Source organism: Cherax quadricarinatus, chromosome 50, assembly GCF_038502225.1.
Source record: "Cherax quadricarinatus isolate ZL_2023a chromosome 50, ASM3850222v1, whole genome shotgun sequence".
NCBI lineage: Eukaryota > Metazoa > Arthropoda > Malacostraca > Decapoda > Parastacidae > Cherax > Cherax quadricarinatus.
The window spans coordinates 25,771,829-25,843,917 of record NC_091341.1 but is presented as its reverse complement, the minus strand read 5'-3'; the positions used below and the strand labels follow the sequence as shown (position 1 = coordinate 25,843,917).

Sequence of the window (72,089 nt, the reverse complement as noted above, 5' to 3'; positions counted from 1 at the left end):
TAAGACGGTGTACATGAGGTGGATGAGTGGTTTTGCAAGAGTATGTGCGTCCTCCTTAAGACGGTGTACATGAGGTGGATGAGTGGTTTTGCAAGAGTATGTGCGTCCTCCTTAAGACGGATGATAAGGGCATACGTGGTGTTCCTGGAATATTGTAGTTTCTTGATGGATTCTTCTTTATTGTTAATACTATCCTTCGTCAGTGGAGACTTCGCTGCAGGGGCGCGGTGGTTGTAACTACAGTTACGGTGGACAAGCATTCACGGCAGGTGTGGTCCTAAGAATTACAGTTAAATGGGTAATTCTTATCCTTAAATGGGCAGTTCTTGGCTACCTGGAATTAGCAGTAACCGTTCCAGTAGTGCGTTAGTTGACGGTACAGCTGATGTTTGATGGTCCTTCTGTTGATGAAGTTGTAGGAGATGAGTATTCCTTCTCGAGCTCCTTGATCTCCATGGAAATTTCTGTGAACCTGACATTGATCATTGTGGAAGTGAAGTAGGTCACTTTGACCCAGCCGCTCAGGTCCTCAGTTAGGTTCTTCAACTCATATATTGATTGCCTAGTGATTTTTAGGGTCTTTACTGTTGATGAACACCGACTTCTTGGCCTTCAGTACTAGTGGTGTGACAACTCCATAATCTTTATCCTATGGCAACTTCACAGTGGAAGTAGCAACAATCTTCTCACCTCATCGCCACTGAAGCAGTCGGCGTTGAAGGCGTCTTTGGTAATGATCAAGTTCGACAGTTTGACTTGGAGTGATCCTCAGGGTGGAAGCTACGTGGTTGATGCTTCATCATTTATGTTGTGCCTGGAACACGGAGATCCCTCAAACCCATCGTCTCCAGCAATGGATCCTTTTGCACTTGCAAAATAGCTTAGTAGCCTAGTGTCACCTCTTCCAGAAAAAAAATGCTCCACATCCAGTATTATTCACTGAACTGGCTTCGGAAGACGAAAATAAGAATCTTCAGCTACTCCATAAGATGCGAAGCGAAGATGTTGATTCCCTATTCATGATCTTTCAGAATACATTACCCCTCCATCAAGTTGGTTTCTTTCAGATAATTTCAAAACAGTTGCAACACGGGTTAATCACATTGACTCCAGGCTGAGGGACTGATTTCCTCAAACTCCTTCTGATCTTCAATCATTCTTCTCTGTATTGGACTGAGAAAGCCTCTGGTTGGCAAAACGTTTCCACAATAAAGATATCCAAGTGTTGCACGAGTGTCTAAGTCATCTCACAAAATTAGGTTTTCAATGATGAATACTCTTTCAATAATGATTTGTTCAGGCAAAATCGGATATTCCATTTCAAGTAGCCCTCTGTTCTTTTCTAGCAAACAAAAAAAAATAATTTCAAAGCAACATTCTTACGTCCATAAGACTCCTGGACATGATATGGAACATGTACGTAGATATTTATATTTACGATCAGGGGTAACTTACACTTTTTCCCTGGTTCAGCAGTCTGATATCTAGCACTAGATTTATAAGTGGATGGAAAAATAAAGAGAAACACCCGCTACTAGATGTTCCTATCATCAGATGCAGTACTGAGTCACTGCTACAACTACACTGTCAAACTATACTGCAATGGAACTAAGAATTGGGACTTGAGGATGGTGGCCCTCGGTCTCACCACAAGACGATAACGCTCACCAGTGAGGTGCATACTTTAATATATTTACCTTTCCTACTTTGTAACTTACTTCAGGCTAGCCGTTGATTCATGCCCATACACCTCACCGTCTGCCTAGGCAGTCACACTCTGACCACTTTAACCACCAGGCTACAGATAGCACACAACTCTGGACAGCCAGCAAAGTTTAGCATGTGTTGTGTTTTCCGAAGTCGGATATACCGGCAGCTCCAAGTATGATCCTAGTTGTTGTTTTCCTTATCCACGCTAATGCTGGCTACCACAAGACCTTACTTTAATTTGCAGACAAGAAAATATCATTTACAAGCATATATCTCAGGCTAACTTAGGATTCGAACCAAGACACATCGTCCTTTGCCTCGACAGAGAGTCTTAGACCACTAGGCTACAGATGCCATATAGCGTCAGGCGACCTGAAGTGCCTCGCACGTGTAACCAAAATATTTACCGAAATACCTAAGACCATACTTCAAATTGCTGATACCTACCGAAGGTATCTGTAGCCTAGATTTTGAAGGCGTTAGAGCGGACTGCTGAAGCGAATTGTGAGGTATGTGGGGTTCGAATCTCTGACTGGCGTGTAATCTGTTTGTTAATAATTTCGCTTGTTTCAAGGGATCGTAATATACATTTTCTTAGAATTTCATATTGCCTCTGACATAGTTGATATGAGTTGAAAAGTCCACCTAGAAGAGTTCAAGATGACAGGAACACTGTAAGGGGTTGGAAGAGCAAATTTTAAGATGGAATAAACGAATCATCCCTCTGTTAGCCACCAGAGAAAAAGGCCAACAGATAACCTCGTTCGTATAAAAAGAGCAGCAGGAAGAAGAAAATTATAAAAATGGAATAATGTAAGGGAACACTGAAGTACATTGATAAACAAACAAAATGTAGGAAAACTGTTGGAGGAATTAAAATAGAGAGACAAGTCGCAGGCTGTAAGGTCTTTTATGTATTATACGGGATACTTGATGTAGAGATGTTCACCCTGAGGCTCTCTGGACACCACCGACCTGTACCAGCGTTGACGTTGTTGTACTTCCAAACATCACAGACCTGTACCAGCGTTGACGTTGTTGTACTTCCAAACATCACCGACCTGTACCAGCGTTGACGTTGTTGTACTTCCAAACACCACCGACCTGTACCAGCGTTGACGTTGTTGTACTTCCAAACACCACCGACCTGTACCAGCGTTGACGTTGTTGTACTTCCAAACACCACCGACCTGTACCAGCGTTGACGTTGTTGTACTTCCAAACACCACCGACCTGTACCAGCGTTGACGTTGTTGTACTTCCAAACATCACCGACCTGTACCAGCGTTGACGTTGCTGTACTTCCAAACACCACCGACCTGTGCCAGCGTTGACGTTGCTGTACTTCCAAACACCACCGACCTGTACCAGCGTTGACGTTGCTGTACTCCCAAACACCACCGTCCTGTACCAGCGTTGACATTGCTGTACTCCCAAACACCACCGTCCTGTACCAGCGTTGATGTTGCTGTACTCCCAAACACCACCGTCCTGTACCAGCGTTGATGTTGCTGTACTCCCAAACACCACCGTCCTGTACCAGCGTTGACATTGCTGTACTCCCAAACACCACCGTCCTGTACCAGCGTTGATGTTGCTGTACTCCCAAACACCACCGTCCTGTACCAGCGTTGATGTTGCTGTACTCCCAAACACCACCGTCCTGTACCAGCGTTGACGTTGCTGTACTCCCAAACACCATCGACCTGTACCAGCGTTGAAATTGCTGTACTCCCAAACAGCACGAGATAGAACTGAGGGGACTTGAGCTAGAGTTCGCCACATCCACACTGGTGGGAGAGTCCTATGTAAAAGCTTGTATTTGTGGTCACAGTGGTGGCCCATGCTAACCTTATAGTGTATAGAAACACACCTAGTTGGATGAATCTTATTAGAGGCACCTGGCCCAGTGGTTAACGCACTGGCCTGTGAGTTATCACTGGCTTGCCGTGGGTTCAAATCCTACCCGTTCCGCTGTTTATCTAGGTGACCCACAATGTATACATTTTAAAAGTGATAAATTGGCTTATTAATTTATGATGGCATATGTAATATACACTGTATTTAAGCATAATATAACTATAATTATAATTTCGCAAAAAAAATACGTTAAAAAACAATATAAGGAAACTTAAAACATGTAAATGCCAGAAGGATAAAAAATACATATTAATTTGTAATGATAAATTATCTGTATAAAAATGCTGAAGGAAGTTGTAAATAGGAGAAAGAATTTAGTATAATTAATATTGATAAATGAGGTTCCCGACGAGAATTAAGAAAGTTTTAAGAGAGCATTGAACTGATATCAGGAAGTTTAAATGACACAAGTTTCTCCGTTATATTAAAACTTTTATCTTGTTTGTAGTTTAGTGTTGCTGTTGAGGGTTAACAGTTTTCGTTGATGTTGTGGTCGCTCTAGACAGGTGCCCGCTTCACGGGGTGACCGCAGCAACCACTTACAAGGGGGTTTTCCATTTACTCCTCAGTTTCTGCCCCTGGGAAACTAAGCCTGGCCCTGGAGCTGTAGCCCATTAGCGTGCAATATATTTCTTTGGTGGGTGGAAAGTTGCATGCAATTCAGATTCAAGCAACAGACTGGTCTTGCTTCACTGTTCTGCTGTCTGGTGACGAATCGTGTGTCAGTTCGCTCGTGTTTTCGTTAACTACTCCCTGACAACGACGTCAGTGCTGGCGAACACCCGGCAAAATCTTGACGGTCTTTTGCACAATGCCTACGTAAACACTACCCAAAACTGTATTGCGAACTGCCAGTCCCTGATCGATTGAACTGTTCTGCAACTTGCCACTCATATTCCCGTTTGTCACGTGTTTCTTAAGGAAGGCGAAGTTTGTTTCCTGGAGGAGAGAATATCTTAAGGTTAAGTTACAAATCATCTTCGCCAAATCAGCCGTCTGCCATCTATTTTATTTGTTAATGCCCCTCAAGGGAGGCTCCTTGATGCTGGTAAGGGGCTCTTGATCTAGGGAACTGGATCTGTGCTCCGGTTCCCTGAATCGAGTCTGAATACCTTCCATCCCCCCCACATACGCTGTATAATCCTACGGGTTTAGTGCTCCCCCGTGATTATAATATTCTGTATGTTAATGACATTTGATTGCCACCTGTGGCATTCATCCGTATCACAGATTTGTGCATAATCAATGGGAAACTATCTTCTGAGAGATCAGAACCTCACAGCCTCTTAATTCAGCTTCAGATGTTCTTTAATCTCTCTTCTATTCATTTTATTTTGTCCTCGCAGCCTACACATTATCCGTTCACCTCTTTATTAGTAGGGTGGCTGTTTACCCAAGGCCGCCGCCCTATACTCCTCATCCTCCTTTTTTTGCCTCTTTCCTCCAATTTTCTTGGTTCGACATCCTTACCTTTTCACCTAATCGGTCACTGTTAGTGTTCGAATCAATTACAGCCTTTTCCCACTTTATTTAGGCGAAAGACGTTCCTCGAGGGTGTGTACTAAGCGCAATTTTCTTTATGATAATTTGCCTTGCATTTGTGGTCACAATGGTGCCTATGCTAGCCTTCCTATGGTGTAGAAATATACCTAATTGGACGAATCTTATTGTGGCTAGCTGGTCCAGTGGCTAACGCGACGGTCTGGAGTTTTGAGACTCTCTGATCGCGGGTTCTATTCCCGCCAGTGGTATGGCTTGTTTGCAATCGTGTCATTACGATTTCGTGAGTCATAGTTTGCCCTAATGGTACCTAGGAGAGTTTCTTCTTTCTTGCATAGTGTGTGCTGACACTGACATTCAATGGGTGACTACCTCGTTTCAAAGTGCAATTAACGGAGCATTCATCTGGGGCAATTTGCACTATTTTCAGTATCCAATAAAAACGTGATCACCGTTAAGCACCGCCATTCAGTTCTCCATTTGTTACTATGCCTCTATGATTGCCGTGTCCCAGCCTGCAGAACTGTTTAATCCCTCTACTTCCTCTTTGATTGACAGATGTCCTGCATAACACACATTATATCCCTCTACTTCCTCTTTGATTGACAGATGTCCTGCATAACACACATTATATCCCTCTACTTCCTCTTTGACTGACAGATGTCCTGCATAACACACATTATATCCCTCTACTTCCTCTTTGATTGACAGATGTCCTGCATAACACACATTATATCCCTCTACTTCCTCTTTGACTGACAGATGTCCTGCATAACACACATTATATCCCTCTACTTCCTCTTTGACTGACAGATGTCCTGCATAACACACATTATATCCCTCTACTTCCTCTTTGACTGACAGATGTCCTGCATAACACACATTATATCCCTCTACTTCCTCTTTGACTGACAGATGTCCTGCATAACACACATTATATCCCTCTACTTCCTCTTTGACTGACAGATGTCCTGCATAACACACATTATATCCCTCTACTTCCTCTTTGACTGACAGATGTCCTGCATAACACACATTATATCCCTCTACTTCCTCTTTGACTGACAGATGTCCTGCATAACACACATTATATCCCTCTACTTCCTCTTTGACTGACAGATGTCCTGCATAACACACATTATATCCCTCTACTTCCTCTTTGACTGACAGATGTCCTGCATAACACACATTATATCCCTCTACTTCCTCTTTGACTGACAGATGTCCTGCATAACACACATTATATCCCTCTACTTCCTCTTTGACTGACAGATGTCCTGCATAACACACATTATATCCCTCTACTTCCTCTTTGACTGACAGATGTCCTGCATAACACACATTATATCCCTCTACTTCCTCTTTGACTGACAGATGTCCTGCATAACACACATTATATCCCTCTACTTCCTCTTTGACTGACAGATGTCCTGCATAACACACATTATATCCCTCTACTTCCTCTTTGACTGACAGATGTCCTGCATAACACACATTATATCCCTCTACTTCCTCTTTGACTGACAGATGTCCTGCATAACACACATTATATCCCTCTACTTCCTCTTTGACTGACAGATGTCCTGCATAACACACATTATATCCCTCTACTTCCTCTTTGACTGACAGATGTCCTGCATAACACACATTATATCCCTGAAAACTGGGTGCCTTAACGGACTCCGTTTACTTCAGATTTTGCCACAATCTGCCTAGGAAAACAATAAGAGAGTTATTCATCGTCTTCCTTGTGCCTTGTTTTCACTTCACTAGAGATATCAAGTTTATTTACCTGCTTCTAAAGCTACTCTTTATATCGATCTCGTCCGTTATTATGGACTGCGTTTGTTTGGGAGTATTTCGTTGGTCTCCAGCCAAAGTTCTTTGGAAAAGACTAATATTCCTTCATTATGAAATCGCGCAGATACCCATTGTCTGTGTTATCTTGCTATGTTTCACCGGTTTCATGGTCCTACAGCCCCTGGAGTTGTTAGAAAAGTTAACATAATCATTTACTTTCATTATTACAACTCTCCAATCTCCATTAACAGAAAGTTGCTGCTTCTCTCATTCTGCCTCCCAATTCTGTTTACTCGGGATATACAGGTATAATGCTGACAAGAATGGGATTAAACATTCAGTATGCAAAACATTTTTTAATGGGAACACGTTTCGCTTATGGTTGAGCTTCACCAAGCATCGATGAAGCTTTGCCCTGAGAGAGATGTGGTTTTATTAAAAGTTGCTCTGCATATTGTGTCTACATATAAATTCTGTTCCCCGACTTTACTACTCTTCCTCTCTCACCTAGGGAGGTCCCAGAGGTACGAATATGTGTCTGACCCTCTTTCAAGTCCCAAACTATGGCATCTCATCTACACACACACACACACACACACACACACACATACACACACACATATATATATATATATCTATGTCTGTATATATATATATATATATATATATATATATATATATATATATATATATATATATATATATATTTGTGTGTGTGTATGTGTTTCCTCTTCCTTGAATACTTTCAGTTAAATTCCGATGCAACTCTTTTATATGTTCATGGCTTAAGGTCCTCCGGAGTCAGCCAGTATGTTTACAGCTCAGTCAAGTGCAATTCTAATTGCTGTCATCCACATAGTTTCTTTGTCAGTCGTTTTGTTGTACTTTTAGATCCCGAGGGGACATGACAAGCTTTCATTCCTTATGTGGTATTGACCTTCTCAATTAGCACTGGTTGTGTCGCCTCTTCGGCAGGCACAACTCGTCATTCTTATGTTTAGGGCAAATAACTTGCGGACTAACCTACACATTCCGCTGTTACGGATCCTCCAATATCTTGCAGGCCTTTGCGCTCTTCTGGTTATTTTTCATCACTGTTTCAGTGCATTCCGGATCCCTGGCTGACTCGTTCGTCAGTGTCTACCTCCTACAATATTTTACTGCTGTGAAGACAATACTCACGCTACTGTTTCCTGGACTAAACTCACATATGGTATTCTCATGGTGAGACAACAGGTGAAATTTTTAATATTTGGATGCTAGTCACACATTTAGACTGATTGTCACATTATACAAAATGAGAACGCAAAATTCAGTCTGGTTACATTCGTCTCAGGAAGTCCAGCTACGTTGCTTATTATGTCAGTACAGAGAAGGACTTGCCCTTCATACTTTCCGCTGTAATGCGGCGTTATGTGACCGTTCTGGATATCACGTAATTTGAAGGAGAAGGATGGAGGTATCAGACCCACTGCTGTTGGTAACACTCTTCGCCGTCTCGTTGCCAAAGCAGCAGTAAGAAACATTCGCGTAGAAGCCGCCAATTTACTCCAGCCAAACCAACTGGGCTTTGGGGTCTCTCAAGGCAGTGAAGCCGCATCTCATTCAGCGAGGGCCTACATCAGGGACCTACCAGAAAACAAGGCCGTAGTCAAATTAGACTTTAGAAATGCCTTTAATATGGTGAAAAAATATGTGGTCTTGCCAGCTGTTCGGGATCGGTTCTCCAGTCTTTTTCCCTTCATTTCAGCTGGCTACAGCAAAGCCTCAATTCTTTTGTTTGGCGAACATGAAATTCCCTCATCAGAGGGTGTTCAGTAGGGTGACCCACTCGCTCCATTTCTCTTCTGCTTGGCGGTAAGAGAACTAACCTCCAGCTTACGCAGCGAGCTCAACATCTGGTACCTGGATGATTCCACTTTGGCAGGTACTGAAGAGTCCCTGTTAGAGGACCTACAACTGGTGAAGACATAGGGAGATTTGGGTATCAACCTCAATCCCTCCAAGTGTGAAATCATCACAATCAACCAGGTAATCACAGCGGTGCGAACAATCCTTCCTGGGTCATCTGGCCATCGACACAGTCCTCAAGGACAAACCGAATGTCCTGAAGAGAATGGAGGAGAGAATAAGTGATCTTGATGCCCATTATGCCCTGTATCTCCTCACAAGGTCTTAATCTGCCAAGACTCACTTCCTGCGGTGCGCACCCTCTTTCGACAACCCAACGCTTAGCGAATATGACTTACTCCTGAGATCTATCTTTAGAAAGGCACTAAATCTGTCACTGGAAGATCAGCATTGGGATCAGACAACTCTCCCAGTGCGACTGGGTGATACAGGGGTGAGCAAGGCAACGCAAGTAGTTTTACCTGCATTTCTGTCCTCGTGCATGGCTTTCAGTGGACTAGTCAAGGATATTGTCCCCGGACGCTTGAGAGGTGCGGTAGGGGCTGAATACTCCATGTTCATTTAAGCAGCCATGTTGTGGGACACCCTTGCAGACTCCTACAGCAGACCAGTTCCGCTCAAAGTGCACAAACAGTCCCACTGGGACAAACCGATCATGGAAAAAAACGCCAACACAATGCTCAACAATGCTTTAGGAAAGGATAAAGCTCGTTCCCAACTCCTCCCTGGGCACCCGACTCGACCCATAGGCCATTCGGATTGGTGTTGCTCTTCGCCTAGCCGCCCCCATACTCACCGAACATAGGTGTATTTGCGGTAGGGCGACGGCTGATTAGTTTGGACTTCATGGTCTCGTGTGTCATACATCAGAAGGGAAGTATGCTAGGTATGAGGAGGTCATTGACATCATAAAGACAAGTCTCGCCACAGCCCGTTGCGCAGCTCAACGAGAACCAAAAGTATGGAGGTCCTACAGAAATTAAAAGCGTCCTGATGGAGCCACTATGCTACCCTGGAAGGATGGTAAACAGATTGCCTGGGAGTACACCTGTGCTGCCATGTTGGCAGACAAACACTTGCCATACTCTGAAGTTGAAGCTGGGTGGAGCCGCTAGTTCAAGGAAGACACAGAAGATCCACAGATATGACGGCCTGCCCAGTTGCTATAACTTTATCCCAGTAGGGTCGAAGACCCTTGGAACATGGGGTAAGTGTGCTCTAAAGTTCCACAAAGAGCTGGGAGAAAAACTCATCACACAAACCAAGGATCACAGAGCGGCCAGCTTCCTCTTTCAGAGACTCAGTGTTGTGATCCAGAGGGGAAATGCCTGCAGCATTCTGGCCATGCGGCCGACTGCTGGAGAGCTGGATGAAGTGTTTGAGATGTAGGCTCTGACATGTCATGCATGTTGTTCTACTTCCTATTGTATTTTTGTTAATGAATTTTGTCTTTAAATAAAGTTTACATAGAATATAAAATATAAGGGGTGGTAGGAGAAGAATCATATATTTCTCAAAGTTCCCTGATAATGTGAGAAATAACGAAAGCACTTGGAATTTTACTATTTTTCACAGTGGGGGGGGGTTCTGCATATTGTGATATCACCTGTTTTCTGTGATCATATAATGTATATATATATATATATATATATATATATATACAACCACCCAGGGAAGTACTACCGTCCTGCCAGATGACTGTGAAACAAAAACCTGTAACTGTTTTGCATGATGGTAGGATTGCTGGTTTCTTTTTCTGTCTCATAAACACGCTAAGATAACAGGGATATCTTGCTACTCCTACTTACACTTTGGTCACACTTCACAGACACGCACATGCATATATATATATACATACATCTAGGTTTTTCTCCTTTTTCTAAATAGCTCTTGTTCTTTTTTATTTCTTCTATTGTCCATGGGGAAGTGGAAAAGAATCTTTCCTCCGTAAGCCATGCGTGTCGTATGAGGCGACTAAAATGCCGGGAGCAATGGGCTAGTAACCCCTTCTCCTGTATACAATTACTAAAAAAGAGAAGAAGAAAAACTTTATAAAACTGGGTTGCTTAAATGTGCGTGGATGCAGTGCGGATGACAAGAAACAGATGATTGCTGATGTTATGAATGAAAAGAAGTTGGATGTCCTGGCCCTAAGCGAAACAAAGCTGAAGGGGGTAGGAGAGTTTCAGTGGGGGGAAATAAATGGGATTAAATCTGGAGTATCTGAGAGAGTTAGAGCAAAGGAAGGGGTAGCAGTAATGTTAAATGATCAGTTATGGAAGGAGAAAAGAGAATATGAATGTGTAAATTCAAGAATTATGTGGATTAAAGTAAAGGTTGGATGCGAGAAGTGGGTCATAATAAGCGTGTATGCACCTGGAGAAGAGAGGAATGCAGAGGAGAGAGAGAGATTTTGGGAGATGTTAAGTGAATGTATAGGAGCCTTTGAACCAAGTGAGAGAGTAATTGTGGTGGGGGATCTGAATGCTAAAGTAGGAGAAACTTTTAGAGAGGGTGTGGTAGGTAAGTTTGGGGTGCCAGGTGTAAATGATAATGGGAGCCCTTTGATTGAACTTTGTATAGAAAGGGGTTTAGTTATAGGTAATACATATTTTAAGAAAAAGAGGATAAATAAGTATACACGATATGATGTAGGGCGAAATGACAGTAGTTTGTTGGATTATGTATTGGTAGATAAAAGACTGTTGAGTAGACTTCAGGATGTACATGTTTATAGAGGGGCCACAGATATATCAGATCACTTTCTAGTTGTAGCTACACTGAGAGTAAAAGGTAGATGGGATACAAGGAGAATAGAAGCATCAGGGAAGAGAGAGGTGAAGGTTTATAAACTAAAAGAGGAGGCAGTTAGGGTAAGATATAAACAGCTATTGGAGGATAGATGGGCTAATGAGAGCATAGGCAATGGGGTCGAAGAGGTATGGGGTAGGTTTAAAAATGTAGTGTTAGAGTGTTCAGCAGAAGTTTGTGGTTACAGGAAAGTGGGTGCAGGAGGGAAGAGGAGCGATTGGTGGAATGATGATGTAAAGAGAGTAGTAAGGGAGAAAAAGTTAGCATATGAGAAGTTTTTACAAAGTAGAAGTGATGCAAGGAGGGAAGAGTATATGGAGAAAAAGAGAGAAGTTAAGAGAGTGGTGAAGCAATGTAAAAAGAGAGCAAATGAGAGAGTGGGTGAGATGTTATCAACAAATTTTGTTGAAAATAAGAAAAAGTTTTGGAGTGAGATTAACAAGTTAAGAAAGCCTAGAGAACAAATGGATTTGTCAGTTAAAAATAGGAGAGGAGAGTTATTAAATGGAGAGTTAGAGGTATTGGGAAGATGGAAGGAATATTTTGAGGAATTGTTAAATGTTGATGAAGATAGGGAAGCTGTGATTTCGTGTATAGGGCAAGGAGGAATAACATCTTGTAGGAGTGAGGAAGAGCCAGTTGTGAGTGTGGGGGAAGTTCGTGAGGCAGTAGGTAAAATGAAAGGGGGTAAGGCACCCGGGATTGATGGGATAAAGATAGAAATGTTAAAAGTAGGTGGGGATATAGTTTTGGAGTGGTTGGTGCAATTATTTAATAAATGTATGGAAGAGGGTAAGGTACCTAGGGATTGGCAGAGAGCATGCATAGTTCCTTTGTATAAAGGCAAAGGGGATAAAAGAGAGTGCAAAAATTATAGGGGGATAAGTCTGTTGAGTGTACCTGGTAAAGTGTATGGTAGAGTTATAATTGAAAGAATTAAGAGTAAGACGGAGAATAGGATAGCAGATGAACAAGGAGGCTTTAGGAAAGGTAGGGGGTGTGTGGACCAGGTGTTTACAGTGAAACATATAAGTGAACAGTATTTAGATAAGGCTAAAGAGGTCTTTGTGGCATTTATGGATTTGGAAAAGGCGTATGACAGGGTGGATAGGGGGGCAATGTGGCAGATGTTGCAAGTGTATGGTGTAGGAGGTAGGTTACTGAAAGCAGTGAAGAGTTTTTATGAGGATAGTGAGGCTCAAGTTAGAGTATGTAGGAAAGAGGGAAATTTTTTCCCAGTAAAAGTAGGCCTTAGACAAGGATGTGTGATGTCACCGTGGTTGTTTAATATATTTATAGATGGGGTTGTAAGAGAAGTAAATGCGAGGGTCTTGGCAAGAGGCGTGGAGTTAAAAGATAAAGAATCACACACAAAGTGGGAGTTGTCACAGCTGCTCTTTGCTGATGACACTGTGCTCTTGGGAGATTCTGAAGAGAAGTTGCAGAGATTGGTGGATGAATTTGGTAGGGTGTGCAAAAGAAGAAAATTAAAGGTGAATACAGGAAAGAGTAAGGTTATGAGGATAACAAAAAGATTAGGTGATGAAAGATTGAATATCAGATTGGAGGGAGAGAGTATGGAGGAGGTGAACGTATTCAGATATTTGGGAGTGGACGTGTCAGCGGATGGGTCTATGAAAGATGAGGTGAATCATAGAATTGATGAGGGAAAAAGAGTGAGTGGTGCACTTAGGAGTCTGTGGAGACAAAGAACTTTGTCCTTGGAGGCAAAGAGGGGAATGTATGAGAGTATAGTTTTACCAACGCTCTTATATGGGTGTGAAGCGTGGGTGATGAATGTTGCAGCGAGGAGAAGGCTGGAGGCAGTGGAGATGTCATGTCTGAGGGCAATGTGTGGTGTGAATATAATGCAGAGAATTCGTAGTTTGGAAGTTAGGAGGAGGTGCGGGATTACCAAAACTGTTGTCCAGAGGGCTGAGGAAGGGTTGTTGAGGTGGTTCGGACATGTAGAGAGAATGGAGCGAAACAGAATGACTTCAAGAGTGTATCAGTCTGTAGTGGAAGGAAGGCGGGGTAGGGGTCGGCCTAGGAAGGGTTGGAGGGAGGGGGTAAAGGAGGTTTTGTGTGCGAGGGGCTTGGACTTCCAGCAGGCATGCGTGAGCGTGTTTGATAGGAGTGAATGGAGACAAATGGTTTTTAATACTTGACGTGCTGTTGGAGTGTGAGCAAAGTAACATTTATGAAGGGATTCAGGGAAACCGGCAGGCCGGACTTGAGTCCTGGAGATGGGAAGTACAGTGCCTGCACTCTGAAGGAGGGGTGTTAATGTTGCAGTTTAAAAACTGTAGTGTAAAGCACCCTTCTGGCAAGACAGTGATGGAGTGAATGATGGTGAAAGTTTTTCTTTTTCGGGCCACCCTGCCTTGGTGGGAATCGGCCGGTGTGATAATAATAAATAAATATATATACACACTGATCTCTGGCTGAAGGAGACTCGAACCTACGAACCTTAGGACAAGGTACGCAGTGCTTTACCAATCTACCCACACTGGACCAATACCTTGGCGTGTAGCATGCGCTACACGTTTTGATCCAAGGCAGCCAGCTTTCAGGGAGAAGGCTTACAGCTTTTCATCTCATCCCCTGCATGCATCAGCCTTACTAGAGATTTGAACAATGCAAGGAATTCGCGAGAGCATGCGAAATATACACAAACACTGATCTCTGGCTGAAGGAGACTCGAACCTACGAACCTTAGGACAAGGTACGCAGTAAGGCTGATGCATGCAGGGGATGAGATGAAAAGCTGTAAGCCTTCTCCCTGAAAGCTGGCTGCCTTGGATCAAAACGTGTAGCGCAAGCTGCACGCCAAGGTATTGGTCCAGTGTGGGTAGATTGGTAAAGCACTGCGTACCTTGTCCTAAGGTTCGTAGGTTCGAGTCTCCTTCAGCCAGAGATCAGTGTTTGTGTATATTTCGCATGCTCTCGCGAATTCCTTGCATATATATATATATATATATATATATATATATATATATATATATATATATATATATATATATATATGAAAAATGGGGTGACTCATAGAATTGATGGGAGAAAAGGCGAGTGGTGCACTTTGGAGTCTGTGGAGACAAAGAACGTTATCCATGGAAGCAAAAAGGAGAATGTATGAGATTATAGTTATACCAACGCTCTTTTATGGATCTGAAGCATGAGTGGTGAATGCTGTAACAAGGAGAAGGCTGGAGGCAGTGGAGATGTGTCTGAGGGCAATATGTGGTGTGAATACAGTGCAGAGAATCCGCAGTTTGGGAATTAGGATAAGGGGCTGGGTTACTAAAAGAATTGTCCAGAGGGCTCAGGAGGGGTTGTTGAGGTGATTCCGAAATTTCTAGGGGATGTAACGAAATAGAATAACTTGGAGAGCATATAAATCTGTAGTGGAAGGATGGTGGGGTAGGGCTCATCCTAAAAAAAGGTTAGAGGGAGGGGTTAGCGGAGGTTTTGTGTGCGAGGGGCTTAGATTTCCAGCAAGCGCGCATGAGCATGTTAAATAGGAGCGAGTACAGACAAATGGTCTTTATAACTTGACGTGCTGCTGGAGAGTGAATCTCTGAAGGGATTCAGGGAAACCGGCCGGCCGATTTGAGTCCTGGAGATGGGAAGTACAGTGCCTGCAGTCCGAAGGAGGGGTGCTGATGTTCGAGTTTTATAACTGTAGTGTAGGCACGCCTCTGGCAAGACAGTGATGGAGTGAATGATGGTGAAAGTGTTCCTTCTTTTGGGGTCACCCAACCTTGGTGGGAAGCGGCCGATGTATTACTATATATATATATATATATATATATATATATATATATATATATATATATATATATATATATATATAATCTCGCGCGGTCTATCTAAAACTGGTCAATTAGCAAGAACTCATTTAAAATTAAGTCCTTTCTAAAATTTTCTTTTATACGTTTAAAGATATATTTTTTTCATTTATGTTAATGTAAAAATTTTTAATTTTGCACCAAAAGAATCTTAGAAAACTTACCTAACCTTATTATAATAAGAACAATTTATTTTAGCCTAACCCAACTAAATATATTTTAGATTTGTTTACAATAATTTAATACTAAACAAACACAGTGAAACATATTTTTTTCTTTAGGTTTAGAATGATTTGGGCGAAATTATTGCATACACAAATTTTCGCTTGTCCTATATGGCAAGATGAGCGTTGCTATTTAAGCCAAGATGGCAAGTTCTACCTATTCGGCACGACATATATATATATATATATATATATATATATATATATATATTAGAATTAAGTTCGATTATATTTTGTTTTTCAATAAAACCTATTTTAATGACACGGCAACACTTTATTGTAGAGGAGGCAAACTGTAGACAAAGTTTGAAGACTAGGTATGACAGTGTCCACTATGCGGACACACACGTACACAAGGCGTCTCATTAGTCGTTCTCATGCAGTCAAAGGCAGGTAAAGACACACACACACACACACACACACACACACACACACACACACACACACACACACACACACACACATACACACACATACACACACACACACACACACACACACACACACACAGGAGGCCCCGTAGCACAAGCAAGGAATCTCACTCTCCTCATTAATTAACGAAGACGCCAGCTACAACCACCAATAAGCTGCCTTATCGTGAAGCTGTTTATTACGTCACTGTTGTCTCGTCTGCCAGACGTGATGCGTCTCTGTTGAAGTATTCCGCAAGATGCAGTTTCCTGCATTAAGATAATTATCTTAGTCGTGTCAACACATAACTCTCAGAGATGAAAAATATTACAGCTTATTAGTGAATAAACAGAGAGTAAGATCTCTGTTCCGCGCCATCATGCGCATGTGTACTCAGCTATTACTCTCCTACTGAGCATGAGCGGTAAGATAATACTCTCCTGAGCATGCGTCTTGAGTGACAACCTCCACCAGCTTCCACCTGTAACCTTTCCTCTCATAGGTGAATAATAGGGAGGAGTCAGGGAGGAACAAAGAGATTCCACATACACAAAACTCTTCACAAAACGGAGATGACGAAGAATTATTGAGAAGGTAATATGAGGGTGCGAGGGACTCGAAGCTCACTTAGGCAACAGTAGTACAAATTAAGTGAGAATGGTAGGTTAATACTGACGGGTGAGTAGCATCTGACCTTTGAGGAGTAGTGAGTCACAGACAAGTTCACCGGACGTAAAGAAACACTTGAACAAAGTAGTTTTCCAACCTAGAAATCTGTAGTGGCAGGTTTTTTTTCCCCACCTTGAAAATTATGTATAAATTTAAATATGGATTGAATTTATTGTCTGAAATAATAGAAATTATATATTTTCCCATAACTGCGCTAATTTTAACAAGGTTAAATTAGGTTACTAAGTTTGTTATATATATATATTATATATATATATATATATATATATATATATATATATATATATATATATATATATATATATATATATATATAAACAGATGTACATTTCTCATTATGGAAGAAATCACAATAAAATGAATGAGTGCAAATATGGAAAAAAATACCACAATGAAAATAGGAAATAAAACCTTAGCGCTTTCATGTGCTTATATACACATCTTCAGTAGTTGTCTCTGAATATATACGCTGAGAGTTTATATTAATTTTTATTTCAGGAGTGACAGCATTCTTGAGTGGTGATGAATTTATATTCAATCTAAATGACTCACGTGTTGATGCAAAATATAAAATATACAGGTTAATTGCAGCTTAAATGACATTAATATAATTATCGATTGAAAAGCACAGTTTTTAACTTAATATTTAAAGTTAGTACAAAATTTATTATTCATTTTAACTTTCATAAATAACTCTGTCAACCATTAAAAGGTTACATATATATATATATATATATATATATATATATATATATATATATATATATATATATATATAATCGTCATGTGGTTCTCGCTTACCATGAGGCAGGCCAGTACAACATGGGTTCGAATCCTTGGCTAGCGCAGTGTTGTTATTGATCAATACCACTCGCTCGTTATTACAATAATAATAATAATAATTATATATATATATATATATATATATATATATATATATATATATATATATATATATATATATATATATATATATATATATATATATATGCATGCTATTGTATATTTCAGCCTCAAATTAAGGCCCTTTTCCTGAAATTAAAGTAATTAGAAGAGATTAAAGTCATGGACGAAGACTCTGCACATTATCTCAACGAGCTGCAAGAACCAGTGATTTCAGAAAAAATAACATATACAGCACAAGGTTTCCACAGACATTAATGTAAGTTGAAAAATCAACATAATGCAATCACGTCTTGCACATGTCTTAAGAATAGTTATTCTAGTGAATTTTTTTCCACCTGTTTGTATCATGTCGGATTAGTTAGAGGTTTATTATATTTTTATATTAATCAGGAAGGTCATATCATAGTCCTTTTTTAAAACTGCTAGTCGCATAATTTCCTATTTTATTCATGCAAAAAAATATATGGTTGTGAGTAGGATTATATTTTCCTTCTCTTCGACAAGACTGTTTTAAGACAAAAAATAATTTACTCTTAGTTTTCATTTTGTTTTTGTTTTCTTATTTAGTACATAGTAAGTAGTACTCACCTAGTTGTACTCACCTAGTTGTACTCACCTAGTTGTACTCACCTAGTTGAGGTTGCAGGGGTCGAGTCCGAGCTCCTGGCCCCGCCTCTTCACTGGTCGCTACTAGGTCACTCTCCCTGAACCGTGAGCTTTATCATACCTCTGCTTAAAGCTATGTATGGATCCTGCCTCCACTACAACGCTTCCCAAACTATTCCACTTCCTGACTACTCTGTGGCTGAAGAAATACTTCCTAACATCCCTGTGATTCATCTGTGTCTTCAACTTCCAGCTGTGTCCCCTTGTTACTGTGTCCCATCTCTGGAACATTCTGTGTTTACTTTTGTGTGAAGATTGATTTATAAATCCTTTCATAATAATTTGTATAATAACGTACATATACTATGTTGAATTTAGTTTAGGTCACCTTCAGGCAAAATTTTTAATTTGATTGGTTAACTTTCTACTTTCTCCTTCTTTCTCTCTCTATTTCTATCTCTCTCTCTCTCATATCTTCATTAAGAAACGAACCTTGTAAATACTCAAAATCCATAATCTCTCTTCTCTTGGAAAACAGAGGCTACTAGATCTAATTTAAGCATAAAGGATGAGCATTTTCAAGAAACTCCGAGCAAGAGGTGCAACACTAATGTAGGTACGGCTATTCTGCCGAGTTAAAGAACAACGAAACACCGTCTGCTGAACATACAAACGCCGGATATGTGAGAAAAGAAAGTAGCTAGTGGATATCCTGGATAAACACAGCATGAGCTTACTGCCACACGTAACACATGTGCTTAGAAAAAATCTCCTAATTCTAGCATATATGCTAGTGACAAAGACCGGCAGTTACCTCAGTAATAAACAAAATACTACCAATAACAAACCCCAACAACAGCAATATAAAAGGAGCTTGCATGTGAACTAGGTTCAGGGCACCGATCCTGTTGTCAGACTGTGTATCCTGGTCTCCAAGCGACGTTACTTGCTGCTGTGAATCATCTTCCTTCTCTTGTTCGCTCTGCTTCATGCGACTCTTCTTTCTGGCTGCTGTCAGCATATCTTGATTCCATTTCTCATACAAGCCAGCCTGTTAGAGCAAACATATACGTGATCCATCGCTAATGAAAACTATATACGCAGTAGCATTCGTAATTTACATTTTTTAAATATCTGGCTACTATATACATTTATGTTTATACAAGTAATGTGACGTTTTGCTGTGGCAACGTTTCGCTCTCCAGTTTTGTCAAGCCGTTACCTAGAATTACCGACACAATGTCGGTGATTCTGCATTTATTTCCTTTTTATATTTAGCTGTGTTAAAATTTAATTATATATCAATGAGGACAATATTTTTTGCAGTTTAATCCAAATTCTCTTACAGAAGGTAGTGAAAAATGCGAGTACTGAAACTGGGTGCAAAATATCTCTGGTCAGAGAGTTGTTACTGATGATGCTGAGTCAGTCAGTGCATCAGGGAAATGTCCAGTAGAATTAACTATTCTTTGCAGTTATTTAGCTAACAAACTGCGTTGAAATGATAGAAGAAAGTAACACACTGAAGGAAAAAAGAGGAAAAAAAATGTTTGGTGAGTAGCAGAAAGAGGGGAATGGAGAAAGGAAGAAAGAGACATGGAGAAAGGCACAGCAAAATAAGTCACAACACAAATTGAAAAGAATAATTTTCATTTGACCTTTACGTCTATTCTGGATCTTTATCAAATCACTACAACTTTTTTCTCTCAATCTTGACTTGATAATGGTCCACGATAGGCCGAAAAGTTACCTAAAGCTATATTTATCCTTGAAAAAAAAAAATTCTTCATCAAATGTCTTCAACATACCTCAACAACGGCCATCATGAGACGATTAATCTGTTGTGTGTAGGGAGCATCGTGTGGGATGGGCCAAGCTGATATCCCAGGCAGGATGCTCTCCCTGCCCACGTACAGATCAGTGGTGCCGTCTGCCTGGCTGAAGTAGCTAGCTATCATTTGCTCCATGTATCGGCGCCCACCCACATGTGCCTCCCTGCAAACAGTGCCACTGGCTTAGATGTTCTGATGAAAAAAACATTTTTGAAAATAAGCGCTATGTATGAATTAGACCGAACCACTCATGTTTTTATTTATTTTATTATACTCTTCTTAGCTGTATAGCCCTTGTGGTTTAGCGCTTCTTTTTTATTATACTATACTCTTCTTAAATTCTTTTCCATCTCAGGAAATTAATAAGTGTTATCCATATGATACAATCACCCACAGAGACGCTGCCGCAGTTCAGATAATAAGGGAATAGCACCCACTTAGAAAGGCTAATATTACCAATAACAATTCTACTGATGACCCTATTTTTCAAGAATTAAATGTTCATTAAGGAATTTTCATTACATGCCGCATGTCAAAAAGATTGTTAAACCAGTGCTTGTTGGTGCAGCTACAGAGATCATTCCTTCTATGATAACAACGTCCGTCTGGCTGAGCTGATATCTTAAGAGTTAAAAAAAAAAAACATTTTTTTTAGATGCATCATAATGTGCTTTGAAAAAGGGACTGGAGACCCAAGCTCTTCGCTGTTGATAATACCTCTATCCATCTGGTTGCCAAAGCGGCAGTCGGAAATAAATGCACTGAAGCAGCCAGTTTGATTCTGCCAAACTAGGCTTTGGGATCTCCCAAGTAACGTCTCATGCAGAGAGTCTAGGTCCTGAGAGCCGTTCGTGAGCATTTCCATGTTTTTTTTCTTTTCTTTCAGCTGGTCGCAGCAAAGATGCGACTTTCTCTGGGAGAAATAGAAATTCGCCAGACAATACAGATAATTTTTCCTCTCAGAGTCGTGAAGTAGACCAACTTCTCCCAGATATTATAAACATTCCCACTGAGACAACCACGCTGTGGAGTAAATCTTAACATTATTACCCCAAGACACAATGAAGATGATCGTCCCCAGAGACACACACACACACACACACACACACACACACACACACAGATAAAAGAGTAAATTACTATTAAATTTCCCTTATATACTGTAATATTTTTTTGTGTCCATTGTGAATAAATTTCCTCTATTAACTCACTTTTTGTCTTTGGCTTGTTGCAACCCATCTATGACAGTGGGAACGATCGTCATATGTTCGGCAAGAGACTTGTACAGAATCGAATTCGACTGTTTGAAGAATTTAATAAATTCGTCTCCAAATGGCGGCATGGTAATTCTGAAATTTTAAATAGAAAATTTTGTCAAAATTTCCTTGTGGTGCCTTAAATATTATAAATTCTGGCAGTCTAAATAAAAATATCCGGAGATTTAGTAGTCCATACCGAGGGAAAGTCTTAACCAACTGTTCGACGGTTTCCACTCTGGGTGGGTACTTGGGCAGGGTGAGAGCGGCTGTCAGGTTGCCTCTGTAGACGTTGCCAACGAGGAAAGCGAACACCAGCCAAGTCACCAGCAACAGCCGATTCGAAGTGGCGCTCGAGAGCTCTTTAGTCAAGGGCTGAGAGAGCAAGGGTGTTATCACTAACTGGAAGACAGTTACAACACTTGTCTTGCTGTTATCGGTGCTCATACATCCCACCACATTTACCTATATAAAGAGAAACACAGACTCAATAATAATACGATAATATATGGATATCCAACATGGTTATGCATTAATACCTAAATATTATAATAGTTTCTTTATCGTACAAAATTTATTATATATTTTTACCGTAAATCACCTAAAGACTTACCCCCGCAAAACCTGCGTAAGTAAAAACCTTAAATTAATTATTTAAACCCACCAGCGCCTCTCTGCACTGGTGGCTTTAATAGTTAACTATATATTAATAGGCTATCAAAGAACACGCAGGGTTCACTCCCTACATGGACACATCCCTGATGCACTCATTCTAACTGACCTCCTCGCTGAAAGTCCCACGCTCAATGTAGGCACTTTTTTTTCTTTAAGGACATTAACCTACTGTATCATCCTTGACTTCGGTTTTACACCCGCCCCAAACCTCGCCTCTCCGTATCTCCGAAGGACCCGTGTGTTATGGAGGGAGGGGATAAAGGAGGTTTTGTATGCAAGGGGCTTAGACATACAGCAGGCATGTGTGAGTGAGCTAGATAGGAGTAGACTAATGTTTTTTTTTTTGGGGGGGGGACTTGATAAGCTGTTGGAGTGTTAGCATGGTAATATTTTGTAAAGGGGTTCAGGAAAACCGGTTAGCCAGACTTGAGTCCTAGAGGTGGGATAGTACAGTGCCTGCACTCTTAGGGAGACGTTTGGGATATTTACTGTTTACACATTTAAACTGTCGAATATATGCACTTCTGGCAAGACAGTGATAGTATTAATGATGGTAAAAGTGTGTCATTTTCGGGTCACCCTGCCTCGGTGGAAGACAGCCAGCGTGTTAACATAATATTAATAATAATAATATAAAAAATAAAATGCATATGTTAACTCTTACCATATAGAATACAAATGGCATGATGATGACCGCTGCAAGGAGAGAGAGCCAGACACCGTCAGAGAGAGGATAATAGAGAGACTGCCACTGTGGTTTTAAGGCCGGCTTAGCAGCGCAGAAGTCCAGGGACCCGTATTCATACGTGAAGGAGAAATCGTACCTCTCGAGGCGCTGTGGCAACACATTGTGGAACACCGTTGCCATGTATGATACACGCTCCTCCACCCGCCTCGCAACCTTCAAATAACCATTCAAATACCATTACATAGGTTCCGGAAAAAAAGTGTATTGCTTGTCAACCTTACGTAACTAAAGGTGTATTGCCTTTCGCCATTATATATATTCCAGGGGTTAATTGGCATATTAGTCTTAGTCTGTCCATTATACTAACGTCATTAAGGCTGCATACCACCTGTGCACCACCACTAAACAATACTTGACACCCTTAAATAGGAATTAAATCTTCTATTGTTGCTGCTATTATTATTAAATATAATACCAATACAGAGGATCCTTAACATTTTTCTCAAGGTGTAAGAAACAGTAGATTTAAATGTGTAAGTATTTATGCAATGAATACGCCAGGTGAGTGTCTACACACCTCATCCCAGCTGTCAGTGGGAAGGACGTTGATAGTGAAGTTCAGAGTGTGGGCTATGGTGGCCAGGAGTAAGTAGTCCATACCTGTGTACTTCTTGGTTAGTGTACCGTCAGTTGCCCGGACCGTCTCTTCCACCCAGTGGGGTGTATAAGGAAGAGCTGTTACGTTCACCACTGTCCCGTGGAAGCTAGAGAGAAGAGGTGTTTTTCTTTGAGGCAGTATTTTGCCACTGAGAACATGCAAAAAAATGTAAGACGTTGAGAATAAAAATATCACTATATCATGACTAGAACAAGTCACAAATAACTTGAACTTTGGAGAGGTAGATTACGACGACGTTTCGAACCCGCATGAACCACTCTGTCAAGTCACTGTGGTCCTGGACGAATCGTAGCCTCCCCATATGCTTTCTCTCCTTAGTCCATGATAATTGTGAAGTAAATATTAGCTTACATACTTACGATGCAAAATTCGCAGTTAGGTCACATCTTTAATATATTTAAAACGTGAGGTTAATGCCACCATGACCATGAAATATACACTGAACTGACAGCAGGTCGGTGAAAAGTACCCTAACAGAGGAACTATATCGCACCCACTTCGGCACTTCACGTAAAGTGTAAAATAATGATTGGAAGACTGATTAGCTATATTTGAAAATAAACACGCATGCAAAATAACCCAGGTCTGTATGTGAGATAATGCATTCTCTAAGAACTGGATTTACACCCAGACTCGTTCCACTCAGCACCAGAGCTTTATGATAATTAAGATATTGTTCACTTCTTGAAGGTCTCAGTTGAGTTCCCGTCTTTTTGACATAACACGGAAATCAAGAACTCGTAAACTGAAAGAGAAATCATGAAGGTAATATCGCTGCCATAGACAAGTTATTGGGATGTATTAACATGCCAGGTAAATGTTAATCATACAGAGTTACATAATCTGTGTTTAGGAGTGACGTTGACATAGAGATTAGGAAAGCTTAGGAAAGAGCTTTCTTGTCTTCCACTGTCGTCCACGACGAAATAAAGAGGAGTGGTAATAAGGTTCGTCTCCTAAGTGAATATTTTTGGTATACTGTTCCAGCCATGGTATTGTGGCTCTTTATTCTTTAAAGGAGAATTTGATCATCGATGATTTCACCCTAACTAAAGGCCCTGTTATTACAATATTATCCAAGTTCCGACAGTTAGAAAAGCAAACGTAACGCATAATATGCAGAAAAAACTACGTTTAATAATTAAAAAAATGAGATTGTTTACCTACATCTGTTGCCCCTGTTCTCCTGTTGCCCCTGTTCTCCTGTTGCCCCTGTTCTCCTGTTGCCCCTGTTCTCCTGTTGCCCCTGTTCTCCTGTTGCCCCTGTTCTCCTGTTGACCCTGTTCTCCTGTTGACCCTGTTCTACTGTTGCCCCTGTTCTCCTGTTGCCCCTGTTCTCCTGTTGACCCTGTTCTCCTGTTGGCCCTGTTCTCCTGTTGCCCCTGTTCTCCTGTTGACCCTGTTCTCCTGTTGACCCTGCTCTCCTGTTGCCCCTGTTCTCCTGTTGACCCTGTTGCCCCTGTTCTCCTGTTGCCCCTGCTCCCCTGTTGCCTCTGCTCCCCTGTTGCCTCTTTTCACCTAACAAAAACAATATACCCATGGGTTAGCAGACTGTAATGGGTCGTACCCTTGACGTGAGGGGAAACAGTACACTTGTGACAGGCCTCGGCTTCAAGCCTGGCTGAAGCTGAATGACAACTCTTAACTAGTAAATGAGCTGAGACCTGTAAATGAGTCGAGATTGATAGCAACTGTTACCCTGTAAAGCAGACAAGGTTGATAACTGTTACCCTGTAAATGAGCTGACATTGGATAACACCTCTCAACCAACAAATAAGCTGAGGCTGGATAACACCTCTCGACCAACAAATAAGCTGAGGCTGGATAACACCTCTTAACCAACAAATAAGCTGAGGCTGGATAACATCTCTCAACCAACAAATAAGCTGAGGTTGGATAACACCTCTCAACCAACAAATAAGCTGAGGCTGGATAACACCTCTCAACCAACAAATAAGCTGAGGCTGGATAACACCTCTCAACCAACAAATAAGCTGAGGCTGGATAACATCTCTCAACCAACAAATAAGCTGAGGTTGGATAACACCTCTCAACCAACAAATAAGCTGAGGTTGGATAACACCTCTCAACCAACAAATAAGCTGAGGTTGGATAACACCTCTCAACCAACAAATAAGCTGAGGTTGGATAACACCTCTCAACCAACAAATAAGCTGAAGCTGGATAATACCTCTCAACCAACAAATAAGCTGAGGCTGGATAACACCTCTCAACCAACAAATAAGCTGAGGCTGGATAACACCTCTCAACCAACAAATAAGCTGAGGCTGGATAACACCTCTCAACCAACAAATAAGCTGAGGCTGGATAACACCTCTCAACCAACAAATAAGCTGTGGCTGGATAACACCTCTCAACCAACAAATAAGCTGTGGCTGGATAACACCTCTCAACCAACAAATAAGCTGAGGCTGGATAACACCTCTCAACCAACAAATAAGCTGAGGCTGGATAACACCTCTCAACCAACAAATAAGCTGAGGCTGGATAACACCTCTCAACCAACAAATAAGCTGAGGCTGGATAACACCTCTCAACCAACAAATAAGCTGAGGCTGGATAACACCTCTCAACCAACAAATAAGCTGAGGCTGGATAACACCTCTCAACCAACAAATAAGCTGAGGCTGGATAACACCTCTCAACCAACAAATAAGCTGAGGCTGGATAACATCTCTCAACCAACAAATAAGCTGAGGTTGGATAACACCTCTCAACCACCAAATAAGCTGAGGTTGAATAACACCTCTCAACCAACAAATAAGCTGAGGCTGGACAACACCTCTCAACCAACAAATAAGCTGAGGTAGGATAACACCTCTCAACCACCAAATAAGCTGAGGTTGAATAACACCTCTCAACCAACAAATAAGCTGAGGCTGGATAACACCTCTCAACCAACAAATAAGCTTAGGCTGGATAACACCTCTCAACCAACAAATAAGCTGAGGCTGGATAACACCTCTCAACCAACAAATAAGCTGAGGCTGGATAACACCTCTCAACCAACAAATAAGCTGAGGCTGGATAACACCTCTCAACCAACAAATAAGCTGAGGCTGGATAACATCTCTCAACCAACAAATAAGCTGAGGTTGGATAACACCTCTCAACCAACAAATAAGCTGAGGCTGGATAACACATCTCAACCAACAAATAAGCTGAGGTTGGATAACACGTCTCAACCAACAAATAAGCTGAGGTTTGATAACACGTCTCAACCAACAAATAAGCTGAGGTTTGATAACACCTCTCAACCAACAAATAAGATAAGCTGAGGCTGGATAACACCTCTCAACCAACAAATAAGCTGAGGTTGGATAACACATCTTAACCTGTACAACGATACAAGAAAACTCACCAAGTTGGTAACACGGAATATTATCGAAGCCATTACAAATTATTTTAAGAATTATCAAATATTTCTTTTTTAAATCAATCCCCATTTGGAAGGCAAAATAGAAAGAATACGATAATGACAAGTTTATTCACCAATAAAGCTGCTATGAGTACATAATCTTAGACAAGATCTAAGGAACAAATAACTTCAAAAGAAGATTTTTATATTCACATCATTTCGGTGAGGAGTTGCAATGTTATTTTCTTTGATAATTACATTTACCTATATGATAATAATACTTATTAGGTACTTAAAAATAACATATAGAGAAACCATACCACAGGTGGGGATAGAACCCGCGGTCAGAGAGTCATAAAACTCCAGACCAACGCTTTAGCCACATTATTATTATTAGTAGAAGTAGTATTAGTAAAAATAATAATAATTATTATTCGTAGTAGCAGTAAAATTATTATTAGTACCAATAGTGGTACTGTAGTAGTAATATTAATAACAGTAATGATAATAATAATAATTAATAATCGTACAATATTGGTTTAATGAATTTTTTCCGTTACACAATTATAATAACTCATTGATTTTATAATATTCTAAAATAATATGAAGAATTTTACTAATTGTATTATAAATAATAAAAATTATAAATATAAATAAAAGCTTTTAAAAAACCAGGCAAGAAAAAAAAAAGAGCATAAACTGAATGTAAGAGAAAGTTTGTAAGGTTTCGAATCCTATTGAAGCGTTTAATATTAGTGTTCGGAAGTTTATATGGTTTCCAGTCCTACTGAAGCGCTTAATATTAGTGTTCGGATATTACCAACTTCTGGTTTATCGTCAGTATGGACCGGGGTGACTCTCTTCTTTCTCATGTGGGGAAAAGTCGAGAACTTAAGTCATTTGTTGGTTGCTAGGGCAATTTATAGTTAGTTTGGTATTGGCAAGTTACGTAACTATGTGACGTTAAATAGCAGTGTAAGACTGTTGTTGAATAATGAGAATGTATACATACAATGACTAAGTGTGATATTGTCGGAAAATACACATGACTGGCTGATACGGGCTTAACGTTTTCCATAAACTTAATAGTTATGTAGAACGAAGGTGAGGCAAGCATGCAATGAGGGAACGCGAAGCGTTTGCAGAACAAAAAACAGAAGTAACACATGCAACGACCGAATGTAGTGTTGCAGAAATGCAAAATGATGCACTCATATGTTACTAACTTCATGTACTTCTCTGGGAATAAGGGTAATGTGGAATACAGCTGTAATCCTCTCCGAGGCGTCCATGATGCAGTTCTGTGCGTCTGTACTCCCGTGTCGGTGTATGGCTGATAGATGTACAACGACCATCTGCGATACCAACACCATATGAAAACGAATATACACTTAATAAGATGGTGCATACAGGTTATATACTCCCACTGGTGCATATATCTAAATTATTTTTTAGTGTATATATGCTGAGGTGTATTTCTCTCGGTGTATATATACTTCTCGTTATATTTGCATTGCGAGGGGTATACTCTTCCAGAACATATATCTAGAGATTTATATCTCCCAGCGTAAATTCAGTGGAATCAGAGTTTTTCACTGGTATACTCTATCTTTCAGTGTATATATGCCTAGAAGTTTGTCTCCCAGTGTAGCATTAGTGACCTACATGAACCTATCGTAATTCAAAACGATCTTTTGTGTTTATATATCAGCAAAAAATAACATTCCACATTTCAAACAGTATACCTGATGAAGCCTTTGATGTCATCCTTGTTGAGGAAAGCAGCATTCATCATGGAGAATGTCCAGTGGGTGCTCAGGAGCTGCTGCAGCTGCAGGAGAGGCAGGCTGGTGACGGCGAGGAGCCTCGTCGACCACACCAGGAGGCGGCCCTTGAGGGAACACTCAGCGAAGGTGGCGAGGAAGTCTGCGTTGTCACTCACCACCACCACCGTCACGCACCACGACTCCTGCCGCAGCTGTTGATGTCAACATGGCAGTCGTTGAAGGCTAAATGACCCACATGTCTTTAGGGCTTAACACGAATTATTATTATGATTATTATTATTATTCTAGCCTTCTCAGTAGTAACGTAGGAAAAACGTACCCACCGAGCCTGCGCTACCACCCGTGAAAGCCGTGTCTGCGTTTCGTTAGCGTCCTGCCCGAGCACAGCCACCTCGAACACTCCTAAATAGAACCGAAATTCGCCAAAAACCTGAAATTTGAAACATGGAATATTTGCACGCTTCGAAACACCTTACTGCACTCTAAGAAAAATTAAGTTCTCGAGAAGGGATGCGTGTATGAGAGTGTATGTGTATGTTTTAATGTGTTGTAATGTGTGTATGGTAAATGAGACACTAAACATGTTTAACAATTTGAATTATCTAATAATTAGCACAGTATATTTCACCCGAGTCATCTATTGTATTATTAACTTGATAACTTTCCAATAATGTTCAAAGTTCAATACGAGAACATTCTAAACTTTCTAATACTTTCAAAAGTTTAAAAAAAATAAAAAAAAATATGTCTTAATATATAAATAGAATTGAAAACTTACAAAACTTATTGATGAAGAAAGCTGTTCGTCTGAACACTTGAACAAGAGAGAAAAAAGTATTTTTTGTTTACCTGGAAGACAAATTCCGCCGAGATGGAACCATCAGTGAACAACAGGAAGGAGCAGAGTGGTTGTGACGTGGTTGTGACGTGGTTATGACCTGACTGTGACGTGACTGTGACGTGGTTATGACGTGGTTGTGACGCGGCTTCCAAAACAGCGACCAATGGGCCTCCTCCTCCTAGTTTTGAGAATATTATTGAGAATATTTGCAAAATATTAGCTGTGAAGACTTTCCGGTAATCTGGTTGACATCGAGTTTTGGGAAGATAGAAGTACGGTGAATGATATGGGATGATCATAGTATTATTTATTATCTGAAAAAAGATGCTAGAGGTTGATGGTGAATATACTTTCCTTCTCTGAAAGCAATCCACATCCTGCCCATCCTTCCCATACTGCCACATTCTGCCCATACTGCTACATCCTGCCCATCCTTCCCATACTGCCACATCCTGCCCATCCTGCCACATCCTGCCCATCCTTCCCATACTGCCACATCCTGCCCATCCTGCCACATCCTGCCCATCCTTCCCATACTGCCACATTCTGCCCATACTGCTACATCCTGCCCATCCTTCCCATACTGCCACATCCTGCCCATCCTGCCACATCCTGCCCATCCTTCCCATCCTGCCACATCCTGCCCATCCTGCCCATCCTGCCACATCCTGCCCATCCTTCCCAATCTTGAAGGTTGAATATTAGACTTGTTACTGTTCTTTTTAATGTTTAACATCTTGCAAACTTTCTGCTTCAGATATAAACCAACTAATACACTTGATATACAATAAAACAAGGTAGGATTAAACCCAGGTAATAAAATCTAAACCTGACTCCACTCATACATTTTTACTGCTAAGAATTGCCTTGGTGCCAAAGATACATACCAGTAGAGGCACTCTCCATTAATTACTGAAGAGGAAAGTGGCAGCGAGTGGAGCTCTAGTGCCGGGGTTTTTCCTGAGCTCTAAACCAGTAGGAGTTATACAGGGGAGGTCAGGTGTAACTCAGTCAAGAGGCTTTTATAAACCTGGAACAATGCTCTTCTCCAGACTGAGGGACTGACCACCTCAAAACTTTAAGGGTGATGGACTGATTACATCGTCTTCAAGTATCTTCTGCTTCTATCAGCTTTTCTGTACTCGACTGAAGAAGCCTACTGCGTAGGCGAAACGTTTCGAAATAAAGATACCTAACTGTTCCATATATGTCTTACCTAACAACAGGCTTTTATAAGTCATGAGTTTAAACCCCACCCGTTCCGTGGTTTGTAAGTGTTCAGTAACCTTCCTTGAGAGGATCTCATCAGCAGCAACCAGCTGCTGATCAAATCCTATGGAGCAGGACAGATTAGCTCAGGCAGTGTACAGATATCAGTTAAAATTTCACTGCAAATCCTCTTGTACTGAGGTGGAGAGCCACTGTAATTCTTAAGAGACTGGGGGTCGAGACGTGTGTCAGTCGCAGAGATGAAACTGTTAGAAGAAAGTCTGATAAATGACGTGCACTCACAGCTAAAAGGTAGGCGATCTCCTGGGAACTTGTATCCACTTTCATAACTGCAGAAGTCTCTTCCACGATAGGGCTGCCCCAGGAGCTTCGTTTGTTGCCCATAATATCAAGTGGCCTCGCTGAGAGAGTGATGTTACTACCAACACTGAGGCAGTATTACCAACACTGAGGCAGTATTACCAACACTGAGGCTGTATTGTCAACACTGATGAGGCAGTATTACGAACACTGAGGCAGTATTACCAATACTGAGGGTGTATTACCAACACTGAGGCAGTATTACCAACACTGAGGCAGTATTACCAACAAAGAGGCAGTATTACCAACACTGAGGCTGTATTACCAACACTGACGCAGTATTACCAACGCTGAGGCAGCATTACCAACACTGAGGCAGCATTACGAACACTGAGGCAGCATTACGAACACTGAGGCAGCATTACCAACACTGAGGGTGTATTAACACTGATGAGGCAGTATTACCAACACTGAGGCAGTATTACCAACACTGAGGCAGTATTACCAACACTGAGGCAGTACTGTACCACCAACATTTAACTTGACGTATTGCTACAAAATTATTTATTATATAAGTGTACATACATCAGCGAAAGAAAAACATTATTCCTTTCCCAGAGGTGAAAAATATATGTGCAAGGAAAGGTGCTGTTAAAAGCTTTCCATTCTCGGTGTTTGCTCAATGGTAAATCTATTCAGATATTTGAGTTTTGTCTAATATTTTCCTGTGCTGCAACTGCAATCTGCTTTGAGAGTCTTTTTACCCTATTATGCTCTCCACTGGCCTACGTATCCATCACAGCCTGGTTGATTGGCTCGTTGGGTTTAAAGGCTTTCGACTACGTGAGAGTTAAGTAAATATGTAACCTCTTTATCGCCAGTCATGAATAATTTAATCCCTCATATGGAGATAAAAGTCTCTATGTATATACACTGAGAGATATACACCTGTCGAGGTATATACACTGTGTTGCCTGGCACTTAGCGGGGGAAGTGGCTCACTTACCACTTGATAAGTCTCTTACTTGCTCCAACAGGAACTGATATCATAAATATCGACATTCAACGTTATTATGTATTACATCACAACGGGTAGTGATTGTCACAGTCAAGTGGCAGTATATACCATAAATGTTGTTTATCAGTTTATAATAGATGCAATGTTCAATGTTTAATCTACCATAAATAAGCAGCCCCTTGTTTTGGGAACATTTTCAAATGAGATGCACGAGGCTTATATATTAAAATAGATTATCCATGATTTAAGGCCTGGATCTATAGACCTAGTGTGTGAAAAATTAGTGGATTGTTACTGCTATAAGGAGCGGTAAACTCTCTTTAATTAATTATGATCATGTGTCAGCATTTGGAATTGTCATTAAAAAATTAACCGGAGGATTAGCGGCACTCCCTATCGTTCACCAAGAGGTTGAAACTCCCAATCGTTCACCAAGAGGTTGAAACTCCCTATCGTTCACCAAGAGGTTGAAACTCCCTATCGTTCACCAAGAGGTTGAAACTCCCTATCGTTCACCAAGAGGTTGAAACTCCCTATCGTTCACCAAGAGGTTGAAACTCCCTATCGTTCACCAAGAGGTTGCAACTCCCTATCGTTCACCAAGAGGTTGAAACTCCCTATCGTTCACCAAGAGGTTGCAACTCCCTATCGTTCACCAAGAGGTTGAAACTCCCTATCGTTCACCAAGAGGTTGAAACTCCCTATCGTTCACCAAGAGGTTGAAACTCCCTATCGTTCACCAAGAGGTTGAAACTCCCTATCGTTCACCAAGAGGTTGAAACTCCCTATCGTTCACCAAGAGGTTGAAACTCCCTATCGTTCACCAAGAGGTTGAAACTCCCTATCGTTCACCAAGAGGTTGCAACTCCCTATCGTTCACCAAGAGGTTGCAACTCCCTATCGTTCACCAAGAGATTGCAACTCCCTATCGTTCACCAAGAGGTTACAACTCCCTATCGTTCACCAAGAGGTTGAAACTCCCTATCGTTCACCAAGAGGTTGCAACTCCCTATCGTTCACCAAGAGGTTGCAACTCCCTATCGTTCACCAAGAGGTTGAAACTCCCAATCGTTCACCAAGAGGTTGAAACTCCCTATCGTTCACCAAGAGGTTGAAACTCCCTATCGTTCACCAAGAGGTTGAAACTCCCTATCGTTCACCAAGAGGTTGCAACTCCCTATCGTTCACCAAGAGGTTGCAACTCCCTATCGTTCACCAAGAGATTGCAACTCCCTATCGTTCACCAAGAGGTTACAACTCCCTATCGTTCACCAAGAGGTTGCAACTCCCTATCGTTCACCAAGAGGTTGCAACTCCCTATCGTTCACCAAGAGGTTGAAACTCCCTATCGTTCACCAAGAGGTTACATCTCCCTATCGTTCACCAAGAGGTTACATCTCCCTATCGTTTACCAAGAAGTTACAACTCCATATCGTTCACCAAGAGGTTGCAACTCCCTATCGTTCACCAAGAGGTTGCAACTCCCTATCGTTCACCAAGAGGTTGCAACTCCCTATCGTTCACCAAGAGGTTGCAACTCCCTATCGTTCACCAAGAGGTTGAAACTCCCTATCGTTCACCAAGAGGTTACATCTCCCTATCGTTCACCAAGAGGTTACATCTCCCTATCGTTTACCAAGAAGTTACAACTCCATATCGTTCACCAAGAGGTTGCAACTCCCTATCGTTCACCAAGAGGTTGCAACTCCCTATCGTTCACCAAGAGGTTGCAACTCCCTATCGTTCACCAAGAGGTTGCAACTCCCTATCGTTCACCAAGAGGTTGCAACTCCCTACCGTTCACCAAGAGGTTGCAACTCCCTATCGTTCACCAAGAGGTTGCAACTCCCTATCGTTCACCAAGAAGTTGCAACTCCCTATCGTTCACCAAGAGGTTGCAACTCCCTATCGTTCACCAAGAGGTTACAACTCCCTGCCCTTCACTATCCTCCCCTGAAAGGCTACAAGTGTCAATGTTTCAGAAGTGTCTAAGTGGTCTGTAATGTTTGCCGGACAAAATGAGTTGATTCAGAACAACAATTTATGCACACACACATTTGTATTATAAGCCATTTGTCTAAACTCGATATATAGAAGTTCAATATAGCCCACACACACAAACATATATAATGTGTATATTATATATATATATATATATATATATATATATATATATATATATATATATATATATATATATAATGTCGTGCCGAATAGGCAGAACTTGCGATCTTGGCTTAAATAGCAACGCTCATCTTGCCATATAGGACAAGTGAAAATTTGTGTATGCAATAATTTCGCCAAAATCATTCTGAACCTAACGAAAAAAATATATTTCACTGTGTTTGTTTAGTATTAAATTATTATAAACAAATTTAAAATATATTTAGTTGGGTTAGGCTAAAATAAATTGTTCTTGTTATAATAAGGTTAGGTAAGTTTTCCAAGATTCTTTTGGAGCAAAATTAAAATTTATTACATTAACATTAATGAAAAAAAATAAATCTTTAAACGTATAAGAGAAAATTTTAGAAAGGACTTAATTTTAAATGAGTTCTTGCTAATTGACCAGTTTTACATATTCGGCACGACATATATATATATATATATATATATATATATATATATATATATATATATATATAGGTAGTAGGTTGGTAGACAGCAACCACCCAGGGAAGTACTACCGTCCTGCCAGATGACTGTGAAACAGAAACCTGTAACTGTTTTGCATGATGGTAGGATTGCTGGTGTCTTTTTCTGTCTCAAACACGCTAGATAACAAGGATATCTTGCTACTCCAACTTACACTTTGGTCACACTTCACAGACATGCACATGCATATATATATATACATACATCTAGGTTTTTCTCCTTTTTCTACATAGCTCTTGTTCTTCTTTATTTCTTCTATTGTCCATGGGGAAGTGGAAAAGAATCTTTCCTCCGTAAGCCATGCGTGTCGTATGAGGCGACTAAAATGCCGGGAGCAATGGGCTAGTAACTCCTTCTCCTGTAGACATTTACTAAAAAAGAGAAGAAGAAAAACTTTATAAAACTGGGATGCTTGAATGTGCGTGGATGTAGTGCAGATGACAAGAAACAGATGATTGCTGATGTTATGAATGAAAAGAAGTTGGATGTCCTGGCCCTAAGCGAAACAAAGCTGAAGGGGGTAGGGGAGTTTCGGTGGGGGGAAATAAATGGGATTAAATCTGGAGTATCTGAGAGAGTTAGAGCAAAGGAAGAGGTAGCAGTAATGTTGAATGATCAGTTATGGAAGGAGAAAAGAGAATATGAATGTGTAAATGCAAGAATTATGTGGATTAAAGTAAAGGTTGGATGCGAGAAGTGGGTCATAATAAGCGTGTATGCACCTGGAGAAGAGAGGAATGCAGAGGTGAGAGAGAGATTTTGGGAGATGTTAAGTGAATGTATAGGAGCCTTTGAACCAAGTGAGAGAGTAATTGTGGTAGGGGACCTGAATGCTAAAGTAGGAGAAACTTTTAGAGAGGGTGTGGTAGGTAAGTTTGGGGTGCCAGGTGTAAATGATAATGGGAGCCCTTTGATTGAACTTTGTATAGAAAGGGGTTTAGTTATAGGTAATACATATTTTAAGAAAAAGAGGATAAATAAGTATACAAGATATGATGTAGGGCGAAATGACAGTAGTTTGTTGGATTATGTATTGGTAGATAAAAGACTGTTGAGTAGACTTCAGGATGTACATGTTCATAGAGGGGCCACAGATATATCAGATCACTTTCTAGTTGTAGCTACACTGAGAGTAAAAGGTAGATGGGATACAAGGAGAATAGAAGCATCAGGGAAGAGAGAGGTGAAGGTTTATAAACTAAAAGAGGAGGCAGTTAGGGAAAGATATAAACAGCTATTGGAGGATAGATGGGCTAATGAGAGCATAGGCAATGGGGTCGAAGAGGTATGGGGTAGGTTTAAAAATGTAGTGTTAGAGTGTTCAGCAGAAGTTTGTGGTTACAGGAAAGTGGGTGCGGGAGGGAAGAGGAGCGATTGGTGGAATGATGATGTAACGAGAGTAGTAAGGGAGAAAAAGTTAGCATATGAGAAGTTTTTACAAAGTAGAAGTGATGCAAGGAGGGAAGAGTATATGGAGAAAAAGAGAGAGGTTAAGAGAGTGGTGAAGCAACGTAAAAAGAGAGCAAATAAGAGAGTGGGTGAGATGTTATCAACAAATTTTTTTGAAAATAAGAAAGTTTTGGAGTGAGATTAACAAGTTAAGGAAGCCTAGAGAACAAATGGATTTGTCAGTTAAAAATAGGAGAGGAGAGTTATTAAATGGAGAGTTAGAGGTATTGGGAAGATGGAGGGAATATTTTGAGGAATTGTTAAATGTTGATGAAGATAGGGAAGCTGTGATTTCGTGTATAGGGCAAGGAGGAATAACATCTTGTAGGAGTGAGGAAGAGCCAGTTGTGAGTGTGGGGGAAGTTCGTGAGGCAGTAGGTAAAATGAAAGGGGGTAAGGCAGCCGGGATTGATGGGATAAAGATAGAAATGTTAAAAGCAGGTGGGGATATAGTTTTGGAGTGGTTGGTGCAATTATTTAATAAATGTATGGAAGAGGGTAAGGTACCTAGGGATTGGCAGAGAGCATGCATAGTTCCGTTGTATAAAGGCAAAGGGGACAAAAGAGAGTGCAAAAATTATAGGGGGATAAGTCTGTTGAGTATACCTGGTAAAGTGTATGGTAGAGTTATTACTGAAAGAATTAAAAGTAAGACGGAGAATAGGATAGTAGATGAACAAGGAGGCTTTAGGAAAGGTAGGGGGTGTGTGGACCAGGTGTTTACAGTGAAACATATAAGTGAACAGTATTTAGATAAGGCTAAAGAGGTCTTTGCGACATTTATGGATTTGGAAAAGGCGTATGACAGGGTGGATAGGGGGGCAATGTGGCAGATGTTGCAGGTGTATGGTGTAGGAGGTAGGTTACTGAAAGCAGTGAAGAGTTTTTACGAGGATAGTGAGGCTCAAGTTAGAGTATGTAGGAAAGAGGGAAATTATTTCCCAGTAAAAGTAGGCCTTAGACAAGGATGTGTGATGTCACCGTGGTTGTTTAATATATTTATAGATGGGGTTGTAAGAGAAGTAAATGCGAGGGTCTTGACAAGAGGCGTGGAGATAAAAGATAAAGAATCACACATAAAGTGGGAGTTGTCACAGTTGCTCTTTGCTGATGACACTGTGCTCTTGGGAGATTCTGAAGAGAAGTTGCAGAGATTGGTGGATGAATTTGGTAGGGTATGCAAAAGAAGAAAATTAAAAGTGAATACAGGAAAGAGTAAGGTTATGAGGATAACAAAAAGATTAGATGATGAAAGATTGGATATCAGATTGGAGGGAGAGAGTATGGAGGAGGTGAATGTATTCAGATATTTGGGAGTGGACGTGTCAGCGGATGGGTCTATGAAAGATGAGGTGAATCATAGAATTGATGAGTGGAAAAGGGTGAGTGGTGCACTTAGGAGTCTGTGGAGACAAAGAACTTTGTCCTTGGAGGCAAAGAGGGGAATGTATGAGAGTATAGTTTTACCAACGCTCTTATATGGGTGTGAAGCATGGGTGATGAATGTTGCAGCGAGGAGAAGGCTGGAGGCAGTGGAGATGTCATGTCTGAGAGCAATGTGTGGTGTGAATATAATGCAGAGAATTCGAAGTTTGGAAGTTAGGAGGAGGTGCGGGATTACCAAAACTGTTGTCCAGAGGGCTGAGGAAGGGTTGTTGAGGTGGTTCGGACATGTGGAGAGAATGGAGCGAAACAGAATAACTTCAAAAGTGTATCAGTCTGTAGTGGAAGGAAGGCGGGGTAGGGGTCGGCCTAGGAAAGGTTGGAGGGAGGGGGTAAAGGAGGTTTTGTGTGCGAGGGGCTTGGACTTCCAGCGGGCATGCGTGAGCGTTTTTGATAGGAGTGAATGGATACAAATGGTTTTTAATACTTGACGTGCTGTTGGAGTGTGAGCAAAGTAACATTTATGAAGGGGTTCAGGGAAACCGGCAGGCCGGACTTGAGTCCTGGAGATGGGAAGTACAGTGCCTGCACTCTGAAGGAGGGGTGTCAATGTTGCAGTTTAAAAACTGTAGTGTAAAGCACCCTTCTGGCAAGACAGTGATGGAGTGAATGATGGTGAAAGTTTTTCTTTTTCGGGCCACCCTGCCTTGGTGGGAATCGGCCAGTGTGATAATAAAAAAATAATAAAATTAATAAATATATATATATATATATATATATATATATATATATATATATATATATATATATATATATATATATAATGAATAACAACATTGCACTACCCAAGGACTCGAACCCATGTTGCTTTGGCCTGCTTCATGGTGGGTAAAAACACATGACACCCTAATCGTATGGTCCAGTGGATTAGGGCGTCATGTGTTTTCGCCCACCATGAGGCAGGCCAAAGCAGCATGGGTTCGAGTCCTTGGCTAGTGCAGTGTTGTTATTGATCAATACCACTCGTTCGTGGTCACAAATATATATAAATATATATATATATATATATATATATATATATATATATATATATATATATATATATATGTGTGTGTGTATATATATATATATATATATACATGTACGCATGTGTGTGTATCTATCGTGTTCATGAGACAGTACGAGGAATAAGAAAAGGACCACAATTTTAACAACTTTAGAGACACTGTAGAATAAATATCAGAAAAAATTTCTTCACAAATAGATCAGATGATTAAAATATAATCGGAAATCAAATGAACAGTGACACGTGTAATGTTATACTTCATCCAGTATTTTAGCATTAACAAAAAAAAGTGAGTGTGAGTTTAAATGTTTTTAACTGACCGGTAGTTTGATGTATTTTGGATGGTGGGAGAGACAGAGCCAAGACGAGGAACAGCAACACCAGCACCAGCAACACCTGAAGTAGCTTCATGCCTGTAGGTGCCTCTCTGGTGCCCACGATCTTTCCTGATACAGACAGCAGCCAACAACAAGATTTATTAACAAGATTTACTGAAGGATTAGGTCGTAGTTCTGCTTGTAATGAGCAGATTTACTTCTGTTGTGTCAGGAATGCAGTCACTGCATTCTTGATACAGGACCATATGTAACCATTATTCAGGGGATTCTCTAGTAAACAGGTGATTTCAGAATATGCAAAACAACCACTGTGAAAGAATAGAGAAATTCCAAGCGATTTCGTGACTACTTCCCACCAAGGCAGGGTGGCCCTGAAAAGAAAAACTTTCATCACCACTCACTCCATCACTGTCTTGCCAGAGGTGCGCTAACACTACAGTTAAAAAACTGCAACATTTAACATCCCTCTTTCAGAATGCAGGCACTGTACTTCCCATCTCCAGGACTCAACTCGGTCCTGCCGATTTCCTTGAATCCCTTCATAAAAGTTGCCTTCTTAACACTCCAACAGCACGTCAAGTCTTAAAAACCACATGTCTCCATTCACTCCTATCTAACATGCTCACGCATGCTTGCTGGAAGTTGACCCCCCTCCCTCCTGCCTTTCCTAGGCCGACCCTTACCACGTCATCTCTCCACTACAGATATATACTCTCTCGTAGTCATTCTATTTCGTTTCTCCCTCTCTACATGTCCGATCCACCTCAACAACCCTTCCTCTGCCCTCTGGATAATAATTTGGTAATCCAGAATCTCCTCCTAATTTCCAAGCTACGGATTCTGTGCATTATATTCACACAACGCGTTGCCCTCAGACATGACATCTGCACTGCCTTCTCCTTGTTGCAACATTCACCACCAATTCTTCACACCCATATAAGAACGTTGGTATAACTATACTCTCGTGCATTCCCCTGTTTGCTTACGTAGATAATGTTCTTTATCTCCACAGACTCCACAGTGCACCACTCACCTTTCTCGCCTTATCAGTTCTATGATTTACCTCATTTTTCATATCCCCTCTGCTGACACGTCCACTCCCAGATATCTGAATACATTCACCTCCTTCATACTCTGTCCCTCCATTCTCATATCCAGTCTGTCGTTACCTATTTTTTATGTTATCGTCAACACATTACTCTTCTATATTCACTTTTAATTTCCTTCTTTTACTTACGCTTCCTAACTCGTTCACCAAATTCTGGAGCTTCTCTTTAGAATCTTCAAAACGCACAGTGTTATCAGCAAAAAAGGAACTATGACAACTCCCATTTTGTGTTTGATTCTTTATCACTTAATCCTACACCTCTTGTCAACATCTGATCATTCACTTTTTTACAACACCATATGTAAATATATTGAACAACCATGATGACATCACACACATCCTTGTCTAAGGTCTACTTTTACTGGGAAATAATCTCCCTCTCCTACATACTCTAACCTGAGCCTCACTATCCTCGTAAAAACTATTCACTGTTTTCAGTAACCTCAGTAACCTACCTCCTATTCCATATAGTCGAAACATCTGCCACATTGCCCCCTATTCACTCTATTATTCTTCTTTTGCAAATCCATAAATGCCACAAACCATTTTAGCCTTATCTAAATACTGTTCACCTATATGTTTCACTGTAAACACCTGGTCCACACACCCCCTACCCTTCCTAAAGCCTCTTTGTTCATCTGCTATCCTGATCTCTCTCTTACTCTTAATTCTTTCAATAATAACTTTACCATACACTTTACCAGGAATACTCAACACACTTACTCACTTATAATTTTTGCACTCTCTTTTATCCCCTTTGCCTTTATACAAAGGAACTATGCATGCTCTCTGCCAATCCCTAGGTACCTTACCCTCTTCCATACATTTATTAAATAATTGCACCAACCACTCCAAAACTATATCCCCACCTGCTTTTAACAATTCTATCTTTATCCCATCAATCCCAGCTGCCTTACCCCCTTTCATTTTACCTACTGCCTCACAAACTTCCCCACACTAACAACTGACTCTTCCTCACTCCTACAAGATGTTATTCCTCCTTGCCCTATACACTAAATCACAGCTTCCCTATCTTCATCAACATTTAACAATTCCACAAAATATACCCTCCATCTTCCCATTACCTCTAACACTTCATTTAATAGCTCTCCTCTCCTATTTTTAACTGACAAATCCACTCGTTCCTTAGGCTTTCTCTACTTATTTGTCTCTCTCATTTGCTCTCTCTTTACATTCTTTCACCACTCTCTTAACCTCTCCTTTCTTTTTCCATATACTCCTCCCTCCTTGCATCACTTCTACTTTGTAAAAACCTTTCATATGGTAACTTTCTCTCTCTTACTACTCTTTTCATGTCATCATTCCAACAATCGCTCTTCTTCCCTCCCGCACCCACTTTCCTGTAACAACAAACTTCTGCTCAACACTCTAACACCAATACATAATCCAACAAACTACTGTCATTTCGCCCTACATCATATCTTGTATACTTATTTATCCTCTTTTTCTTAAAATATGTATTACCTATAACTAAACCCCTTTCTATACAAAGTTCAATCAAAGGGCTCCCATTATCATTTACACCTGGCACCCCAAACTTACCTACCACACCCTCTCTAAAAGTTTCTCCTACTTTAGCATTCAGATCCCCTACCACAATTACTCTCTCACTTGGTTCAAAAGCTCCTATACATTCACTTAACATCTCCCAAAATCTCTCTCTCTCCTCTGCATTCCTGTTTTCTCCAGGTGCATACACGCTTATTATGACCCACTTCTCGCATCCAACCTTTACTTTAATCCACATAATTCTTGAATTTACACATTCATATTCTCTTTTCTCCTTCCATAACTGATCATTCAACATTACTGCTACCCCTTCCTTTGCTCTAACTCTCTCAGATACTCCAGATTTAATCCCATTTATTTCCCCCCACCGAAACTCCCCTACCCCCTTCAGCTTTGTTTCGCTTAGGGCCAGGACATCCAACTTCTTTTCATTCATAACATCAGCAATCATCTGTATATATATATATATATATATAATTTATATGTCGTGCCGAATATGTAAAACTGGTCAATTAGCAAGAACTCATTTAAAATTAAGTCCTTTCTAAAATTTTCTCTTATACGTTTAAAGATATATTTTTTTCATTAATGTTAATGAAAAAATTTTAATTTTGCTCCAAAAGAATCTTAGAAAACTTACCTAACCTTATTATAACAAGAACAATTTATTTTAGCCTAACCCAACTAAATATATTTTAGATTTGTTTACAAAAATTTAATACTAAACAAACACAGTGAAATATATTTTTTTCGTTAGGTTCAGAATGATTTTGGCGAAATTATTGCATACACAAATTTTCACTTGTCCTATATGGCAAGATGAACGTTGCTATTTAAGCCAAGATCGCAAGTTCTGCCTATTCGGCACGACATATATATATATATATATATATATATATATATATATATATATATATATATATATATATATATATATATATATATATATATATGTGACCACGAACGAGTGGTATTTAATCAATAACAACACTGCGACTAGCCGAGGATTTGAACCCATGTTATTTTATCTCTCCTATAACGACAGCCTGGTGGATCAGGCTCTGATCCACCAGGGAGGCCTGGTCACAGACCGGGCCGCGGGGGCGTTGACCCCCGGAACTCTCTCCAGGTAAACTCCAGGTAATAACGTGGGTTCGAATCTTCGGCTAGTCGCAGTGTTATCTTTTTTTTTCAACACGCTGGTCGTCTCCCACCGAGGCAGGGCGACCCAGAAAGAAAGAAAATCCCCGATAAGAAAAATACTTTCATCATCATTCAACACTTTCTCCATCACTCATACATAATCACTGTCTTTGTAGAGGCGCCCAGATACGTCGGTTTAGATGTTAGTACTATCATCAACACTTACCTTTTTTCGACCGTACTTATTAAAGCAAAACAATGGTATAAAATACTTCTCGAAAAACCAAAGAACACTCTTTTTATATATCATTTTGAGAATATTTTTGATATGAGTGAACTGAGAGACTTATTGCATATACTGTACACCTGGAGGGGACTTTATCTGTTATCTTAATTTTTAAGTGGAAGGACTTGTAAGCCAGCGGAAGGCCTCGGTCGGATGACCAGAACCTCCAGTGGCGGGTCATCGTATGACTAAGACATGCGTCAGGAAACACTTGTCCTGTTCCTGACCAATCTTACCTAACCTAACCATTATCTCAGTATGTATACACTTAGAGTTCACTCCAAATTTAGTGTGTTAAAATATTTTTGTCTAGTGGTGAACAGGTGTTTAGACCCTTGGGTAGTCGATAGGCTTTAAAACCAGTTAATAAAACCAACCAGAAGGAAAATCTTACACGTATAAGTCAGCAGAGTGTTGGAGAAGGTTGGTCCAGCAGGAGAGGTGCTACGTAACCACACACAAGCGAGCATGTCTGTCTTGTTTATATATACCCACACATGAAGTGTTGCCTGCGCAGAGGTGTTGCCTGCGCAGAGGTGACGGCTGCGGGAAGCGCCTGTGACTTCATTTCTTCCTCGTCTGTGTATCTGATCACCCTTAACACATAGATGCAGCATTAATTATTCTCACAGCAGAATCATCCTGTCTTTATTCCTCCCGAATATATTAAGTTTATCTCAGGTGAAGTAGATGTTGAAGATTGATACACTTATGCAACATATGGGAATCTTTATTGAGGAAACGTTTCGCCACACAGTGGCTTCATCAGTCCAATGCAGAGCAGAAAGGTGTAAGGAGAGGAGGAGCTGAGGTAATCAGTCCCTCAGCCTGGAGTCGATGTGTTCAGATTGATGGACTGAACACATTGACTCCAGGCTGAGGGATTGATTACCTCAACTCCTCCTCTCCTTACACCTTTCTGCTTTGTATTGGACTGATGAAGCCACTGTGTGGTGAAACGTTTCCTCAATAAAGATTCCCATATGTTGCATAAGTGTATCTTCAACTTGTCGGTTTTCAAACCATTCATCACAACGTAGATGTTTATTTAAGCCAGTGTCTACATTATTTAAACCAGTGTCTACATTATTTAAGACAGTGTCTACATTAAGCTCTGAGTTTTACAAGTGATAACTAGTTAATGTTTCATTTAATGTATCTGGATAAATCTTACAAATGATAAATTAAAATTCACGTATTCCGGCTTTGTGTACTGGGTATACCTGAAGAATTTTAATTAGTGTATGAATTTGTATGTGTAAGTGATCTTGAATGTGCATGTCTGGGTCCTTCAATAATTTTTCTGGCGTATTCTTGTAAGGTTACACAACTCCTCAGCTGCTTCTTGTATTACCAGAGGTGATATTCTGTCTGAGTCAGATTTTCATCTTGTCTACATTCATTACAGGTTATTCATACAAATTATTTCACGTCTTCATTCCCATTCACCTCTTTCTCCCTTCCCTCCTCCTCTCTGTCTCCCTCTCTCTCTCCCTCTCTCTCTCCCTCTTTTTATGTATCTCCTTGATTCTTCAATAAAGATATCTTTGAATCCTTTATTCAGTTCTCTGAATATTTCCTGTCATCTTTTAGTTTTTCCTCTCCCTATTTTGTGAGTCTTTGCGTCAGTTCGGCTCGGTTTTAATTTTTTCTTCTATGTCGTTGTGGGGTGCTTCGAGGGCATAACAAATGGTTGTGTGACGCTCGTCACAGAACCATTTGTTATACCCGCGCGACCAGTGAACTGGCAGTTCAGAGTGTAGCAGTTCTGGGGCCCCATTGCTGTGCTTATTGTCCAGTTCAACCCGGCAATCACGTGAAAAGCCGGCTACTTCAGCCGAGGTGACATCACTCTGGTCAACCTGGCTGGGTAGCAGACTCCAACAAACACTGGTCGTGATCACTCAGTGTACATAGTGTAAATATTAGTGACGGAATACATGGGTAAAGAAATCTACCTCCTGCTGTCTTTGCCTTTCCCTTGCTCTGGCCTGCCGATTCCCTTGTTTTGCTGAATTAGTTACGACCAGGTGCTACAGGCCTTTGGACTACAATCTGTGATCGCAATAGTCGTTCACAAAATATTCTTAACTCTTCTGCTAAATCTTTGTCTCTCACCTTTTTTTTTTTTTCGCGTACCTCAGGGCAAATCATTTCCACGATATATAAGTTCAATTTTGTTGTTTATTTTCATATTGTACCACACTTAAGATGAATAGGAATGAAAAGAAAGGTATGAGGATTTTATTAAATACAGTAGATAGTATATTGAGGTCTAGGTAAGATATGTATCAGGTGCCAACACGTGTGAAACGTGAAGAAGACACATGTGAACTTTTAGGAGATTTATTGAGACGTTTGGTTAGGTAATGTAATGTTAAACGTGGCTTAATGTAGAGGAAAAAACATCTATCAAGTACATTCTCGCATCAGTGGAGCGCAGGAGCGCATGATCCTATAGCAGCCGTCGATATTTCACTGCATGATCCTGCAAGAGCTCTGCGTCTCGGTGCATCATACTACAGGAGCTCGATGCTTCAGTACAAAAACTTGAAGGAGCAGTGGTTTTCACTGCATGATCTCGCAAAACCCCTGAGTTTCGGTGCATGATACTTCAGGAGTTCGATGCTTGAGCGCACGATCATACAGGACTTCAGCGCACAAGACAAGCAGACCAACAGCATGGCCACACGACAACACAAGGAAAATGCCCTGAAAGCAGATTTTGCATAAGGACCACAATATCTTATCACATATTTTTAAGTGGTTTGTAATAGTATCTTGACAATTAGTGAGGTTCTTGTTAATATCTTGCTAAATAGTAGTTTGCAAATTAGTTATTTGCTTAATAGAAGCTAATAATTATAATTATTGACAAAATTATGATGGTATATAGACATGCAAATAAATTAATGTGATAGAAATATAAATTGTAATTATGGGACACTTTATTTAGGCAGTGTCTCTTTATTACAAAAATTTCTGCCTTTACCCCCAGTTATTTCACAAATTATTTAGTTAATGGTCCAAGACGGACTAAAACGTCGTCACAAGTTCCGATCTCGTAAGTGCGAGTTATATGTGTATTTTTCTAGTCATGGAATTGTGACTTTTCTTCTTTACGATTGTTACCAGAAAACACAAAGATGAATATTACCCAGGTGTTAGTGAGGGAGAGCGAGGCCTTGACGAGCACCTTGGACGGTAGGTTGATACACGATGTGTAATTGGCACTTATACTTTTCGTCCATTGGTTGAAGAGTCCAGCCTCGACGATCCTTGTCACTCTGGTGAGTATAAATGCACACACACACACTATATATATATATATATATATATATATATATATATATATATATATATATATATATATATATATATATATATGTGTGTGTGTGTGTGTGTGTGTGTGTGCAGGAGAAGCCACGGGGGGGTGGAAATCTTTAGCTCAAGTACTTTCACACTTCTCAGTGCGTCATCAGGAGCTGTGCAATGTTGCAAGGGAGCAACCAAAGCAGGGAGAGAGGTCTCGAAGTAGCGTAGGTGTCACCGTCCATGTTTACCCTTAGACTGGGTTAGTGGTCGGTGACAACCCCACCCTACTGTCACCCCTCTTCTCCCCATATGGGGTAGGAGGGTTTCTGAAATGTCAGGTATGAAATTAGAAAAAGCTTAGGGATGGCTTTTTATTTCTTATAATTTCATACTTGACATCTCAGAAACCCTCCTACCCCATATGGGGGGAAGGGGGATGATTGATAGTCAGGAGGGGTTGGCACCGACCACTAACCCAGTCTAAGGGTAACCGTGGACGGTGACACCTACGCTATTCTGAGACCTCTCTCCCTGCTTTGGTTCCTCCCTTGCAACATTGCACAGCTCCTGATGACGCACTCAGAAGTGTGAAAGTACTTGAGCTAAAAATATTCCCCCCCCCCCCCTGTGGCTTGTCCTGCATAGTTAAGATCGCCTGTCTGCGATTGTTTGCATATATATATATATATATATATATATATATATATATATATATATATATATATATATATATATATATATATATATATATATATATATATGAATAATATATAATATTATATCATCAACACTGCGACTAGCCAAGGATTCGAACCCATGCTGCTTCGGCATGAGGCGGGCCAAAGCAGCATGGGTTCAAATTCTTGGCTAGTCGCAGTGTTATTGATCAATACCATTTGTTCGTGGTCACAATAATATATATACATATATATACATTATATATATATATATATATATATATATATATATATATATATATATATATATATATATATATATAATGACAGGTATTTTTAGAATGATTGCAATATAAGCCTCCCAGTGAAAATATAAGATTTCGAAATTTGAGAGTATCTGTTTACCTATTTTCATTTCATATCTAGAGCAAAAATACATGAATTGTTATACCTGTTGCTGAAGACAGGTAGGAGAGGATGTCCCCTGGGACACACCAGTGTGTACATCAGCGACAGGAACTCGAAGCGAGCCACGTAGAAATCACACCGACCTGTAGAATGTTCATTATTATAGATTGGTAGCTATATTCTTGTGTGGATGTTACCGTGCCTGGGTAGTGATTTGTTTAATCAGTTTTTTTGATCCAGTTCCTTGGATCAAAAGGCTATCGCCAGTATTAAGGTAATATTTATAGGGGATTCATCAGTCTCGTAGCTCATGTAATCATGGAACTGACCTACATAAGCGCATTTGCCTTAAGATGAAAGTGATGATTCTTGTAGTCAAATAATCAGGTTTGGTGAGAAAAAAATTTAATCTATAAACATTTCTTCCCATTTTCACTAAAACATATTAAATTTAATTTGTTTGCTTCTGAATTTCTTAGTCAACAGACTTATCATATATATATATATATATATATATATATATATATATATATATATATATATATATATATATATATATATATATATATATGCAAAACAACCACTCTGAAAGAATAGAGAAATTCCAAGCGCTTTCGTGACTACTCACATTATCAAGTTCCTTGATAATGTGAGCAGTCACGAAAGCGCTTGGAATTTCTCTATTCTTTCAGAGTGGTTGTTTTGCATAATTTGAAATCAACTGATTACTGTGATCTTATTGCATATATATATATATATATATATATATATATATATATATATATATATATATAATATATATATATATATTATATATATATATATATGTGTGTGTGTGTGAATTATAAATCACTGTTCAATATAATTTAATTGAAATCGTTTGTGCAGGTTAAATATAAGCAAATAATTAATTTATTTACATAAACAGAAAAAATACATGATGAATTATGTCATTCCCTCATTAAAGATATGAGTAAATTGTATATAAACAATATTTCTTAAACTAATGTCCAAGAGGAAGCATTTAATCACATCAGTCTTCTGTAAATTGAATTTTATATATACATGTATTTAAGTGATCAAAGTTGGTAATGATAAGGGTTTCCTGATCATAACAATAACAGAGGCGTAACGAAGTAGAAACCTGTAAGTGAGAAGTCATGGGCCATCACAGCTCTCACTAGTATCTCCTCTAACACCAGTAAGTGACTTCCTCTCCTCACCAGCCTGTCGATACTATCAGCAAACTCTTTCGTCACACTGTACATAATGCGGCTCTTTTTCTCAAGATCAGCGATGTCACGTAGTATGCCAGTCTCTGCACTCTGTGAGAATTATAAAAAATCACATGAAACAAGTGATTTAATAGTGTGTAATTTAAGCACAGTGATTGGCAAAAGTATTCCTAGTGCTTTCGTTATCTCTCGATCACATTCTGAAGAAATGCGAGTGTAAATATTTCTTTCTCCAAAAAGTATAATTAATGATTTACAAGAATATAAGTGGCTCTGGTAGAGTTGCTTTTGACGATCAATATCACAGAATGGTCCTTCACAATGTCCTTGAGAGACTGGATGGGTTCCGGGATGTGTTTCACTGCCAGGAGGGACATGAGGTTTCCAGCGTAGCTCTGAGTCAGCACCAACGTCACCATCATCCAGCTAGACCACACTATCAGCTCCCACCACCAGTGTATCGGCGCTGGAATAGCTGTTGAAAAACATGGTTAGGTTGATCTGGGTTTGTTTCTACAGTTTCCCTGAGCAAGTATTTTGAAAGTTATATATGGTTGGCTTGTTAAGTTCAGTATTACTAACTCAGTGCTCTGTTGCATACATTGCTGTAAAAATATTCTGATACAGATGAATGTGTCTTCCATCCATTTTCCTGGAATCTTCACGAAGAAACACGAAGAGAGGAGATACACAGACACAGGCAGCAGCAGTAGCATCAGCAAAGTGGCTGCCCACACCAGCGGTGACAAGGGAAGCACGAAGCCCCAAGGGTCAAACTCCGGCCGTCCCCGACCTCCCAGGATCTTTCCATAATCTATCCCTAAAGGACTGGCGAAATCCACGACCTCAGCCCTGGAAGCACTGACGGTGAAGGGGCCAAGACCAACTTCCACCTCCTACAAGATTAAAAATCTTTAACTTCTTCACAATATTTCTTTTTCAAACAATTAGTCTCTTATATTCTGAAGTCAGAAAACTAAAAAATTATTGCATTTGTTTAAACAAAATCACTTTAGCAGTGCTAAGCGTCCAGTCACTCATATCTTCCAATTCAAAATTTTGATGGTCTTTATATAAGGTTATTATATCAATTTATTTTATCCTGTGTATTCTCTAAATTCGTTAGCTGCCTTAATCTGTATTTTCGGGATTAAAGTGTTCTTGTGGAATGGTGAGAAGGATACCATGACACCTTAATAACCCCCATTAACAAATCATCCATCCTCTGTCAGTACCTTCTTATACGCTGCTTTTGCTCCTGTATTCTCTACTGTCTTGATAAAGCCGACTGTGTGAGAGAAACATTGTGGTGAAGTATTTTATGCAAAATGTGGATCACCGCGACAAGAACAAAGCTATTGTTGTACTAGATCACCATACACACCATACAAGATCACCATACTAGACCAGGACTTGTCTCCACTGTCTCATTACACCTACGTCCCTCACCAACACTCACGACAACTACCTCCCTGCTCACCATCACTCACTACAACTACCTCCCTGCTCACCAACACTCACTTCAACTACCTCCCTGCTCACCATCACTCACTACAACTACCTCCCTGCTCACCATCACTCACTACAATTACCTCCCTGCTCACCATCACTCACTACAACTACCTCCCTGCTCACCATCACTCACTACAGCTACCTCCCTGCTCACCATCACTCACTTCAACTACCTCCCTGCTCACCATCACTCACTTCAACTACCTCCCTGCTCACCATCACTCACTTCAACTACCTCCCTGCTCACCATCACTCACTTCAACTACCTCCCTGCTCACCATCACTCGCTACAACTACCTCCCTGCTCACCATCACTCGCTACAACTACCTCCCTGCTCACCATCACTCACTACAACTTCCTCCCTGCTCACCATCACTCACTACAACTTCCTCCCTGCTCACCATCACTAACTACAACTACCTCCCTGCTCACCAACACTCGCTACAACTACCTCCCTGCTCACCAACACTCGCTACAACTACCTCCCTGCTCACCAACACTCGCTACAACTACCTCCCTGCTCACCATCACTAACTACAACTACCTCCCTGCTCACCATCACTAACTACAACTACCTCCCTGCTCACCATCACTAACTACAACTACCTCCCTGCTCACCAACACTCGCTACAACTACCTCCCTGCTCACCAACACTCGCTACAACTACCTCCCTGCTCACCAACACTCGCTACAACTACCTCCCTGCTCACCAACACTCGCTACAACTACCTCCCTGCTCACCAACACTCACTACAACTACCTCCCTCCTCACCAACACTCACTACAACTACCTCCCTGCTCACCAACACTCACTACAACTACCTCCCTGTTCACCATCACTCACTACAACTACCTCCCTGTTCACCATCACTCACTACAACTACCTCCCTGTTCACCATCACTCACTACAACTACCTCCCTGTTCACCATCACTCACTACAACTACCTCCCTGCTCACCAACACTCACTACAACTACCTCCCTGTTCACCATCACTCACTACAACTACCTCCCTGTTCACCATCACTCACTACAACTACCTCCCTGCTCACCAACACTCACTACAACTACCTCCCTGTTCACCATCACTCACTACAACTACCTCCCTGATTACCAACACTCACTACAACTACCTCCCTGCTCACCATCACTCACTATACCTACCTCCCTGCTCACCATACCTATCATGCCAGACCAGGACCCATCCTTCTGTCTCTCTCCCCACAGACCATCACGAGGCCTCACAAACGTGTACCTGTTAAAATTATAATTGCGATAATAAAATTATAATGAATATACGATCAGTACAATAAAACTGAAATAAAGACCAAAACTCAAGTACCAACTTACAGATATTCACACTTTAATGAAATGCACACTACGTACTGAGATCAAATCAAGCACTAATGCGTACCTACACAAGCATATCAGCGTATGATATACGCATGCACTAACGCGCACACATACACGTCCATTCCTCTAGAAACACCAGACATATGTTAAAAACTCACGTAAAATTGGTAGTGTCTGCGAGGACTTGCATTACATTAGCAATGGGACTAGAGAATGTCAGTCTCTTCCCTCCTGGTGCATTCAGGTCGTCAACTATCACAGGTTCGTGTGTGAGATACGACTCCGTTGCAACTAACAGATTCGGCCGATTGAACAAGCTGGAAGAGAACGATATATTTTTGAATCATGACTCACGAAATCGTTATGACACGATCGCAAACAAAGCATACCACGGGTGGGGATAGAACCCGCGATCTGATCGCGGGTTCTATCCCCGCCCGTGGTATGGGTTGATATATTTTTGTAGACTGTCCCGTGACATGATGCAGTGCGCAATGACAACTATTTCCCAGACTACGTATTAGTAGATCAAAGGTTCTTTTGTAGATTTTTAAATGTGTTTTTCAAAAGGAGAGAGACTTATAAAAGATGAGTATTAAATGGTATCCTCAGTAGGAGAAAGATTCTTATTGCAGCATTTCAGTTCGACTTCGACGAGTTTGATATAATTCGGACAGAAACGATGTCATAAGTCTCTCCTATGTGCAGGTTATTTGTGTATTGTTCCAGTCACGGTAGTCTTACAAGAAACACTACAGTCTTACAAGACCCACTACAGTCTTAAAAGACACACTACAGTCTTACAAGACACACTACAGTCTTGTATTGTGCCTTTTTATTCATCAACAAAGCAAAGGTTTAAATGCAGTGAAATGGATACGTGGAGAACTTGTCAGGGAAGAGCTGAAGATGGGAGGTTAGAAGGAGTCCTCTGTGCGGTGTCCAGGAAGCCACTTGGGAGGCTGAGGATCCCAGGGGAACGTAAGGCAGATGGATGTACATATTGCATCTGTATGAAGTGAGGTAAAATGAACGGCAGTCACTTGTTCAGCATGATCTGTTTTTGTCATGCAAGTATGAATTATATTATTTTTGGTGGTATGACTCCATGAAAATCAATCCCAACATTACAAATGTATTTTGCTGATGAAATTTTAGCAGATTTTACCTATTTTAGTTAATATTTTGCTACATCTGGTTACGCAGATTTTAGCAGAGATTAATTTTTTAAATTATTTGACATCGTAATTAAGCCTTACTATAATTTCCATGACTATTTTCATTACTAGTTTACAGACATAACATTTTTTTTCGTGGTTCTTACTGTAGGTATTCCTGCGAGTCGCTAAGGACGAGGATCAACGCGTTCAGCTTGGAAAAACCCCGACTAAGACTTGGAACATTGACATGGGAATTATTTGTAAGAACAAGTACCCTCGTTGTGGGCACCAGGAAGCGATCCTTGTGGGAGTACTCGACGAAGGCGGCGAGGAAGGCAGTGTCGTCACTCACCACCACCACCGTCACGCACCACGAAACCTGCCGAAGCTGTGAAAGCAGTGTCACTTCCTTAGCTTAGTGGTCAGTGTGGCGGCTCTTACGATACAGACTCGGAACCGTAACTCAGACCGGAAAAAAGAACGAACTGGAAGTTGTTATCCAGGCAATGTAGTATTATCAGTGTGACGTGTACTACTCAGCAGGAACGTGAGAATGATGTATCCACCTCAGTAATGTGACAGTGACGTACCCTCCTCAGTAATGTGACTGTAATGTACCCTTCTTAGAAGTAATGTGAAAATGTATTCTCCTCAGTAGTAATGGGAAAGTGACGTACCCGCTTAGCCTGGGCGACCATCTGACGGAGCTGCGTCTGTGTGACGTTATCGTCCTGGACGTCGTGATCTGCCACCTGGAACACTGCGACACCCCAGGGAGACCACAGCTGACTTTCTTCCTGAAAGTGAAAAACAGTTTTCTCTCTGCTGTAGGTGTTACGACTGCTGAAGATCCTTAGCAACGATCTTTGGAACAGTTGTAACTGTCAGACAAGGGAAGGTAAACTCTCAGAGTATATATACCGGCGGATGTAAAACTCTCGGTATATATAAAGGAAATTGATGGAATCATATCGTGGATACGTTGTTGTCAGTCCCAGCATCCAACCCCTGACAGCTCCTGACAGCTCCTGACAGCCCCTGACAGCCCCTGACAGCCCCTGACAGCCCCTGACAGCCCCTGACAGCCCCTGACAACCCCTGACAACCCCTGACAACCCCTGGCTGTCGACTTAATGGTCAAATGTACCAAAATATGATAATATAAATGACATTTACAATAACATGCCTCATGGAATATTTAAATGTTTATTAAGCTCAACATGTATATCGTTTATCAGTTATTACTAATTATATTTACGTTAATGAGAAAATGCTAGTCTTCAGATATATATTACTTAATGATTATACTCATAGCCATTATTTTTAATGGGATGGACCGTTAAGCCAGTGTAAAGCCTCGGCCATCTGACCGAGGCCTTCCATTGGCCCTCCAGTGGCCACTGGCCTTCCACTGGCCCTTCAGTGGCTGATCGTCATATATGACTAAGACCCGCGTTAGGAAATACTTCAGATTGCAGCGGACAAGCGTAGTAACAGCAGCAACACACACGGCAAGAGGCATTCTTGAGCTTCCCCAGCGCTCGGGCTTAATGCCCGAAGCTGGGGTGTCTCCAAAAGGATCCTGTGGTGCTTACTGCTTTTGTACCTTCTGACATCGTTTGCTGCTATGCAGCTGCCACACCTTCCAGCCCAGTGTGGAGGGAACGGGGTTGTGGCAGCCCAAGGTACCTAGCTCCTCCCTTTGAGCCTGGTAGGGGCGGGAAATGGGGCTAGACCTGGGGGCAGCTAGTCCCAGAAGATGAGGAGGTACTTGTACCTCCTCCCATGGCAGACATTGATCTGAGACACTCCAACGATAGGGAGCCAAGGCCAGGCCACCTCTTGGAAAAGCGCCGGGACAGGCGATTATTCCAGCAAATCTACAACAACAGGAAACACTTGTCCTGTTTCCTGACAAACCTTACCTAACCTAAGGTAATCTTCATATAGTTCATGCAAGGCCTGAGAAATAGTACTCAGAATTGATCAGATGAAATGAAAGTAGTTTAAATGAAATGTACGAAGAGGCCTTGACCAGCATCAACGTGGTTGAAGAAGTGTATTGATGCTAGTGAGGACAATAAAAGTAATAAAACAAGGGCTGGAAACTAACCTTGAGCACTGAGGAAAGAATTGTGGCACCATCAGTGAAGAGGATGAGAGAACAGTGCTGCTGTGATGCTGCTTCCAGCACAGCAGTCACAGCTCCTCTCAGTAATGCTAGTCTATCCACATTATCTAATAAATATGTATTATATTATCATCCAGAATAAATATGTATAATATCCAGAATAAATATGCATAATATCCAGAATAAATATGTATAATATCCAGAATAAATATGTATAATATCCAGAATAAATATGCAGTAATTCACAAATTACTCTTCTCCATATAAACAAAAGAGATTTTTTAAATTACAAATTGCTAACAAATTTAAACATCCTCAAGGATTTTAATGGGTAGACTGAGAGTGGTCCAAGATCACTGTTGAAATACCGTGAGGTTTTGACAGCTGTGAAGCAGCTAGGAAGACGAGAGTGGCCAGTAACACCTGCAGTAGCACAGCTCCGACCATCTTTCCTACATCTAGCTGTACCTGCTGCTCCCCACTTAGCTAATAATTGTTGTCTGCTGAGTTACCTGTTGGAGAATCATGCATATAACAATGCTAGATTTTTTTCAGAACATTCTAATCTATTTCCTGAAATAAAAAAAATTGAATTCACTGATTGTCAAAGAAATTTGAATTCGCTGATTGCCAGAGAAATTCACAATTTTTCTTAGTATCTCCACATTGCTAGCCAGAGTGTGTCCTTGTGATATAGGATCTTTTCTGACTGGTTGCAAGGCAGCAACAGCCTGTTACAGTATAAACAATAATTTAACTGTTATTCTCAATTTGCTGAAGAGGATTTCAGATGGAGTTCCAAATATTCTGTTATCATTATTTTTCCCCCATCAGAGCATTTAAATAGCATTGTCAGCTGCTCTAATGTACTTTGATATTTTATATATGTGCTCGCTTCTCTATAACCATAATCGTTCTATAGAATACTTTTGTTTTCTCTTTCTTCTCTTGTTTACAAACATCATCTTAGCATCCCAGTATATTTCTGCTAGGTCCTCCATCATCTCTTGTTTGCCTCTCATTACTTTCCTGCGAGGTATTCCATTATTTTTTCTATTCTCTTTCCACCCAGCTCCCCTCCCCAATGAACAGCATTCAGTCCCCTCTGTTGTATCCTCTCCCCCTTGTAGCCTCGCAAGACCCTTCTAGGTTTGTGTTTTTGATACTAGTGAAGTGCTCTGTATCCAACGAACTGGAGCTAGTCTCCCCTTCCTCGGATCAGACCCGATTACATTTCTCTGTAGGACATTTACGGGTTTAACACGTAATCATGCATAATAATCCTGGTGTACTTTTCCCAGGTGATCAAAACACAAGATTGTATTTATTAACGCCAAGTGGGGAAAAAATGTTTTATATCTCATATATGCCTCATATGTGTGAAGAGCCTATCTCGTTTTATAGGTTTATTTTTTTCCTTCCTGACATGCCGTCACATTCACTTCAGAACAATTCCACTAGTTTGACCCCACAAGTGGTATGCCTATTATGAGGTCGTCATGTCTGCCATTACATCTCTGTGTGGATAAAGTCAAGAACGATCAATATTTTTGGCTTTGCTTCCCTAGGGATCTTACTGCTGCTTCCTCGATAATGTACATTTGTCAGCAATGTTATATCTATAGGTCATGTATTATAATATCAAGTAACAACCAATATGAGGGTTGGTAGGTGTGTGCCCAGTGACGCACCATATTCGTATATTCCCACTCATCTAGGTGGGAGGAGTAGTTAGTTGAAAGCTTAAGAGGCACGTAAGTTCCTACATCTTCTAATAACATGTTAAATTTTCCACTATAATCTACCTTGCCCATAATTATTATCGCATTTCCTTTGTCTGTTTTGTAAGGTGAAGTCTAGGATGTTTCCTTAATTCATGATGTAACTTAACAAATCTTTGAGGACAATGGTGTTGTAGAGGTCTGAACTTTGCTCAGAAAGAATGATCTTGGACTTCACCTTACGAAACAGACAAAGCAAATGCGTTAGTATTTATACACAAGGTAGATTATAGCGGAAAAATGAATACGTTATTGGAAGACGGGAGAACATTCGTGCGTCTTAATCCAGTACGTCAGGACCCCGGCTTAGCAGACTAAGATATCAGTAAGATGCACAACATCCAGATCAAGGACGTCTATCATTCGTTCCTTTACACTCGCCACTTCACCCACAACTCACTGGCTCTTTCCATCGCACTGCTGCATACTAGCGACAGTAAGCGACACTTCATGACCCGTCGAGGACTCGAACCCTGCCAGCAATTCTTCCAACATGGTAATAAACTCAATAGGCAACGATGGAATAAAAGTCATTGTCAGTGCCACATTTTATAGTTCTATTATATACAGAAAGTTTCAAATATATTTCTCAGGATTATTCATATTTAACATATATGTTACTTTAAGAAGTCTCAGATAATTGAAAATGAACTTTAGGAAAATTCCCTGACTCGCTGGCCAACTTTTTTAATTTTTTGGAAATTGTATACAGAATTATTAAACATATATATATATATATATATGTTTTGAAATAGAGGAAGACAATATTCAAACAGCCACAGTGAGATATATCAAGATATTTTCTTCTCTTTTGTTGTCTTCTCTGAGTCTGTGAGTCCCGGGGAGTCGGTTCTAGAAGCGGTACCTAATTCTTATGTATTCACTATATAATATATATGAAGTTTTTAGAATATTTTAGTCAAAATTTAAAAGATATTAACTAATGTAATACTAAAATATCTCGCATGCTATTTAATGTGTTATGAGAAATATTAGACTTGAACAAAATATAATAATTTGCGCTCTATTAAACGGGCAAAACAATCGATGATTTATAAGTCAAGATCGCAAGCTGTGTAAAATTCATGATATTTACCAGTTTGATAAGCCATTAACAGCTTTAATTCCTGTGAAGGACGTTGTGTTAGCATATATTCATCTTAATTATGTAAGAATGAGAATTAGCTAAGGTAAGTAAATCCAAAGACTATACATTATTCTTTTCCCGATTTCAGAGTTTGAGTTTGTCTCGTTAATGTGGGCTGTTTGTCTAAAGACAGGTTAAAGTTATTGGTAAAATGATCGAACAGAATGTGTTTGTTTCAGGCAATTGTGGGGAAGGAAGAGTGTCGAGTGAGAGCATAGTTGTCACCAAGATGTCTGCATAACGGTGGCATGTTGACTCTTAAAATATTCCAGTAATTTTTATATTGGTCATCCTGGTGACCGTGAACCTGAGTGTCAGTGAATGGGTACAACTGAGTGTGTGGCCACCATCCCAGAGGGGCAGGAACACTGACGTCCAGTGTTGGTAAATATGGCAGCGGTGGCACAATTCTTCGCCTGAAATCCTCCTCTTTCTTGTGCACTTTTGAGAGAAGAATTTCCCCGTAGATCTTAGTGTTCAAATGCCCTTCGTTTTTCCAGCGGTTTATCCATCTACACACTGTGGAAACACTGATACCTCTCTCTCTAGCAATGGCTCGGGCTGACTTGCCTCTCCTCCACATCTTTACAAATATTTCGCGATCAGCCAGAGAGGTCTTTTTGCATAGTTGTAGTCGCTCCATGGTCCTGTATGGGACAAAACACACGGCTTCAGATTCACACCCGATGAGTCAGTTTGATATTGCATATTAGAGCTGTAATCTTGCTTTCCCCAGCTGGGATATTTTAAGTGTAGGAAAATTGCACAAAGTGGCCAAAAGATGAATTACTAGTGACTGAGATGAGAGTAACATGTAAGAATATTGTGATTTTTTTATAGGTAGCGCACTGGGGATATATGAGGATGAGCAAAAGGACCTCAAACAGTTTTTCACGCTATCAAATATAATAGAAACATGCAAAGAAATACTGCAGCCAAATTTTCATAGTCTGTACATGAAACTGTTGGACTGTGCTAATGTAGCAAGGTAACCAACAAGCAGAGTGAAGAGTTAAGGTGCTGCTCAAAACAAGCCTTCAGTGTAACCATGAACGGTGGATGGATAAGATAAGAGAGATAAGATTTTCTTCGGATTTTTAACCCCGGAGGGTTAGCTACCCAGGATATCCAGGATACTTTATATATAACTTTGAACGCTCTTCGTCTATTTGAAATTGTATATTCCCCCGACACTGATACGCCATAGTATATATGAAGAATTAAAGCCACGGTACCGTCACAAAAACAAAATACATCTGGCTCACAAATTCGTGTAACGCTGACAGTGTTTTGTTAACGATTCGTGAAGGAATGTAACATCGTCAGATGTTCACTTCCAGTTGATAGGTTAGTAGTGAATATTAAGTAAAACATACGAAGGAATTTTGCCCTAAATACAAACCTGGGAAGTGTATAGGATTGATTCTAATGATATTAACAAGAGACAAGTGAGTCACTCCCAAATTTTGTCCCAGTGTTGTAAATAGATCGCTCAAGATACGTTACTCATACAACTTGAACCTTGGAAACAAAATGTTAAGTAAGACACATGTGCAGCAGCCAGATGTGTTTATTCCGAAAAGTATCGCCTTCACAGTAGGCTTCTTAAGTCGAGTACAGAGGAAGCAGCAGAAGCAGTAATGTAAAAACGATGTAATCAGTCTTTACTGTTTTTACTGACTCCTCTGTACTCGGCTGAAGAAGCCTACTGTGCAGGCGATACGTTTCGGAATAAAGATACCTAACTGGTATTGTATACCATTATCATATTCAGACATGGAAACAAGTTCAACTTAGTGCTTACCGAAGAGCTTCAGAGGGGAGACGAGATGTGTTGTTATTGTTGGACTTGTGAGAGGATACTAAGCAATCATGAGACCCGTCCCAGGTCTTAACTACAGTTTGTTGACCACGCCTTAGTTGTGTTGGATCGACGACGTCAGTCTAGCCTCAAGCCATCTTCACGGAGGATGATTGGCTGAGCTCTGAAGAATCTTTGTGATTGGTGAATTTGTGCTATCATACGTGTGTGTGTGTGTGTGTGTGTGTGTGTGTGTGTGTGTGTGTGTGTGTGTGTGTGTGTGTGTGTGTGTGTGTGTGTGTGTGTGTGTGTGTGTGTGTCTCTCAAGTCAAGGACTGTTATATCTTGTATTTTTAATCCATAGGAATTATATAATCATATTTTGAATTTAGAGTCACGAAGACGATGATTAGTATCATATTATGGCACAAGAGGATGATAATTATCATACTGTCATATACTGTCTCAAGATGATGATATTACTAATACAAATATTGAAAATTTTCCTTAATAATAACACAAACAAGGGAGGTGAAAAAATATACATGGTATTGCATATTGTCGTTATAATTATTAACGTTACAAATCTATAATCACTGAAAATTATGTTGATATATATATATATATATATATAAATATATATATATATATATATATATATATATATACATATATATATAGACATATATATATATATATACATATAGAAATATATATACATATATATATATATAAATATATACATATATAAACATATATATATATATATATAAATATATTATATAAATATATATATATATATATATATATATAAATATATATATATAAATATATATATATATATATATATATATATATATATATATATATATATATATATATATATATATATATATATATATATATATATATATATATATATATATATATATATATATATATATATATATAAATTTTTTTGCATAAATGAAAGTGAGTCATCAAGCACAAACATGTTTTTAATTTTATAGCAAAATCAATACGTGAAATATGACGATATCCTTGTAGAAAGATTTACGAGTGGGTGTCTAGATGGGATTTTCCTTATAATCCTGCAGCCTCGGGTCTTCAGTTTTAGGATGATACTTGTTATATACTTGTTGGAGTCTCTTGTGTCCTGAGACACTACAAGGGATGTTCAACTTAATTCCAGTGTGACACATTACTCCGACATGCCAACAGTTTCTCACTATCTTAACGATTCACCTTCTGACAAACATTACGTCAAGAAATGCTCACTTTCTTTATCGATAAACAAGACACTGGCTGCCTCTTGACATCATGCTGGAGTTCCAACATCTATTGACATCTTCGACGACTGCAGATATCTATCACTGAGAATTTCAAGCCCAAACGTAACTAACGCAACGATAACTCCACCGGAGACAACCACGAAAATACCCTGCAAGATAGAAATGTTATTGTTTACGAAAAGGCGAGATGTTAGCATTGCCTCGAATCTACAAACCATAAGGTCCCATATTTTAGTTCCATAAAACGTTTTCCTGCTGTGATTCTTACCCAGAGGTTGCCTAGTGAGAGGATCGTGCTGACAGATAGCTTGGTTGGAGAATTGTGACAAGCATTGTTGTTTGGGTTAGCAGCATTTACCCAGTGATCGTAGAGTCCAAACTCTGTTATTGTTAGGACTCTGTGGATTTAAGCATTGATAATTAATTAATCGGCAAATGATTACTAACCTATTGTTATGTCGCATGATTATGTCACATAATAAACGCAAACATATGCACATGTGTATAGAAGCACATGTCATATGTATATGTAAATACACATATGTTTAAACACCAACACACACACACACACACACACACACACACACACACACACACACACACACACACACACACACACACACACACACACACACCAGTTGACAGATGACACATCTTTCATCGTCTAATTAAAAAATACAACAATATAAGTGAATGTTGTCCAAGAGGTTAAGTGAAATTATGAAAATATTTAACACGAAAAACAAAAGTTGCAAAACAAAAGCTAAATTACAAGAGAAGCAGTGCGGAAAGGACATTAAAAAAAACATTTCGCCACTGGCTGAATATTTGACAACTAGAAATGGGATCTAAAACGACAGAGATCGAGACATCTACCAGGGGCAGCTGGAACATGCATTGGACATATATAGTGTTACAAAAAACGCGATTCTAAAAGCTTAGAGATCTCCAGTGAATACTAGAAAGGACTGCCCTTCTAGCATCCAGCCTGTTACTGGGTTTTCGTAACAAGTAGTCAGTATCCTTGTCCAATTATCCATTAAAATTCAGTATGGTTCAATAGTGCTTTAGGATTACAACTGGTAGGCTACTAACTAGAGAAATTAAAATTTAATAAATTTATTAAGTCTAGAGGTATATTATCAAATTAAATTAAATTACAGCAATCAAAATAAAATCAATCTCTCGAGTTCAATATTATTGTGCTGAAAGCACATATCACATTTATAATTCTTAAGTACCGTCAGGTACATTAACATTTAATAAGATATTACAAATATGTACAAGTAAGTGTGTGTATGCGTGTAAGTGCTCTTAAGTAGTTAGCTATGTCTAACTACTTACAATTACAGTTAGAGTTAAGGAAACACATCTCAGGAATAATGATTATTGTACTTCTCGTTAATGGGCTGTAGTAGTGGGTTGTTTTTCGAGACCGTCATTGCACCCATACTGGGTTTGAACTTTACGTTCAGGAAGTAATAATCGCATTGTCCTGTACGTGAGACAACACAGAATATTTTTTTTTTTTTACAAATTTCGAATGCGTCTTAAATATAGTTGTAAAAACACTTGAATAGCAAGAAAAAAAAAGTCTTAGAGTAAACATTAGTTCGTTACAGATCGGTGGTCATAGAAATTATTAACCTGATTTAGAGAACTCATCCCCTAGGAAATCAAACAAGAATTCATCGAAGAAGAGAAGCAAGTGTGTTCCAGGCTTCACTAGCTGTTCAATACTGTTTTCCAGTTCGGTCACTGACTTACGAACTACACGACCTTTGTTCTCCAGGTCTGCCAACTCATCCAGCAGAGTGTTACTCCTGGACTGAAAAAGAAAATGTAAACTTCAGAGTGATAATTCGTAACAGAACACATGTGTAAGTAATTCTAAGATTTTTATTTGTATTTTCGTTCATCTTCGGTTACTGAGGAATAGACACAGGTACAGAGCAAATATTTTGATTATAACATTTTGTTGTGTTGAGCTTAATCAAGTCATCTGGATGTTTTTCTCTTTATAAATATAAAATGCTATAAACTTTCACAGTTTGTGTATCTTGATGATGAAAGATTCGATTTTTTTTTTTTTTGAGCTGTATATGTGTCAACTTGCCTGTTTTATTGAAAAAAAATGTGATATTAGTTCCCCTGCAAACTCGTGAATGCCTCTTCTGATTGGCTTCAAACCTTCACTGCTGGTATTTAACCGCATTAGAAACTTATACCTCCGGAGGCATCAATCTAGGGTAGCGCATCGAGCGGAAAACTTCTCATGTAACTTGGGATGTTCCTTTCCCTGTCTAGGAATTATGTTGATTACCGTTGTATAGCTCTTGTGAATTTAGCGCTCATCCATAAATATAATAATAACACAAAGTAACTCACGCGGATGTACTCTTCGGTGGATGAGTCTCGCTGCCAGATTAACTTTGCTGATGGATCATCCAGAAAGTCTTGCAATGTTGGGAAATGTTTTGGTATGTACCTGACTGCCAGGTATGACATGAGGTTACCACAGTAGCTCCGTGACAGTAAGAGGTTAACCAACAACCACACGAGCCACAACACTCGCTCCCACCACCACAATCCAACCATTCTGAAATCTGAAAGAAGTTAAAAGTTTCACTTAAGTAATGAAAAATATTACTATATTCTCTATAGGAAAAGTTATTTCCTTGGTTTACTCTTTTATAATGACTTTACCCTTACACATAAAGGGATAAGTAAACTCATTTATTAAAGCAAGTTGGATAAAGTTCTTAAAATGTTGCCATTCGAGGTCACGAGAAACGTAAAGTGTGGAAGAAAGAATTTTTTTTCATTAAATGGGTATAGAAAATAAATCAATTGCTCGGTAACTATAAAATATTTAACATTTAACACAGTTTATCATCTTTAACTTCAGAGTAACTTACACTTAAGTTAACCTTCCAAAATTGTTAATTTTACTGACCTAGACAATTGAAGTACAACTACCATAACGCTTACATAATAATCTGCTTTTCCTCGAATCAAACCTAATTACCTCGGTTCCCTAAGGCGTTATATGACTTCTTAGTGTACAGTACTTCCTCAACAAAATAATAATCCTGATATCAAAAACACCTTTGTCATATTTGAAATCTATCAATTTAAAACAAATGGAATTTGTAAGTAAAGTTACCCTGTTGAAGGAGTATCTTCAGGAAGTTAAGTGATTTATCCAGCCATGTTTTTCTGCCTGGACTCATAATGGAAGGAAACGAAGATAAAGCGAGCATTGTAGCCATCATGATGAACATAGAGACGAAGACTATCAGCCACAACACGGGGGTGAAAGGCAGCACGAAACCCCAAGGGTCTATCTCTGGTCTTCCTAGCGAGCCTACAAAAGTCAGATAACTCCACATCACCGGCATCGTCATGTCCAACACCTGACTTCTGCTGGCTGTTACTGTTAAGGGGCAGCCTGACAGGTCCGCCTCCTGAGGACAATAAATCCAAAAAAGAATTATTACAGCTATTCCAGATGCCATGATCCTGGTGAAGAGCTTATGACCCAAATCACAAAAGTTATAGCATTTCCTTGAATGTAACAACAGTGGGCATACTGAACGTGTGCAAGACTGACCTCCCTCATCACCATGCCTACGATGCCGGACCATCTGCCATCACTATTGATGTTTCCACTACTCCCGTCAGCCGGGGTCACGAAGCTGTACCTGGTGGGGAAGTCAAAATAAAATAATATTTTATCACTATTACAGATGCGAAGATTAAACATTATATTTATGAGATTAACAGGTGTATTAAACATCAATAAATATGACTCACGAAATCGTAATGACACGACGGCTAGCGCGCCGGTCTGGAGTTTTATGACTCTCTGATCGTGGGTTCTATCCCCGCCCGTGGTATGGTTTATCAATAAATCTATTTTTTATATAGATGATAGTAACTAAGACGTGCCTGTACAACATACAAAAATATGTAAAATAACTAAATGAAGAAAGAATAATTGACATGGTACTTAAACCAGAATAAATCCATCTTCCTGATGTGATATGACACAGTGAAAGTATTAATAATAATAATAATAATAATGATTTTAATAATCATAATAATTTTAATAATAACAGTAATAATAATTAAGATAACTTACGTGAAGTTGATACTGTGAGCAATGTAATCCAAGAGCTGAACAAGAAGACCCTTGAACCAGAGTACCTTCCCTCCGGGAGCCCGAGGATCCTCCTTCATATAAGCGATGCTGAAAGAGGAGTCCAGCATTGCCGCTCTGAGGGACGGACCGTGTGTAAACCTGAAGACCAAGTAGTAGCCTTTACGACAATGCTTAAAACAGTTTTGGGAGGCATGATATGTGCATGCTTTACCATGGTACACTTGATTGCTTCGTATAGATTTTTTATGGTTTTAAATGATGTTTTTGAAAATTTTATGGAGAGTAGAATTATTGTTTTAGATGTTTCAATAAAGTGTTAGTGACTACTGAGGTGCTAAACTGTGATATTTGTTTTATAATAATTACCACTTAATTTATTTTTCTCTAGTTATTTAAAATTTCAACTCATTGATAAATTGGTTATTATTCCATTGAAAGTGTTTCCTCCCAAGAACTGGACTTTTTAATATACACACCAGCCCCCCCCCCCACTCCGAGCTAAGGTGAATGTGTTATGCTATCGAGAGTAATTCACTAAGATTTAAAGACAAAACATAAGCCTAGAACAGTGAGTTATCCTTACCTAGAGAACTTCTCGGGAAAGAGTTGAAAGTTGCTTCTCATACTGAGACGGTTTTCCAGGGTCCAGGAAGCAACCCTCACTGTTCGTGTGTTGTGTGAGCTGTATGGAAGGTAGATGTATACGTCGCATCTGTAATGGTTTTAAAATCTATGTACTCCATATAGAGTAAGGTGATCTATGGTTTATATTTTCATATACTCTCTCGATATATATATATATATATATATATATATATATATATATATATATATATATATATATATATATATATATATATATATATATATATATATATAATGTCGTGCCGAATAGGCAGAACTTGCGATCTTGGCTTAAATAGCAACGCTCATCTTGCCATATAAGACAAGCGAAAATTTGTGTATGCAATAATTTCGCCAAAATCATTCTGAAGATAACGAAAAAAATATATTTCATTGGGTTTGTTTAGTATTAAATTATTGTAAACTAATTTAAAATATATTTAGTTGGGTTAGGCTAAAATAAATTGCTCTTGTTATAATAAGGTTAGGTAAGTTTTCTAAGATTCTTTTGGTGCAAAATTAAAAAAAATTACATTAACATTAATGAAAAAAATATATCTTTAAACGTATAAGAGAAAATTTCAGAAAGGATTTAATTTTAAATAAATTCTGGTTAATTGTCCTGTTTTACATATTCGGCACTACATATATATATATATATATATATATATATATATATATATATATATATATATTATATATATATATATATATATATTACAATTCTTCTTTCTAAATATAAAGATCTACGTTATCGCACTCTAGATTACTACTTTAATTTCCTGAAGTTGTTGTCGACAATAAGCAGCATGGAGTTGGTCATGGAGAAGGTCTTGTGGAGTTGGTGCAGCTGTTGGAGGGGCAGTCTGGTGACGGCGAGGAGCCTCGTCGACCACACCAGGAGGCGGACCTTGAGGGAACACTCAGCGAAGGTGTTAAGAAAAACTGTGTTGTCACTCACTATCATCACCGTCACGCACCACGACACCTGCCGTAGCTGTTGTAATATATTACTGCTGGTGTCGTTATATTGGTGGTATAAAATACCGACAAGTTGGTGAATAAGACAGTTCTGGAACACTTGGGTATCTTTAATGAAAATAATTTACATTGAAGGACGTAATGCGCTTCCTGGTAACTTTCTACTAATTAACTTTAACGCAGTTTTTGGTAACTCTGAGTTTAACAAGGTTTATCTACGTGTTACAATGGTTTAAATGTGTCAAACTTTCATTTCGAGCATGTGAGTGGTAGGATGTTGTTAGATAAGAGAGGAGAGGTACGATGTTGGTGAGGATGATTTAGTGATAATGTTGGGAAGATTAGAGGGAGTGAAGGGTAATAGAGGGGAGGTATGATGTTGTGGAGTAGAGGAAGTATTGTGAAGGGTAAGAGATTGAAACTATGGTGTTGTGGGGAGTGATTAAACATTATGAAGAGTAAGAGATGGAAGGTATAGTGTCAGGGAGACTAGAGAGGAAAAGATATTAAGGCGACCCATCTTCATAACTATTTAGGACGCTGAAATTTCAGCAACATACCTGTCTAGCTTGGACAATCGTGTTGCAGATGTTCCCGTGTGTTAGGTTATGAGTGTGGTCGTTCAATACACCTTCCACTACTACCACTCCACCTGGTATGTGGAGCTGCTGTATCGCCTGAAACAATTCTATAATTACACGTCTGTCCTCGCTGGTCATGCTGAGAGGAAATGAGACTTGCAACAAGGCTCATTTCCTCTCATTCCTCAAGTACTGTATGACTCCAGAGATCAGCACTTCCAGGGAATTAATATACATAAATTTTGTTTCAGATACATATAAAATAAATCAGCTTACAATTTAAGATTTTAACGGTAGTGTTTTCCATAAACTCCCACCTGGAAGACAGCAATGGAGGATGTGGCACCATCAGTGAGCAGCAGGAGGGAGCACTGAGGACCAGACACTGCTGACAACACTTCATTTACTGCCCCTGTTGCTAGTGTCAGCAACTCAGGGTCATCTGTCACAAGGACAACATCTATAGCTTATCAGTGTGACTAACCTCACCTTTGTAAATATAAAACACAAGACGAAGAATGTCACCAGTAAAGAAATGTCGCTTCTGAGTGATACAGAGCGGGTCATTTCGTTCCCCTTTAATCATAGTTTTACTCTTTCTATTGACATTAAACACTCGCTTAACAAGAGCATATACTCTCGAGTATTAATTAATAAGGAATGGTCTAAGAATGGCTCTCTCTCCGTCTTACCAGGTGCTGGAGACAGCTGTCCTACAACCTGGGAGACAGCAACCATCAGCACTAGTGAGGTCACACCTGACATCATTCAGTCTCAGCATTCGACTACAACAAAACCTGCGGCACACAAATTTATAAAATTTACGGACTATATATATTTGCTTATAAGTAAATAATATCAGCTATTTGGAAATGTTTCATAAAATTCTTTATTGAATGATTTTTGGACATATTTTTCATAGATTCTTACATACGCAGACAGTTATAAAAGTCACTACAAGAATTACTGTAAAAAGCTCAGTTTTATTTCCCCAAAACATTCACGAATAAAAGCAGCCTTTCATTATAAATTATACTAGCAAAACTATTAACATACTATTTAGGCAATAGTTATGCTAATAGTCAAAGCTAAATGCACAAAATAACGTCCCTTTAAGTTTAAAGTTTCTATTCCTCTTCAATTATGGTTCCTTGTTGTCTACAAATATATTTGTCATAGCTGTATTGTTACGTACAGTAGTAGAACTAAACGTCATTTGCGTTTTTTAAGACAAATAGATCATTAGGTGAACTATCATTCAGCGCCTTACATCAACATTGTGAAGTCTGAGACAACACTGTAGACCTGAGCGCTTTCACTGTGTTGTCCAGTCCTTACAACACAGTGATCCAACACCATGGTGCTGGCCACAGTGATCCAACACCATGGTGCTGGCCACAGTGTTCCATCACCATGGTGCTGGCCACAGTGATCCAACACCATGGTGCTGGCCACAGTGATCCAACACCATGGTGCTGGCCACAGTGATCCAACACCATGGTGCTGGCCACAGTGATCCAACACCATGGTGCTGGCCACAGTGATCCAACGCCATGGTGCTGGCCACAGTGATCCAACGCCATGGTGCTGGCCACAGTGATCCAACGCCATGGTGCTGGCCACAGTGATCCAACACCATGGTGCTGGCCACAGTGATCCAACACCATGGTGCTGGCCACAATGATCCAACACCATGGTGCTGGCCACAGTGATCCAACACCATGGTGCTGGCCACAGTGATCCAACACCATGGTGCTGGCCACAGTGATCCAACACCATGGTGCTGGCCACAGTGATCCAACACCATGGTGCTGGCCACAGTGATCCAACACCATGGTGCTGGCCACAGTGATCCAACACCATGGTGCTGGCCACAGTGATCCAACACCATGGTGCTGGCCACAGTGATCCATCACCATGGTGCTGGCCACAGTGATCCATCACCATGGTGCTGGCCACAGTGATCCAACACCATGGTGCTGGCCACAGTGATCCAACACCATGGTGCTGGCCACAGTGATCCAACACCATGGTGCTGGCCACAGTGATCCAACACCATGGTGCTGGCCACAGTGATCCAACACCATGGTGCTGGCCACAGTGATCCAACACCATGGTGCTGGCCACAGTGATCCAACACCATGGTGCTGGCCACAGTGATCCAACACCATGGTGCTGGCCACAGTGATCCAACACCATGGTGCTGGCTACAGTGATCCAACACCATGGTGCTGGCCACAGTGATCCAACACCATGGTGCTGGCCACAGTGATCCAACACCATGGTGCTGGCCACAGTGATCCAACACCATGGTGCTGGCCACAGTGATCCAACACCATGGTGCTGGCCACAGTGATCCAACACCATGGTGCTGGCCACAGTGTTCCATCACCATGGTGCTGGCCACAGTGTTCCATCACCATGGTGCTGGCCACAGTGTTCCATCACCATGGTGCTGGCCACAGTGATCCAACACCATGGTGCTGGCCACGGTGATCCAACACCATGGTGCTGGCCACGGTGATTCAACACCATGGTGCTGGCCACGGTGATCCAACACCATGGTGCTGGCCACGGTGATCCAACACCATGGTGCTGGCCACGGTGATCCAACACCATGGTGCTGGCCACGGTGATCCAACACCATGGTGCTGGCCACGGTGATCCAACACCATGGTGCTGGCCACGGTGATCCAACACCATGGTGCTGGCCACGGTGATCCAACACCATGGTGCTGGCCACGGTGATCCAACACCATGGTGCTGGCCACGGTGATCCAACACCATGGTGCTGGCCACGGTGATCCAACACCATGGTGCTGACTACGGTGATCCAACACCATGGTGCTGACTACGGTGATCCAACACCATGGTGCTGACTACGGTGATCCAACATCATGGTGCTGGTCACGGTGATCCAACACCATGGTGCTGACTACGGTGATCCAACACCAGGGTGCTGACTACAGTGATCCAACACCATGGTGCTGACTACGGTGATCCAACATCATGGTGCTGGCCACGGTGATCCAACACCATGGTGCTGGCCACGGTGATCCAACACCATGGTGCTGACCACAGTGATCCAACACCATGGTGCTGACCACGGTGATCCAACACCATGGTGCTGGCCACGGTGATCCAACACCATGGTGCTGGCCACGGTGATCCAACACCATGGTGCTGACTACAGTGATCCAACACCATGGTGCTGGCCACGGTGATCCAACATCATGGTGCTGGCCACAGTGTTCCAACACCATGGTGCTGGCCACAGTATAGTGTCTGTATACCTTCAGAAACAAGTCTTCTCCCTGGAATAAGGAACGTCCAGCAGAGTTACTTGTTCTTCAGTTTCTTAAATTTTCTTTTTATTAGCATCCCGTTATAGCATTACATGTGTTACTGGGTGCTAGACTAGTAGCTGTGTGCTGTTACATGTGTTACTGGGTGCTGGGCTAGTAGCCATGTGCTGTTACATGTGTTACTGTGTGCTGGGCTAGTAACTATGTGCTGTTACATGTGTTACTGGGTGCTGGGCTAGTAACTATGTGCTGGGCTAGTAGCTATGTGCTGTTACATGTGTTACTGGGTGCTGGGCTAGTAGCTATGTGCTGTTACATGTGTTACTGGGTGCTGGGCTAGTAACTATGTGCTGTTACATGTGTTACTGTGTGCTGGGCTAGTAACTATGTGCTGTTGCATGTGTTACTGTGTGCTGGGCTAGTAACTATGTGCTGTTGCATGTGTTACTGTGTGCTGGGCTAGTAACTATGTGCTGTTACATGTGTTACTGGGTGCTGGGCTAGTAACTATGTGCTGTTACATGTGTTACTGTGTGCTGAGCTAGTAACTATGTGCTGTTACATGTGTTACTGTGTGCTGGGCTAGTAACTATGTGCTGTTACATGTGTTACTGTGTGTCGGGCTAGTAACTATGTGCTGTTACATGTGTTACTGTGTGCTGGGCTAGTAACTATGTGCTGTTACATGTGTTACTGTGTGTCGGGCTAGTAACTATGTGCTGTTACATGTGTTACTGTGTGCTGGGCTAGTAACTATGTGCTGTTACATGTGTTACTGTGTGCTGGGCTAGTAACTATGTGCTGTTACATGTGTTACTGTGTGCTGGGCTAGTAACTATGTGCTGTTACATGTGTTACTGTGTGCTGGGCTAGTAACTCTGTGCTGTTACATGTGTTACTGTGTGCTGGGCTAGTAACTCTGTGCTGTTACTAGTAACTTTGTGCTGTTACATGTGTTACTGTGTGCTGGGGTAGTAACTATGTGCTGTTACATGTGTTACTGTGTGCTGGGCTAGTAACTATGTGCTGTTACATGTGTTACTGTGTGTCGGGCTAGTAACTATGTGCTGTTACATGTGTTACTCTGTGTCGGGCTAGTAACTATGTGCTGTTACATGTGTTACTGTGTGCTGGGCTAGTAACTATGTGCTGTTACATGCGTTACTGTGTGTCGGACTAGTAACTATGTGCTGTTACATGTGTTACTGTGTGCTGGGCTAGTAACTGTTTGCTGTTACATGTGTTACTGTGTGCTGGGCTAGTAACTATGTGCTGTTACATGTGTTACTGTGTGTCGGGCTAGTAACTATGTGCTGTTACATGTGTTACTGTGTGTCCAGCTAGTAACTATGTGCTGTTACATGTGTTACTGTGTGCTGGGCTAGTAACTATGTGCTGTTACATGTGTTACTGTGTGCTGGGCTAGTAACATGTGCTGTTACATGTGTTACTGTGTGCTGGGCTAGTAACTGTGTGCTGTTACATGCGTTACTGTGTGCTGGGCTAGTAACTATGTGCTGTTACATGCGTTACTGTGTGCTGGGCTAGTAACTATGTGCGGTTACATGTGTTACTGTGTGCTGGGCTAGTAACTATGTGCTGTTACATGTGTTACTGTGTGCTGGGCTAGTAACTATGCG

General features: G+C 40.3%; 1 protein-coding gene across 1 annotated transcript; it reads right to left on the bottom strand.

Moving 5' to 3' along the window:
• Window positions 1-18,453: 18,453 nt before the first annotated feature.
• On the bottom strand, window positions 18,454-67,909 carry LOC128695299 (uncharacterized). The gene is made up of 21 exons (XM_070095342.1): window positions 67,837-67,909; window positions 67,462-67,586; window positions 66,356-66,654; window positions 65,542-65,670; window positions 64,938-65,096; window positions 64,407-64,497; window positions 63,960-64,260; window positions 63,182-63,399; window positions 62,476-62,621; window positions 61,062-61,191; window positions 55,371-55,503; window positions 54,755-54,879; window positions 53,319-53,438; window positions 28,592-28,824; window positions 28,073-28,201; window positions 23,366-23,552; window positions 22,765-23,001; window positions 21,625-21,890; window positions 21,381-21,518; window positions 20,146-20,332; window positions 18,454-19,388 (listed from the first exon to the last, which is right to left on the bottom strand). The coding sequence occupies exons 1-21, from the start codon at window positions 67,907-67,909 to the stop codon at window positions 19,128-19,130; spliced, it is 3,687 nt and encodes a 1,228-aa protein (XP_069951443.1). The 3' UTR covers window positions 18,454-19,127.
• Window positions 67,910-72,089: the final 4,180 nt, after the last annotated feature.

What these genes read in the sequence shown, in the direction of transcription:
- LOC128695299 (XM_070095342.1), bottom strand. Translation starts at nt 67,909, where the DNA reads ATGTCAGGTGTGACCTCACTAGTGCTGATGGTTGCTGTCTCCCAGGTT. An exon ending in TAGGCATGGTGATGAGGGAG is followed by an intron (nt 64,261 to 64,406) that starts GTCAGTCTTGCA and finishes TATTGTCCTCAG; the next exon opens with GAGGCGGACCTGTCAGGCTG. An exon ending in CCACCGAAGAGTACATCCGC is followed by an intron (nt 62,622 to 63,181) that starts GTGAGTTACTTT and finishes TTTCTTTTTCAG; the next exon opens with TCCAGGAGTAACACTCTGCT.